This window comes from Monodelphis domestica, chromosome 4, assembly GCF_027887165.1.
Source record: "Monodelphis domestica isolate mMonDom1 chromosome 4, mMonDom1.pri, whole genome shotgun sequence".
NCBI classification, from domain to species: Eukaryota; Metazoa; Chordata; class Mammalia; order Didelphimorphia; family Didelphidae; genus Monodelphis; species Monodelphis domestica.
Window position 1 is genome coordinate 310368250 of NC_077230.1, and position 72089 is coordinate 310440338.

General features: G+C 37.1%; 1 protein-coding gene across 11 annotated transcripts; it reads left to right on the forward strand.

Moving 5' to 3' along the window:
• Nucleotides 1–5851: 5851 nt before the first annotated feature.
• Nucleotides 5852–53282, forward strand: CCNA1 (cyclin A1). Of its 11 annotated transcripts, none has more exons than XR_468195.3 (10): nt 5853–6127; nt 6980–7100; nt 7576–7761; nt 29809–30061; nt 30247–30371; nt 31130–31353; nt 32964–33168; nt 34837–34950; nt 35400–35517; nt 36269–36402. XR_468195.3 is itself a non-coding variant. In XM_007495340.3 (10 exons), exons 1-9 carry the CDS (start codon nt 6120–6122, stop codon nt 35454–35456), a joined length of 1293 nt encoding a protein of 430 aa, XP_007495402.1. In that variant the 5' UTR covers nt 5853–6119; the 3' UTR covers nt 35457–35481; nt 36269–36403. The 11 variants fall into 11 exon arrangements, 10 of the variants coding, with proteins under 10 accessions (XP_056650751.1, XP_007495402.1, XP_056650755.1 ...); XM_007495340.3 differs by having other exon boundaries at nt 35400–35481; nt 36269–36403; XM_007495339.3 differs by lacking the exon at nt 35400–35517 and adding an exon at nt 37579–37828 and having other exon boundaries at nt 5855–6127.
• Nucleotides 53283–72089: the final 18807 nt, after the last annotated feature.

Consider the following 72089-nt stretch of genomic DNA (forward strand, 5'->3'; position numbering starts at 1 on the left):
TTTTGAATAAGACATCATTAGTAATATGTTTCTGGCAGCTATGTGGCATAGTAGAGTCCAAGGAAGACTCATCTTCTCAAGTTTAAATCTGTCCTTAGACACTGACTAGCTGTATGACCCTGGGCAAGTCACTTAACCCTATTTGCCTCAGTTTTCTTATTTTTAAAATGAGTTGGAGAAGGAAATGACAAACTACTTCAGGATCCTTGCCAAGTAAACTGCACATGGGGTCACATGCAACTAAAAACTATTGAAAAAAAAACTTTGTCTTTCTGTCACTGTGTCTCTTTTTCTCTATCTCTCTTTTATCTTGAACTGATGCTGCAAGTGCATGAGTGGGGTCCAGAACTGAATGGGAGGAAGGGGGACTCAACTGCCTTTTAGAAACTGCAAATTTTTTAATGACTCCTAATTTTCTTCTGAAATATATATTTTTATTTCTCATCTTTTACATCTGAATATCTTCTGCTGGTATTATATGGCTGTAAGTCATGGAACAATAGAGACTTTGAAGAATTAAGAGCATGTCTCACCTAGAGAACAATGGAGAAGCACACTGGCCATGTGAGCAGGTTGCAACATATTATAAAAACAAATTAAGAATATGAGTAGTAATAAAAGGTCTCTTTTTTGACTTTGGACAATCCACTTATATTTCATGGGTTCAGTCTTCTCATTTGCAAATGAGAAGGTTGGATTAGTTTGCCTCTGAGATTTTTTTCAAATTCAAGATCTGGGAAACTATGTCCTCAAAGAAACATGTACAAAAACTATATGGGCTGATTAGAATGTGAGAGTGAAGGAAAACTGTTGGACTGCCTCTGTGCTCTAGTGGTATCTTACCAGTATTAAGAAGAAAGCAAGATAGAAACCCTGTTCAGGTAAACTTCCTGTAGGAAACTGATAGGAAATGAGCAAGAGTCTGGCCAGGGTATGGATAAGAAGATAGGAGTTTGTTTTCAGCCTGCATCACCAGAGAGAATAAATACCCACATCAATGACATCACAGATCCATCTGAATGATGGAAGATGCAATTGATTAAACTAATGAAGGCTATTCATATAAGCAAAGGCTTAAGTGAAATGAACGTTTTTCCATTATAGATTAGAAATGCATGCAATCCATTAGACTAGGCCATTTATTTTATACAATCAATCTGCTCATAAGACTGATAAGACGAGAACTATAATTTCCTATGTAATTCATTCATCCTTGTGCATAGAAATGAATTTAGGTAGTATTGTAAAATTTTAATATTTTAAAATAATTTTCAATTTTAACTGTATTATTCTCATATATGGGTTCCTTATAATAATTTTAATCTTAGTGATGTGAGATTTATTTTTACATAGCATATTAATTTCTGTTTAAGAGTTGTAAATTAGAATTTTTGTATATTCCTGTGTCTGGGTTCTGGGCCAAATACTCTGCTTTTTACATTTTCTTTGACCTAAGGAAACCCAGTGAATGTCTTTTTTTTTTTAACAAAAGTTGGTTAACAGAAAAGTGAGACAAAGATTCTCTTCCTCCCAATGTAACTCGCCTCACCTATGGATGAGGAGGGGTGAATAGCTTGGGATGTTCAAGGGAGGGGCTGAATAAATGAGCTTCTGAAACTCTATTTGTAGATCTGCCATATAGAGTTTTGAGGTTGGTGGTCAAGAGGGTCACTGAACTATAACCCAAAATTAGTCTTTTGGAATAATTTTAATTACTAATAGTAAAGTGAAAAAATTTTTTAATTTTCTTTTAATAAAAAATTGATTTTTGTGGTTGGACAACAAAAGTTTTTCAGATTATTTAAAAGAAAACAATTTCTAATATTCCATTCAAACCTTTCTTTTTCATTGGATCAATTACCTTTTGATTGCTTTCTGTTCCATTGATTATAAACTTTCAGTTAAAATTAGGTATTATTAAAAGTTTAAAGCAAGGAAATTAAATGGGAATAAGTGTACCATAAGAGTTATTTCCTAACTGTGAAATATGTGGGTCTTTTTAGTAGACAGAACATTTTGACCACTTTCTGTTAGGCAGTTAAGCTTGCCCTGGATAGGTTATCTTTTTTTTTTTTTGATAGGTTATCTTTATGGAGCTATCAAACCACATTTTCCACTCTTCATTAGCCAGTTACATAGCCATGTTCTTAAATGAAATGTACTCAACAGATAAATGATAATCACATATATTGGGAAATGTACACAGAAACTATATTGATATTTCTTTTCTTGAGTTACTTTTCTATCTCTTCATATTTATAGACATCATTTTATTATAATCTTTTATGTATGAACAGAAGGCTAATTATCAGCTAGACTGAACAAATATAATAGTATTAACTGCTTCTGATGTGTCAAGCAGTTGCTCACAAATGGAACAGACTGCATCTAAACTATAATCTGAGAAAGAAAACTCAAGAGTCAGTTTTAATAAGATTATTATGCTTTAAACATGAAGTCCCCTGAGGAAGAGTTCAGTTGTCATCCTTAGAGTGAAGCTTAATGCCAGCTGTCAAAAGTAGTTAAATAATAGATATTCTTAACAAAATACTGAGTGTGGAAAAAAAGGAAGTTGGTTATTATTGTAGATATTTCAGTTGTACACTTTTATTTGGATAAAAATGGGAATTGTAACTCAAAATTTGAGTTATTTCTTGGCAAGATTTCATATAAAAATCCAGATTAGTTTATTTAAAACATGTAAGCATTATGAATTTAATTTCTACTTTTTCATTATTTCACATTACTAATAAACATTGAATATTTATAAAGCACTTTTTATGTGGCATAGTGTGGTAGACATGGAAGAATATTATAATTGAAGTCAGACCTACATTCAAACCCCAGATCAGCTATTTATTGTCTATGTAATATTGAGCATATCACTTAATCTCTCTGGGCCCCAGTTACCTTATTTGTAACATGAGGGAGTTGGACTAGATGACTTCCGAGATCCTTTCCAGCCCTCATTGTGAAGTGCAATGCAATAGTAGGCACTGGGGAAATGAAACAGAAGGCAATAATTCTCATATTCTTATTTATTCTTATTCATAATCAAAATCAAAAGACATTGTTTTTAAAGAACAAACTGAAATGAAAGTGATCATAGGCTGTCTATAATGAACTTTTGTATTCATTATATGCATCAGAATTGTGCTGATGTATATCTAGTTCAGATATTCTTTCAATGTATAATCATTTTCTAATTTAAGATGTAAGTAACCACAAGATCTATAAACTTGTGGGAAACCACAATCAGGAGACACTTTAAATACCAAATGCCATTTCTATAGTCCTGTAATTAGATTATAAATAAGAATAAATAGCATTCCATATTGCTTAGTGGAACACAAAGTAATCTATAGCAATACTTTTCAATAATGAACTGATCTTTACATTTGGCTGAATTGTTGGTTTATTAAATTAGCTTTAATTATTAAAGAAAATCAAGGCTTTTAAAAATCTTTAAACATATGATATTCTCATTTGTTGGTTTTGGTTTAGATATGATCTGTTTTGAATGCAGGCAGCAGTTAGATTAACCAATGATTTCAACCACTGCTCTAGGATATTGACATAATTTAGATAATTTGTTATTTAGAATCTCTCTTTTCAAAGAATTTGTTCAAATGACACTTTCATGAAGCCTTCTTCCCCTCCCTATATGCCAGTACCCTCTTCCCAATAAATTTACATTGCATTTAATTTGTATCTGCTTATTTAGGTATGTGTGTCTCCTCTAATAAACAGAATGCAAACTTCTTGAGAGCCGGAATTCTTTCATATTTGTTTTACTAGTGCTTAGCCCCAAAGCCTGGCACATAGTAGGTGCTTAATAATACTTGTTAATTGATTGATTCTTGTCACTTGTTCCCTTTGCCAATTTTTAACCAGGATGGTGGAGATATTACAATCACAGAGAACAGAGTTGGGAAATTGTTATTGTGAGTGTATCATGAGCATACGTATGATAAAGTTGGGATTTTGGCCTAAGGGGGCTATGGATGGTCATGTAATGATAGATTAATCCTGGCTGAGGGTAAATGTAAGGAGGGTTGTGGTGATAATGGATGAATTTTCATTATAGGTATTATGTCAATTTTACAGATATTTTACAAGCTTAAAAAAAAGGAAACTTTGGACTATATTATTTCCCTTTACAGCACAGAATCTATCCTTAATAATTCTTGAATGAATAATGATTCTTGTTCTAAACACAGTGCAAACTGCTGTTTCTATGGAAAATTAGTGGTAGGTATGTCCTGTTCATACTTGGATTCTCTATAGAAGAGCTAAATCATAAGGTTTGTCAGAGCTGCAGAACTCTATATGAAAATTATTAATAGTTTTATTTTGATAGAAAAAGGTAATGTGGTCATACATTTGCCTAGGCAAATCTAAGGCTCTCAACCACATTTAAGAAAACAGACAGGTGTGTCTGAAATCTGTGGAAGCAGATTTCCTGTCCTGAAAAATCATTCTAGAACCATTATTGAAAAGCTGTCAGTCTCTGAGGGAGTTCACAAGGAAAGTTGGTTGCCCAGAAGTCCCTGCTGAGGGCACTCGGTGTCCTTAGAAATCACAATTTCACTAGGTGATTGATGCCCAGGAAGTTGTAGAACAGCTCCTCACAGAGTGGAGAAGGGAGCCACTTGGGCACAGAAACCTAGTAATAGCAAATCATCCATGACTCACTTAGAATTTGATTGATCTGTTGTTACAACTAAACATTAACAAGGGTTCTCTTCAATTGCCTCAGTTAATGATTCCCCTTTTCACTGAGACTTAGACAGATAGATGGTTTCAATCCAGGATTCAAAAAGGTGTTTTCTGTTGTCGTCCTTGTTTTAGATGTTAGAATAAATTTTAATTATCCAAAAATTAGTTTATCATTTAAAATTTGGGAGGGGACAAAGTATGCTCTCTGATTTCTGTTTCCCTTGAAAATGTGTTTATCACAATGATCAACATATACTCCAGGATAGATACCTTCTAGTCTTCTTTTTTCAAACAATAAGGATTCATGTAAAAACCATTAAGACAAGACTTTTTGGACAAAAACTTTTTGCATAAGATTTTAGTACTGAGTTGTTTCATATGAAAATATCAGAAGCTCATCAGAAAAGATTTCCCAAAGAAATATTTTTAAAGCATCTTAACTAAATTAAATAAATAAGGTGGATTGGGTAATCTTGCTAAAGTGAACCAGGACCACACGGCTAGGTTAGGATGAATAGATAAATCATTCAATAATTATCTAAGCTAAATAAGAATTTTTTAAAAAAAAGAAAACATGCCCCATAGAAAGACATGTACCTTGCCTATCAATCTGGACAAGTACTATTAGTATTATTTTTGGAGATACTAGTAAGAACTAAAAGTCTTCAAGATTTTTCAAGTTTATTTCTCAGAAATTAATGGTGAAATGCATAGCTAGGTAGCTTGGTGGATAGACACCAAACCCCGGGTGTCACGAATGTTGGTGTGACCTTGACCAAGCCTTAGTAACTTTCTCAGCATCAGTTTCATTGTCTCTAAATAGAACCAATAACTATAATAGTACCTCCCTCTCAAGGTTGTGAGGATTATATAAAGCAACACATGTAGAACAGTATAAATGCTATTGTTAGTCACTACTCTTATTATTATTAGTAGTAATATTGCTACTGTTGCTATTGCTTCTCACCTGAGAGGCTTGTCTGTCTGAGGACAGCACTTCATCTGAACCTGCGCAACCTCCGAGCTTTCCAGATGTGAACCACAATCTAGTCCTCTCTTCCCCCCAACCCCCCCGTGGCCACTATGAGTTCCTGGTCTCGTTACTGTCCCCCGCCCCCTGCGTTCCTTCCTGTTCCTGGGGTCACTGTCACCGAGTTCTAGGCGCCCCTTTTCGCTGTGAGGGCTAGGATGAGCCGGGAGGAAGGCCTCGGGCGCCACGTGCATCCCCCAAACTTTTGACCTCCGCAAGTCCCGCGGACCAGCACTGGCATGGAACTGGGGCGTTTAGGCACGGGACGCTGTGTCCAAGACCCGAAATCGCTCTGAATGCACGAGGCTGCCATGGACCAAGAGGCCCCTGGCTAAACTGCTGTCTGCCCGAACTGCTGCTCTCTGGGAAGATGAATAGGTGTGTAGGTAACCCGGAGGAAAGGTGGGGGGAGAAAACTGGGGAGGGCCTGGGGAGGTGCTTGGGTTTAACTGGCTAGACTGGGCAGCTCGGGTGCGCCTCGGGCCTTCCCCATCAGGGCGGGCCCCGGCCCTACGGCTTCGGGAGCCTCGCGTCGCTCTTCCAACCCAAAGTTCTCGTCTTCTCGGGCCTCGGGGGCAGGCTGCGGAAAATACGTTAGAGGAGGGAATTCGCAGCTGTTGCTGGGAACCGGCTCATGACAGAGGCTGCCCCTTCTAAAGCTCCGGAAAGCCTAGGGCAGGAGTGTGACGGGAGCGCTCTTTTTTCTCAGCGCGACCACCCCGGACAAGGAGGAGGCGGCGGCTGGGCGGCGGGCCAAGCTAGCGGCTTGGCTGTCCCGGGGGGGCGCCTGTCCCCAAGAAGGCACCGGGCTTGGACAGCGCGGGGGACGGGCCGCCGCCCGCCCCCTGCTGCCCGTTAGCGCCGCTTCCCGAGCCAGAACGCCCGAGGGTAGCCCTGGGTCGGCCGGGAGCGTGTCCGGTGGGGTCTCCATGGCGATGCTCCTCTGGCTCCCAGCACGCCCGCTTCGGTTGGCATGGAAGCCGCTACCTCGAGGGCCGGTCGCGCCCTCGATTGGCCCGATTCAACAGACGCGGGTGGATTGAAAGTAATTAGTGCTCAGCCCTCCCGACAGCTTTTGCGAGGAGCTGTAGCTGAGCGCCGCGGCTGGAATCTATTAACACTCCCCGCCCCTTCCCTCCCCTCCCCCACCCCACTCCCCCGGCCCCACCCGCAGCCCCTCCAGCCCCAATCCCAGAGCGCACTTGTTAATTGGAAGCTCTATATATACAGGCGGGACCAGCGAGCGCGGCGGGTTCCAAGCTGGTTTGGGCATCACCTGTCTGGTCGGTGGGAGGAGGGCCGCAGAGCAGTGCCAATCCGGTGTCCAAGGAAGGGACGTGACCTTCACGTTGTAATGTATTGTTTGCCTTGTGTTCGGGAGTGAGGAAGAGGGCTCCCGGGGCTGGGGAGGGAAAGACAAACAGAAAAGAGAGTACTTTGAAGTTTTAGGGTTGGACGTTCAAATAAAATTAATATTTAGTACTCCCGAGTTGTGAAACGATTTTTAGGCTAGAGGCTCTTTCTAGTAAGAAGGTGTGCTTTGTGCATATCTCTCTCGAAACCTCTCTCTTCCAGCCCTCACTGAAGACTGCAAGAGACATTCTGGTCCGCCTAATTAAAAAACAAAACAAAACAAAACAAACAAAAACAAAACATTTTGCTGATCCTTAACAGTTCCCTCTCCCTACTTCAGTATTTGCTTTACTGGAGGTAGGAAAGTCTCTTCGTTTTTCTCTGAGGTCACCTATGCCTTTGTATTTGGGAGGCAAGGGGGAAGGGAATAGAGAGTGTGGATATCTGGCTTAACTATCTTTCCCTGCTCACAGTGGCCTGGGGAGACTGAGGCAATGCGTCGCAGCATCTCCAAGGGAAGGATTCCCCTGGCCCCCGCAGCCCGAAGCCAGGAGATCTGTCAGGTGGTTGCCAGAGCCCAGCCCATCCCGGACCCCCCACAAAGAACTGTGCTAGGGCTGCTAACTGAAAATGGGCAATACAGGAGGACTTGTGGCCAGGTAAACTGTGAGAGTCCTGGGAGATGCATCCTTATGAACATCCTTGTGTGCCAAGCATTTTGGCTAAGACAGCTGAATCTCTCTTGCCTATTTTTTTTTTTAAAGTACTACTAGTAATGTTGCTAAGCTTTAGTCTTTCACTTGTTTTATAATATCCCTCTTGGGTGTACTGAGAGCTTCTTCGTTGTCATTACCTTTAATACCATTTGCTAGAGTTCTGGAAAATGTGGTCTTGGAATCCTGAAAGCCACAACACAAAGTCTGGACCATTTCAAGAAGGGGAGTTATCTGTATTGGCAAGAAATGGAGGTGGAAATAGAACCAGCATAGAGACAGGTCAACTGGTTCAATTCCAGACTGACACTTAAGGACTAAGTCACCTTGGTTTTGCAACTGCCTAATTGCAAATATGCATTTGGTGGAGGGAGTTTCTTTACCAGGGAGTTTCTTACTGTTAAAATCACAAATCTGGACCAAAAGAAAAGAAAAAGTCATAAGATCACAGTAACAGATTAAAATCTTAACATAACAGGCAGAAGTAACATCAAGAAAGGAATGAAAGGAAATAACTTTAATATAACAGATACTATATATGCTAGGCACTGTTTCTAAGCACTTTACATATATTATCTCATTTCATCCATGCAACAACCCAGAGGTAGGTGCTATTATTCCCATTTTTACAATTCAGGAAACTGAGGCAGAGGTTAAATGATTTGTCCAGAGTCACGTGGTTAGTGTCTAAAGCTGGATTTGAACAATCATCTTCCTGACTCCAGGTAGAGCAGTCTATCTACTGTGCCAACTAGCTGCCTCTTAGACTAGTTATTGTTTAAAATTGCTTTCAAAAGCTATTTCTAGATAGTATGTATATAACTAATTCAAACTTTAAGGTCCAAAGTTTACTTGCAAAATTTCAAAACAAAGAGTTGCTATTCTTCTGTTTTGTGATGTCCTTTGTGTTCATAGGGCTATTGTGAAAAAAGGTCTTCATAAACTTAATTGCTATAGACTAAGAATTATTATTATACAGGGACTGCTAGATAAGCCCTTAGATTTGTGTTCAATACTACCATATTTTATTCTATTTGGATACTACTGTGTGAATACCACTTATCTTGACCCCATCCCCTCCTTCAAGCTTTGCCTCCCTCTGAATGTCCTTAATTTTGCCTTTGATCTGTGGAAATTCTCCTTTAATACCTCATATGTGGAAGGGATGAATAGAATGGGACAGCAACTCTCTTGAGAGAAGGGAAAATAGATTTCTTGGAATCCAGTCAAATCTGGCCTGTGACAGCTTCTTGATCAAGGGAGGATTGTTTTGTTATTGGAAGAAAAATATATAAATTCAGATTGGGTAGAACTACAGGACTGATGTAGGCTGTACCACAAGTTGGAATGGAATTGGGGTGTCAGAAGGCCACCTTGATACCTGGAGGAGGAATAAGAACTTGAACTATCTGTTTGTATAGATCTTCAATATAATCCTGTTAGGTATTTTATTAATTTTTTGGTCAAAAACCTCTATTGACATATAAATTCCTCATCCTCCCACTTAAGGCTCTCCAACATTTCACTTTATTCTTCAGTGATTTTATCTCAGTCAAGCTTTAAGTTCCTAATATTTTCATAGTATTGGGCTAGACAATGACCATACAAAGAAAAAGGAGACATATATCTTCAAAGAGCTTGAGTTTTGGTGGTGGTAGTTAAGTATACACAATTAATTAGTAGTTTCAAGAATGAGTGTAGTGCTAACTTCTGAGTTGAGGGGAGGAAGGGTGCATCAGGAAATCCTTCATTAGGAAGTGGTTTCTGAGCTGAGCTGCATTTTGAAGGAAGCTAGAAGGTGAGGGATAGAATGCTTCACAAACTTGGGAGAAGAAAATATAGAAAGATATCGCTCTCTCTCTATCTATAGGTGGTGGGAAGTAGAATACTGTGAATAGGAGAAAAGGTAGCAGGCCTGTTTGACTAGTCTATTGTAAAAGGAGTATAATTATGAAGTAAGACTGGAATGGCAGTTGGGATCCAGATTAAGGATTTTGTATTGTGAGTAGGGTTGTGTGATGGGGTTAGGCATATAGTTTAGGAATTATTAATTTAGTGATCCATGGCAGAGGGGATGGAAAGGGGAAAGGCTGGAGCAAGATAAATTTTGGAAGTTACTATAGTAATAAAGGTGATAGGTAATAGAAGGCCTGACCTAGGATAGTTTGGAGTGAAGAGAGGAAATTGAAAAGAAATTGTGGAGGGGAGGATTTTGTTATTGGAAGAAAAAATATATAAATTCAGATTGGGTAGAACTACAGGACTGATGTAGGCTATACCACAAGTTGGATTTGGATAGGATTTGGCAATTGACTTCATATGGGGGTTGAGGAAATAGGAAGAGTCAAATGACTTCGATTGTAAAACTGGAATGAATGGAAAGGTAGAAATTGATTAGTTATAGGAGGGCAAATGGGTTTGAGGTGGTGTTAGTGGTGGTGGAATGTTTCTCTGTTTGGTATGTTGGGTTTTGAGATGCCCATGATATATCTATTTAGGTGGGCATATTTAACTGGTGATTGGTAGTAACATGTCACTGTAGTTCAGGACAGAGATTAGCTTTGACTATCCCTTAATCTCCTCAACTGCTAGTATCCTCCCCGAGCTCTCTTCTATTTAATTACTTTGTACTATATTTCTATATGTTTATGCTATATATGTATGTGTGTATATATATATATAAATAGATATATGTAGATATGTTTATGGGTACTACTATCATTATAATGTAAACTTATTGTGAGTAGGTATTGTTTTAATCTTTGTACTCATGTCAATACTGACTGGCACATAATAGGTCCTTAATAAATATTTGGTGATTGAATTTGGGAATCATTTGTATAGAGGTGATATTTTAAAAAAATAATCCCTACCTTCTAACTTAGAATTGATACCAAGTATTGGTTCCAAAGCAGAGGTGTAGAAAGGGATAGGCAGACAGGATAAAGTGACTTGCCCAAGGTCATGTACCATAGAGATGATGACTGAAGACCTTGGGAGCTGATGAGATCACCAATAAAGGGAATATATAGAGAGAAGAAAATGTATACAAGGACAGAACTTTAGGACTCACTCAAACTTAGTGGGCATTAATAAGCAAAAGAGAGAGTGAGAAGGAATAATTAGATAGAAGACAGAAATGGGGAAGTGCGAATGGGAACTGCCATTTTAAAAAACCTGTAGGGAGGTCAAGTAGAATTGGAATTTAGAAAAGGTAATTGGATTTAGCATTTGAAATCACTATATATTTTAGATATGAGACCTCTATCTAATGGGATGTCTATAAAATTTTATTCCCAATTCCCTTTTTTCCTTCTAATCTTGGCAACATTTATCTTATTTATACAAAAAATTTTCAATTTAATGTATTCAGAATTATCCATTTTACATTTCAAAATGCTCTCCATCTCTTGTTGACTCATAAATTCCTCTCCTCTCCATAAACCTGATTGGTAATATGTTCTCTATTCTTCTAATTTACTTATGATATATCCTTTTTATGTCTAGATCATGTATCCATTTTGATCTTAGTGAATGGTGTAAGATATGAGTTTATACCTAGTTTCTGCCAAACTAGTTTACAGTTATCTCAGTAATTTTTTCCAAACAGTGATTTGTTATCTCCAAGTTCTGGATTTATGGTTTTATCAAATACTAGGTTACTATAATCTTATATTGCTATTTGTTGTATACCTGCTCTGTTATACTTTTTATTTTTTAGCCAGTAGAAGATAGTTTTTAAAATTTTATTTTATTCCAATAACAAATTTACACATTAGTTTTTCAAAGTTAAATAATTCATGTTGTCTCCCTCCCCTCTTTCCTCCCCCATCTTGAAGCTGACAAGCAATTTCCCTGGGTTATGCATGTATTATTACTCAAAACATGTTATTCATTTTTGTAAGAATAATCTTATAAAACCCAACCCCAAAATCATATACCCAAACAAACAAGTGATAGATCATTTGCTTTCTTCTGCATTTCTACTCCCAACAGTTATTTCTCTGGAAGTGGATAGCATTCTTTTTCATAAGTCCCTCAGAATTGTCCTGGATCATTGTATTGCTGTTAGTAGCAAAGTCTATCACATTTGATAGTCCCACAATATTTTAATTACTGTGTATAATGTTCTCCTGATTTTGCTTATTTCACTCTGCATCAGTTCATGTAGGTCTTTTAAGTTCTTATAGAAATCCATCAATTCAGCATTCCTTATAGCACAATAGTATTATATTATTATATCACCATCATATACTGCAATTTGTTCAGCTATTTCCCAATTGAGGAACATCCCTTTAGTTTCTAATTCTTTGTCACCACAAAAAAATGCAGCTATAAATATTTTTGTACAAAATGTCTTTTCCCGTTAAAAAAAAAAATTCTCCCTGGGATACAGACCTACTAGTGGTCTTGCTGGATCAAAAGGTATGCATTCTTTTAAAGCCAGTTGGGCATAATTCCAAATTATCTTCTAGAATGGCTGGATCAAGTCACAACTCCACCAGTATCCCAATTTTGTCACATACCCTCCAATATTTATTATTTTTCTTTACTATCATATTGGCCAATCTGAGTAGCAGATAGTTTTGATAATTATTGCTTTGTAATATAATTTATATATGGTACTGCTAGATCTCCATCCTTTAGTTTTTTCATTAATTTCTTTGATATTCTTGATCTTTTATTCATCCAAATGAATTTTATTATTTTTTCTAACTTAATAAAATACATTTTTGGGGATGGCATTGAATAAGTTAGATGAATTTAGATACAGTTGTCTTTTTAATTATATTGGTTCTACCTATCCATAGAGACCACTAATAATGTTGAAGAAAGTAATTTTAGTGGCTGGTTGTGGTCCAATTGCTGAAGATTGGAGACTAAATTCAGGTATTGTGTCTTTGTCTCATTAGTGCCCAATATAGTGTTTGGGCTATAGAGTTTTAATAAACATTTGAGTCCAATTATTCAAACTGCTAAAGACCACAACAACATGTAAGTGGATTTATACTCTTCAACTTTGGAGATAGAAGCTAAGATGATGATAATAATAATAATAATGATGACTAGCTTTTATGTAGTGCCTACCATGTGCTATCTAAGAACTTTACAGATATCTCATTTAAATCTCACAATAATTCTGGGAGGTAGATGTTATAATCCCCACTTTATAGATGAGAAAACTGGGGCAAACAAGAGACTTGTCTTCCTCAGTGTAATACAACTAGTGGCTAAGACTGGATTTGAACTTGGGCACTCCTGTTTCCAAGCCTGTACTACCTAGTTTCCCTCTGTACTACCTAGTTGCCAAGTAGTCAGAGTTCAGAGAAGATTAAGGACTATAATTGTGTAGTTTTCTAATAAGTAATGTTGGGTTGCTTCTTTAGAATAAGAAAGGAGAAAACTCTCAAAGCATTCATAAATTTGGGGGCTATAAACCTATGTTATGGACAGGATAGATTATTGAAAAGGATATGCCAGTCTCCCATCTACTGCCTTCTTTTACCACTGGACTTCCTGTTTCCTATATCAAAATAGTCTTCCCTGGCCACTGTTTCCATATATGTGTCATTTCCTTCAATAGAACATAAAGTTCTTGAAGACAAGGAAATAATTATCTTTTGTTTTTGTTTGTCTAGTGATTGGTACATTGTCAGCACTTAACCATACATACTTATAAATATCCCCAGCAATTAGAGAGAATGTCCCCTGATTAAGAGTCTGGAGGGGCTTGGTAAGCATATTCTTTACAAAGATCATGAACTTTAGCTCCTTTTGCCAGTTTCTGACTAGGTCATCCTCACTATCTGCTTTCTCTGTGCCTTTTCACTTTTTCCCTCTAATCTTACTAGCATTTCCTAATCCTTTATTGTACGTGCCCCAAACCCTAAGGAAGAGAACCCTTTGGTAGCATCCTGTTTAGATTGACCTTGCCACCCAGTTATCAAGAACAATTATTCTTGATACTTAACATCCTAGGAGCCTAATTTGCTAAAGGTATCAGTGGGGGTGTGGGGTGAAAAAGAGCTTGAAGTCAATTCTACAAAACCTTCAAAGTATGTTAGAGATGGAAAGACAATAAAGATTGCCTAGTCCAGTGAAGTCCAGGTTTTATGTAAGGGGTAAGGGTAAGGAAAATGATTTGCCCTAAGGTCATAGAAGAGGGTTCTCTAAACTTTTTTGTAATTGACGTTGAGTTGAAATAGATCCCCAAATTATAGATTCAGACTATCACCTAAACAGCCAATAGATCATTACAGAGGTGGAAATAGACACAATTACTGTCAGAGCAGGGACCAGAATCTAATTTTGCTGACTCCCAGGACAGTCACTTAATAAACATTTAGTGCTTATGCTCTAGGCCTTGAGATACACACTGGGTCTACAAAAAGAGGCAAAAGATAGTCCTTGCCCTTAGGGAGCCCACAATCTTTTAGTCAAGGTTATTAAAATTTGGATTCTAAAAGACTTCTCATCTCTTGACTCAATATAAGAACATCTTCTCTTCCTCTTTTCTTCCCTTCCATTTTAAGTAGTGAGGGAAAAGGGCAAAGCTTCCAGAAAAGTAAATATCCTAAGGATGAAGGAGGCAGAGAGGCATTCACAAGAAAATATAGCCCGGACTCCTCTCCTGTTTTGCCTTCCTTAATGTAACCCTTGTAATCCTTCTCCCTGAATAGAACCTTCTGAGAAAATTTTTTCCCCAATGTGAGAGGGTCTGGCAACCCATAAGTATGCTCTCTCCTCCCCTCCCTCTCATATTGTGTGGTTCACTTTACTTATCTAGCAGTCTTATCCTACCATTTGTTCTCTGGAAACTTTGGGAAATTTTGAGAAGCTGAAGAAGTCAAAAGGTTGGAACTGGTAGGTAGAGGTAGCCTTAGGAAGGTTTGGGTCAGAAATGTAAATTCCCTATTTTGCCTCCACTGAATCATAACATTTTCTGCTGGTGAATAATGGGGATGAGATGGGGGGGAAGATACTTGTGTTCATCTTCAGTGGCAATTGAGACTGTTTGGCAAAGTAGTTCCTTGAAGAACCAACTTTTATATACTCTGAGGCACTAGCTTGTGGGGCCACCTTCTTCATGCTTGGTTTGGGTCAACCTCAGACTCCTTCATTTCACAATTGAAAAAAGATACCTACATCCTTCTTGTTGAAGAAAGTCAACTTTTATTATTGGATTACTGGATAGCTATTAACTCATTCTACCAGCAGTTATTTGATGTTTTACTTACTGGGCACAGAAAAAAAAAGACACTCTCATCAAGAAGCTTAGATGATGAGAGGAAGAGAGAAATGAACCTACAAATAATTTATTGCTACAGAATAGAAAGGACAAAAGAGAATGGTCCTCAGAAGTCAGAGGAGGAATAGAGAATTTACAATTCCAAGCAATCTGGGAAGGCTGAGAAGTCCTGAGTATTGAGGAAACTCCACATTCCCTCCTTTCCTATTTCACGAGTGCCCCCTTCTTACTAAGTACTAAGCCTAAGTGTTAATTGAGTGTTTGATTTATACCCTTTAATGTTGTATACTAATCCTTTACCTCACCAAACTCTTTATCTTCCATGAGTTAATAAGGTCACAGAACTGGAAAGAGACCTTAGGAGGCACCTAATCTAGCTCCTTTATTTTTACAGATGAGGAAACTGAGGCCAAGAGATTAAATGTCTTCCTCTTCTATCCTTCCCTCCATCCTACTCTAGCTTCAAATTTCCTTGTCTTTATTTGCTCCAACATTTCTAGAAATACGTATGACTAGTATTTCCACTTACCACATATTTACCCCTTAAATCAGCAATCTGAGTTCCCAGATATTGTTCTCACTGTTACAGCTTTCTTGGAGGGCCACAGCATTTAATATGAAAACATCTTTCTTCTGGAAACCCTTGTCATTTGTGTTTCTATGATGTGACACTCTCCTTTCTTCTATAATTGCCCTTTCCCATTTTTCCCAACTGTCTCTTGTTTCAGCTTCTTAGATGTAGCTTTACCCATTTTTAGTCCTGTGTAATTTAATCTACTCGATTCATAGTTTAAGCCCCTTTCCTGAACTCTAGTAAAAATTCAGTTCAGCATTTATTAAACATTTACTATGCAAAGAAAGCATTGAGCTCTTAACTCTTCAGTTGCCTACTTTGGTTTTCTATCTCTATCTGGATATCCTCAAAACACAAACTGAAACTGGCTAAAAAGAATACTTTTACCAACTCCCAAGTCAATCCTAAGCAAACCAACTATTTTCCTTTAATGGAATAAACAATCAACCATCTGTGCTTAAAATTTAGCATCTTGATTCTTTTAATCCCTGATCTCCTGAATCTAATTAGTTTTATTGATTTTTGTTTTTTGTTTCCTGTGCAGTATTTGTTACTTTCCATTTTTGCTGAATCGCCATCTTTCTAGCTTTTATTTCCTCTTGTCTAGAAAATAGCAACAGCCTGATCTCTAATCTTTCTCTTCTTTCTCCCTCTAATCTATCACAGACTCTGTCGTCAGTGTAATATCTTCTAGTTCTGACTTTATCATTGTTCTCTCACTAGGGAAAATTTCAGCAGTTCCTCACTTGTCTCCCAAATAATGTCTCCCTTACTTGTCTCCCTTACTTGGCAGCCTAGAATTTAAGACTCTCTACAGTCTGGCCCTTACCAACCTTCCCAGCCTTCTAACATTATAACCTTTCAAATACCCCAATTTATATGAAGTTAGACTGCCCTCTTCCCCAGATATATCATGAACTTCTTCTACTTCATTAACTTTGCTTACACTATTCCTTATGATAAGACTGCTATCGTCTGCTTCCTGGAGTCATACCCATCCTTTAAGGCCAAAGCTCTGAACTATTTTTATATAACAGGGACCCCTTTGTCAGTCTTATAAAGCCTATGAAATTCTTCTCAGGTGAACATTATTAAATAGTTGAAGGAAATTATAAATTTCAGTTAGAAATTAGTGAAAATAAAGATTTTCCCCCATTCTAAGTCACGGATTTCCTGAAATTTGTTCACAGACCCCAGGTTAAGAATCCTTGCTTTAGGGCTGAGGAAAATGTCATTTCTATAACTTTCCCCTTCTCCATCCAGAAGTAATCTTCCTCTGAGCTCTTCTTGAAGGATCAAGTACCTTTTTATGTACTTACAATCACCAATCTTAGTAGTATATAGATATTTGTTTATTATATCTTGTCATAAACTGCCTAAAGGTTTGATAACCAAATGATAGTATCATCCATGGTTCTTAATATGCTAAAATGTTATATTAAGAATTAGGGAAATAGTTGGGAAAAAGCTTTAAGCTTACCATTACTTGAAACTTAAGATTCATTCCCATGAGTATGAATCAAAGACTGTTTATTCAAAACCAAAAGACTGTTTCTTTGTGACTCTGAGCACTTAACCCTTGCCTGCCTTGGTTTCCTCACCTGTAAAATAGTACCTATTTTCCAGAGTTGTTGTATTAAATGACATAATATTTCATAGTAGCCTCCTAATAAACAATTGTCTCTTGTTCCTTTATTACCTTTTATTATAATATAAAACAGTCATGAAAGTTCCAACATATAAAATATGGATTATACAGAAATATGGTAAGCCTGTAGTTATCTTCAGTTAACAGATAAAGAAATTAAGTTGCAAGCTAAACATCTTGTCTAAGGTCAGGAGCTAGTTAGAAGCTAGAACTGAGGTCTTCAGGCATGCAATGCAGTGTTTGTACAAAACATCCTCTTTCTGGTAACTGGCTAGTGTTCTGCCTGCACAGTGTTTTGATTCTTTGTAGAAGAATAGTCTGAACACCCAACAGCCTACGCATATCGATTTGATTTTTATTTTTGCTCTTAAATATCCTAAGTTGTCTTGAGGTCAATTGAAGTGATCTTAAAAGACTTAAGGTTTATCTAGCTGTATGTTTCAGGTCCCAAATTAAAGTCAGTGCAAGTACTGAATATATAATCCCTATGAATTTACATTTATCCCTCTTCCCAAATGCACAATAATATGACAGAATTAGCCCTAGTAGAGTACTTGAATAATGGAGACATTAATCTTGCTTTATGAATGACCCAGCCACTGTCAGATTGTTATTTTGGTACCACATCTATTTACCACATGACTTATTTTCCCATATTACCTAAAGGAAATCTTTTAAACTAGATGCATAAATCACAGACTTTTGCCAACTGAAAAGGAAAAAGGTCAGCTCCAAATTCTAAAATTTGAAGTATCCTCGAACACTAAATACATCATGTAATCACAAGCCACCAAATGTTTAATGGAACATTAAATAGAATTTCCTTTGGAATAATTTGAGATCAAATTTGTAAAATTACCCATCTTTTGACCATCAGACCACAAAGCATTTTGTCCTCCTTAATGTGTCTCCTTAGAGTATCCTAATGGGGTAACTCCTATTGTGTTTACTAAGTATGTTTTATAATTCTTTCCTGAGGTAATTTAGACAATTCTACCTCTTCCCCCCCCCCCCCCAGTGAACAAAGGAGAAAAGATAGGTTTCACTATAGTAGTTTAAAGTTATGTTACAGCTGTAGGGCTGTAGTTAAGTACAAGATTCATCATTGGTTCCCTCCTCTTTATTCACACTATCACCATTCATATTCAGAGCCTCATTACCTTTCCCTTGAACAACTGTAATCACTTTCTAAATGACTATACCTGGGAATATTTCGACTTCTAGTCTTTTAACCTTTATACAGTCTCTCATTCCACTTACAAATTAATCCTCTGGTTTAAAAAAGGTAACTTTCCTCAAAAATCTTTAGTTCCTGCTGTCTGTGCAAACATTCTAACCTGTCTCTGATCTACCTACCTTCCAGAGTCCCTTTCTGCTTCATCACTCCCATTATTCACCTGCACATCTTTATGCCAGCCTCACTGAACAACTAGTTCACATCCATATGCTCATCCAGTCCATCTCTTAGGCCTAGATCAAAGTCTGCAGGTTCTCACTATATGATTGTTGGTTCTTTTTTTTTTTTTCTTTCTATAAGGTGCTGCTTCCTTTGAGAAGTCTTCCATGAAATTTCCCAGCCCACCTTTTGTACAGTTTTTTGGATCTTTATGCCCTCATCATATTCTGTTTTATAGTATGTATTTGTATATATGCACAAATATAAGTATGCATATACTGTGTCCCAAAAGTTTGCAATTTTAAGCTTTAATAACTTCAGCCTATCAACTTACAAATTACAAATCAACTTACAACTTACAAACTCATTACTTTGCTCCCTTTCTTTTGTTTCTGGATTTCCAATATTGTTTTAAATTTTAAACTCTTTTTGATTAATTATTACATTTGTTGAATTCTGAAATCAAAATTCTCTCAGTCAAAGCAATTAAATATTTTGGGCAAGGTTAAAACTAGCCATTACCCCTGGACTAGCAGCATTTCATTAATATCTCCTTTGAAATCCATTGATATGAAAACAATTCATTTTGTCCCTCTCAAGATGAAATGGAATAAAATTAGTAATAAATATTTAATTAATTAAATTTAACTTATGCTCATTTTGTTTTGTGAGTTTTGAAAAAATTAAAAATTTCAACTTTAAGTGACTCTGTGGATTGAGAGCTAGGCCTAGAGAAGGGAGATCCTGGGTTCAAATCTGTCCTCAGACACACTTCCTAGCTCTGTGACTCTGGACAAATCACTTAACCCCCATTGACTAGCCCTCAAAGCTCCTTTGCCTTGGAATCAATAGTTGATATTGGTTCTAGGAGGAAGAGTAAGGGTTTTTAAAAAATTTAATTTATAACAAGATGTGGCTCTGCATGTGAATGTATATGACACTTTCCAGATGATACCTTCTCAAAATAATGGATCAATAGAAAAGATCCTCTTGCTTTCCATCTTAGTTACATGATCTCCATTTATCTCCACTATATTCTCATGGGGTCAGGTCAGAATGGCCATATATACATCAGATTCTCAAGTGTTATCATTTCTCCTGTCTCATGTCATCTTCAAATTTGGTAAGCATACCATTTGTGCCTTCATCCGAATTACTGATTAGAATGTTGAATAAGGCCAAGGACAGAAACTGTTCTTTGGATTTATTCATCAGAACTGATGAAGATTTTTTTAAAGTTTGAAAATCATCTAGAGTACTTAATATAATACAAGATGGTGATGTTAAGTTTTAATAAGACTTATACAAATTTTTAAAATGTTAATTAACTTTTCAAATATTTTGGTAAAATTTTAGCAATTTACTGATAAAGTTATTAAAGCTAAAACTGCACTGTTTTGGGGGGACAATGTGTGTGATATATAAATACATATGATTCTAAACAGAATCTTACTTCACCTTCCTTTCCCCCAATTCCCATTAAATTGCAAATTTTTTGAGGGCAGGTATTCTTTTTCTTTGTGTCCCCAAATGCTACTGTGCACTTAAATGTTTGCTGTCTAAACTGAAGATAGAGCATCAGACTATTATTTGTCTTGATATGAGAGTTGGACAGTATTTTTGCTGTCATCCCCTACCTATTATGTGTAAGTAGCAACTTCCTTTTTGGATCTAAATGAGTAAAACATTTAATTTTTCTTTCAAAGGTTGCTAAGATGTATAAGTATTTGCTTGACATTAAATCTGCAACACTTAAACCCTTATGTTGTTGCTATAGATGCTTAAGAGGTGGAAAAGCTATTAGGAACTATTTATTCCTCATTTAAACAAATGCTTAGGATGCTACAGTTTCACAAGTCAGCCTGTTCCAATTTTAAATTACTTTAATTACCAAGAAGCTTTTGGTTACATCAAATGCTCTTCTCTGCAGCTTTTAACTAATCTCTCTTCTTGAGGTAAAGCACCTCCACCTAGTTTCTTTGGACTGATCCACATGGCATGATCTTGGGTCTTCTCAGCATCCTGTTGCCCTCTATCTTGGATGTCCTCCATCTTGTCTGTGTCCTTAGAATGTGATGAATATAACTGGAAAAATTCTAAATGTGGTCTGACCCTTACAGATTACAATGGAGCTATCACTTTCCTTCATCTGGATACACTTTCCCTTAACACATCTTAAGATTACGTTAGCTTTTGTGACTGTCATGTCATCTGTGTTACAATTGAGCACCCAAAGACCATGTTCATGTAAGCTTTAATTTAGCCACACCTCTCCCCATCTTATACTTGTGAAGTTTGTATTTTGCACCTAAGTGTAGGACTTGATTTTATCCCTGTTAAATCTCCTCCTAATAGATTTGGCTGTAGAGATCCTTTTGGTTTCTGACCATCTGTTATCCAAAGTGTTAGCGGTTCTCCCGTCTCATGTCATCTTCAAATTTGGTAAGCATATCATTTGTGCCTTTGTCCAAATGACTGATTAGAATATTGAATAGGACCAAGGGCAGAAATTGTTCTTTGTATTTGTGTAGTCAACCATTTTCAAGTTATTTAGGCCACATTTTTCCTTCTTTTCTGAAAAGATAGCACAAAAGACTGTTTTAGGCATTTTGCTGAAATATATATTGCATCATTCTCCTTATCTATACATTTAGTACTAACGTGGTCAAAAAGGGAAATGTGGTTAATCTGGCATGACCTGTTTGAAGCACTCCTTGATCCCCACTTCCTTTATAAATTCTCACAAACCATTCTTTACCCAAATATACTAAACTTGTGTAATTTTTTCAGCGTGGGAAACTTTGTCTATGCCTTAGATAAGTTCTAGGGAATTTTCTGATGCACATGGAGGTTGAATGACTTGTTCATAGTCATAGTTAACAGGCAGTATCAGAAGGGATAATTGAACCCAGAACCTCTACTTCCTGCAATGCTTCTCTAATCACATGTCCTAGAATTTTGTTAGAAATCAAATTGTTTTCCTTAATAGGATTTTAGGATACATGTTTTCTACTTCTGGGGCACCTCCTCTATTAAGTTTTATGGATGCCTTTATCCATTTCACTTTCACTTTCAAATATATTCCCTCTCAGTGAGTTTTCTGGGAGTTGAATTGTGTTAGGACCTCTTGACCTGAGATCACATCACATCCTTGAGATGTAATGTGAACTACAACATACCTGAAGTGTTCATCTAGCTAGGGAAGGACAATACACAAGTTCCTGAGTTGCAGTGCATTCTACTTCTTATGCAGCTTTAAATTGTTTAGGTTTTTTTCCTCTTTTGCTCTCTGCTGGTCATTAATATCATTGTGGGTTAATTAATATCATCATTGCAGATGGCCACCCAAATGTGCCTGTCCCAAACATAACCATGACACCACTGAGGGTCATACTCATATTTATGCCCTTTTATAAATGTGTCATAAGGGGTAACCCAAAGTACTGAGAGCCTAGGAGGGATTTCATTCAATATCATGGAATACTAGTGGAGCAGATGAGCCATCTATTTTCTCATTCACTATTACCATGTTACGATCCTATCTTAATTTTTTGTTTATTAATTTCTTTAATGGTATTCTTAGTATTTATTCTCTTGCACACCAAGATTCCCTTATGTAGCATCCTATTCTCACTTATTGTGTGTTTTCTTATAGCCTTTTGAATAATCTTTAGTCTTTCCATTCATTAGAGACCTTGGTAGTGACCAATGATACACAAGAATATACATTAACAACAGAATATTGTTTTTTTAGTTTTCTTTTTAACTTTTATAATTTATTTTATTTTATTTCAGCTCTACTCTAAATTAAACTTTTTTAATTAATTTAGAATATTTTTCCATGGTTACATGATTCACATTCTTTCCTTCCTCTCCTCCCACCCACTTCCCATAGCCAATGAGCAATTCCTCTGGGTTTTACATGTGTCATTGATCTAGATCTATTTACATATTATTAATATTTGCACTAGGGTGATTGTTTAGCATCTACAACCCCAATCATATTCCCATCAAACCATGTGATCAAGCAGTTGTTTTTCTTCCATGTTTCTACTTCCACAGTTCTTTCTCTGGATGTGGATAGTATTCTTTCTCATAAGTCCCTCCTAATTGTTCTGGATCATTGCATTGCTGCTAGTAGAGAAATCCCTTAATTCGATTGTGCCATCCATGTGTATCCATCCATGTATAATGTTCTCCTGATTTTGCTCCTTTCACTCTGCATAAGTTCCTGGAGGTCTTTCCAGTTCACATGGAATTCTTCTAGTTCATTATTCCTTTTAACACAGTAGTATTCCATTACCAACAGATACCACAATTTGTTGAGCCATTCCCCAATCAAAGGGCATCCCTTCATTTTCCAATTTTTTCCCCAGCAGAGGTATGTCTGAATTAAAGGGCAGGCAGTCTTTTAAAGTCCTTTGGGCATAGTTCCCAATTGCCTTCCAGAATGGTTGGATCAATTCACAACTCTTCCAGCAATGCATCAATGTCCCAATTTTGCCACATGCCCTCCAATTTTCATTACTTTCCTTTGCTGTCATATTAGCCAATATGCTAGGTGTGAGGTGGTACCTCAGAGTTGTTTTGATTTGCATTTCTCTAATTATGAGAGATTTAGAACATTTTTTCATGTGCTTATTGATAGTTTTGATTTCTTTATCTGAAAATTGCCTATTCATGTCCCTTGCCTATTTATCAGTTGGGGAATGGCTTGATTTTTTGTACAATTGATTTAGCTCCTTATGAATTTTGAGAAATTAGACCTTTGTCAGAGGTTTTTTATTATAAAGATTTTTTCCCAGTTTGTTGCTTCCCTTCTAATTTTGGTTGCATTGGCTTTGTACAAAAACTGTTTAATTTAATGTAATAAAAATTAGTCATTTTATATTTTGTAATATTCTGTATCTCTTGCTTGGTCTTAAATTCTTTCCTTTCCCATAGATCTGACAGGTAAACTATTCTATGTTCATCTAATTTACTTATAGTTTCCTTCTTTATATTCAAGTCATTCACCCATTCTGAATTTATCTTGGTGTAGGAAGTGAGATGTTGATCTAAACCGAATCTCTCACATATTGTTTTCCAATTTTCCCCAGTTTTTTTTCAAATAGTGGATAAACCCAAATCTTTGGGTTTATCATAGACTGTCTTGCTGAGGTCACTTACCCCAAGCTTATTCCGCTGATCCTCCCTTCTGTCTCTTAGCCAGTACCATATTGTTTTGATGACTGCTGTTTATAGTTTAGTATAGTTTGAGATATCTGGTACTAAGCCACTTTCCTTTACATTTTATTTTATTATTTCCCTTGATATTATTGATCTTTTGTTCTTCCAAATGAACTTTGTTATGGTTTTTTTCTAATTCAGTAAAAAAGTTTCTTGGTAGTGTGATGAGTATGGCACTGAATATAAGTATATTAATTTGGGAGGATTGTCATTTTTATTATGTTATTTCATCCTACCCATTAATGTTTTTCCAATTGTTTAGATCTAGTTTTAATTGTGTGGAAAGTGTTTTGTAGTTGTGTTTATAGGAGAATATTGTTATTAAAAAAGATGGGTCCTTTTTCAGGAAGAAGTATGGGAATGATTTTTAAAAGTTTGTTAGTTCCCAAAATTAATCCATTGTCCCTTATCCTTTCTGTTTATTCTGGGCCAAACTCATTTTGCATTTAACTATCAAACCAAGATATAATTAATTTTGGATGAGTGTTAGAGATGATGGGCATCTATCCAAATGGAAGATGAAACATTCTTCATCCATTTCATTTTTCTTATATGGATAGATCAAACACCCAAGTGGTTGCAAATCTCATCCACCAGATTCTGTAGTGTTGTAGGTTTTTACACAAACAATAAAATGTCATCTGTAGAGGAACATTTGGAGAATTTCAACAACTCTAAGGAATTCCTCAAACTCTCTTGCATTGATGGCTTCTATGTTTTATGCCTCATTTTAAACAAAATTACTATTATACCTTTCAAGGAATATTGCATGGTTTTTGTTTTTTGTTTTTGTTTTTGTTTTTGCTTGCATGCAGAAACCTTGTTGGAAGAAAGTCTTTTTGATAGTTAAGACATTTATGGGGCTTCATGGTATGTCTTCCAATCAGTTATGTGATAGTGAAAATGTGGATTAATGTTGAATAACTCTTGTGAAATCTAGCCTGTTCCTAATGCCTTTCAAGGATGGCTTTCATGCATATGTAGATGATTCTTGGTAAAAATAGGTACTTTTTTCCCTCACATTTCTAGAATCTTTTCCTTGAGATATCTTGAATTGATTTCTTAACAATCTTAAAACATTATCATCTCCAAAATAGATCTCTACTCTCTAATCTACTTAGTCTAATCCATCTGTTTTTCTGATCTTTATTGTTTTCAGTGCTCTTTGCTGTTCTTCTAAGGTACCTCGAGGATTATGTTGTTAGTATCCAAATGTACAGGCTTCACTGTCATTGGTTGTGGAAAGAATTTTTAAAAAATAAATTCATAGAATTTTTTACTAATTTTTATTTCTTTCCTTTATGGTTTCATTTTTAGCATCTCTTGGGGTAGCATGATTTTGTTTTTGGTTGAATTTCTCATTAAACTGTACTTAAACTTCCCCCGCCCTGGCTGCTTTTTCTTATGAGACAATACTGCTTGTAGAATTACACTAATCTTGTCAGTAAGATTTTATAAACAAGCTTTTTATTCTAAACTAGTTTTGTCATTGGATATGATGTCTTCTTGGAAATAGATTGTGTTTGCTGGACAGGATGGATTTTTGACTATTATTGTAGTCATTTGCAGAAGTTAAACTTATATGTGAAGTGGAAATATAGACATCAGCATCTTTTTCTCTATTTGTTTTAATTTTTTCTTCAGTAATTCATTTAAATAGGTCAAGTTTGGGTGGTTTTTATTTTCTACTATATTTTCCCTCATTTTTATTCCTTTAACTACTAATCATGTAAGTAATGAATTGCTTCCTATTTAAAATTCAGTAGGTTTCATTTTTATGTAATGATTCCCTTGTCTAGCATCTTCCAATTCTTTCTCTGAAAATGTTTGTGATGTGGAGATGAGGATTCATGTAGTTTTTAATTCTTGGCCTCTTTCATTCCACACTCTGAAATATCTTTTCCAACAGGTTTTTTTGTTCTTACCTCTGCCTCCTTTTTGCATTGAAGTCACTGAGTATCAAAGTATATCTTAATTTGGAGAGTTTAAATGAGTTCTTGGTATAGATTTTTTCTACTGCTCTGTTTTATTAAATACTATAGATATTGCAATTTTTATGGTTTTCTTTTCGCAAATAGTTATTACAAGTACAACAATAAGAGAAGGCCAAATATCACATGAAGCTATGTTTCAAGTCTTTAGATAACCATAAACCCAACTCTACCAATACTTCATTTCTTTTTAAGGGGAACCTTTGAGCTGTCTTTCCATTTAGCTGCTACATCCCTATTGTGTCTTCAGGGATTTTTATATAGACATCAAGATTAATATAGCTCAGCTCTTAGAAGATCTCACGTTGAATGTTTTAACAGCCAAATTAATATTGATGGCCAGTCTAAAAGCTTATACTTAGTCATATGTTGCCATATCCTGTCTGCTAGTTAGGTGTCTATTTGCCTTTTGCCAAGCTTGTCTTTGGAAAGTAGGTAGTCTTGTTGAGCTTATAGTTTTCTTACATCAAGCCTAATGCTGCTATATGATAGATGGAGAGCTGGACCTGGAGTAAGGAAGACAAGTTAAAATGTAGCCTGAGATGCTTAATTCTTAGGGTTGTTGTGAGGCCCAAATGAGATTTTGTAAAATAAAATTAAAAAAAAATATTTGTAAAATACTTTTCAAACCCTAAGCACTATATAAATGCTAGTTTTGACTGCTTCCCTTTTTTACATCACCACTAAAGTTTCTATCTAGTTGGTCTTTTCAAAGTTTAAACAAATTAGAATGCCAAGATATTTATATTCTGCCTCTCCTCTATAAACATGGAGGCAGGTTATCATGTCCCCCTGAATCCTTTGCCTAGTGACTTTCCTAAAGGAGTGACCATGTAAAACCCCTGTATTTAGTAAACTCCAAAGGTTCCTAGTTACTTCTAGGATCAAATACAAACTTCTCTGTGACATTTGAAGCTCTGCACAAACTAGCTTTATCCTACCTTTCCACTTGTCATTACATAATACTCTCTTCTACTCCAGCTAAACTGGCCTTTTTGCTGTTCCTCACTGAATGTCACATAAGACATTGAGTAGCTAAGTTTTGTATTTGCCTTGTCTCCATGCCTAGAATAGTTTCCCTCCTCCCTTTTACCTTTTGGGATTCCTCTTGGTTTTCTCCCCAAGACTCAGCTCAAGTGCTATCTTCTACAGTACGACTTCTACCTTCTAAGCTCTACCTTTCCTATCTCTTCACCCAACTCATTACTTTGTATTTGTAGATTTCTATAAATGTGCGTGTTGTTTCCCATTAGAAGGCAAGCTCCTTTAGATGAGAAGTTGGTCTACTTCTGTTTACTCAGTGCCCTGCAGAGTGCCTGATATATAATAGGCACTTAATAAAGGACTGTTGATTGAACAACATGTTCCTATGACTAAACCTTATATAACACAAATGCTAAGCTTTTTAGTTCACATCATCATCTTGGTTTGCGCTCTAGCTTATCAGTGACCTAAAATATGATGCTAATAACTGAACCCAGTAGTGCAGATGTGGTCTGAGGGCAGAATATAAAAGGAATAGTTCCTTCTTCATCCTGGACATTATCCTTCTCACTGTACCCTAAGGTTGCTTTATTTTCTCAGCTATCATATTATCATCTCAGCTGTCACTATTGACTCATTGATATTACAATGCACCAAGCCCCCAGATCATTTTCATAGGAACCATTGTGTATCCATTTGTGTACTCTCATCTTAGAATTCTGTTCCTGCCCCATTCATCCTCACTTAAAAATTCTTCCCAGTGCCTTTCTTTCCTTAGTTCTTATAATCTATGAAATGATTCATTGTCTTAATATAGTACACCTTTTACCTTTCATTCTCTTTCCATGCATGAGTCGAATTCTACCAGGTCTTGGTGAAACCTGTGAACTAGAATTTGTCTTCTCTTTGTTAGAATTTTTGGTTTTCCTTGCTTATCATTCATATTTCAAGCATTTGTATGAAACTTTTAGTTCTCTTCTTAGATGATATCAACTATGAATGATTTAAATTTCCTCTCTTTTGCTATTCTTCCCATGTGGTAAGCTGCTACTCTTTATTGTATCTGGTTTTTAGAGATAAAAGTAGGTAGTTTTTCCCCTTTTCTTACCTTTTTCCAATTTAAACCCTTGCCTGTTTGGTAAACATTATTAAGCAATGAAACTGGTTGTAGATTAAGATGTATAGCTTCATCACCCCTTGGAATCAATGTAAAGTAACTGTCCTGTGTGTGTGGGCAAATATTCTTTATACTCTATAGCAGTGATGGCAAACCTTTTAGAGATGGAGTGCTGGACCCCCCAGGCCCTCTCTACCCCCCCCCCCCCCGAAGAGACCAAGTGCCATGCCCTCCCCTAATCTCATACAGGGGAGAAAGAAAGCTTTCACATTGGACTGCTGGACAAAGGGGTGAGACATATGGGAGATGTACTCAGTGCAGGCAAACCGGAGGAGGGGAGTCGTCCAAGCACTCTATTCCCCTCCATCTCTACTGCCTGTGAGCCACTCATTTTACCCCCTGTGAGCTCCCATTGCACTGCTGGGCAGAGGGGTGCCATAGGTTTGGCATCACTGCTCTCTGGTCAGAATTTATTTTGTGTTCTTTGTTAGTGTCCTGTTCGGACTACAATGGAAGTGTTCAGTGATTTTTCCTTAAAGTCTTTTACAATCCTTTGAATAAAGGAAGGCTAAAGAGTAGCTGCTTAAATTTTTAAGTGCTAAAATTTTCAACATTTTAAGAGCATTTATTACTATGTTCAAGGTCCTTTGGTTGGAGTACAAAGCCAAAATGAAACAGATCTTGCTCTCAAGAAGCTTATATTCTATTGGGACTGACATGCCCCTTCCTATAGAGCTGGTGTTAGAGGCCACATACAAACTGGGACATTTTGAATTCAAGATCTCTGTTCTCTTCACTATAGTGTATTATCGATATAATTTTATTTCTCCTTGACATTCTTCCACCAATGATGCTTAGATGGATTAAAAAAATGGGCCAAAGCTCATGTTTACTGAGGCTTGAATATTCAATAATTCCACTTATATCAGAGATTGCTATGTAGCAAAATGACAATTCAAAAACTCTTCTGACAACTGATTTCTTGCAATGCAGTGAAACAGAATATTGATAATACTGATTGGTAAGCTGTGGTAATGATGGAATTGGCCAGAATGTACCTATACCCAGTGGTGACTGTTTAGTATCCACTTCTGTATTTTCCCATTTGAAAAATGGAAAGCTTAGGGACAGGTAAAAGATAATATTTTGCTTTCTTCATTGGATTCTGTTTAGTTTATTTTAATGATCACCCACTTAAGGTTAAAAAACAACAAACACATTGAGGATGGTGTCCGTGAGGAAAATGATGCATGGAATTGTTTCAATCATCCTTGAGGAAAGCTGTTTGTTATCTATTAATTTGCAGAGTCTCCTGGAAATCTGTCCTGTGTTGTCTTCCCCCCCTCCAATGAAAGGGGTTTGTTTGACCCTATGAAGTACTTTACTGCTGAGTCACTTAGAGAAGGGTGTAGAACAAGGTAGGGAAGAGACCTAGTGATTTTTTTCTCCTTTTCTTTTATTATCTCTTTCTAAGCCTCAATTTTCCTGACTTTAGGAGCAGGGAACATAGTGTGAACTTCTGTACACCCAGATCCCTAGGTATCACTTAGCTTTTGTAATATTTAAGAAGCAAAGAAGGCTTCATTCTCTGAATGAAACTTTCCAGAAATAGTTATCTCACTGACTCTGGCCTTCTTTATTCATTTTATTTTAGTTTTTGAGGCAGTCTTACCTGAACAACAATCCCCTCATTTAATTTAAAGGCAAAACACAGAAGTACCATCTTTATGATATCCCCTACCAAGGTAGCTTTCACTGGTTTATTTCTTACCTTAAAAGAAGGTAACTCTTTTGTTTTGTCTTAGGGAATCACAACCATCAGGTGCTTCTCTGGATCAGAAAATGTCTTCCCTCCTGCTGGAAAGAAACTAATTTCTAACTGTATGGTCCATGTGCCAGCCAAACAAGGCTTTGATATTTATGTAGATGAACCAGAGCATGGGGAGAGATGTAGTTGTAGCTGCACTGTTAGAGAAGAGATTGCATATGAAGATGTATATGAAGTGGACACCAGCACCCTGAAATCGGACCTTCACTTCCTGTTGGATTTTAGCACAGGTAACTTGCCTTATCTCTAGTTCGTGGTGCCCTGTTTTAATGATGTTTTTGACATTTTAAGTTCTCAATCTAGTTATGTCAAGTATGAAGAAGAAATGGCTCTCTTATGACATCTAACTGGGGAGGATTGGTAGAGACTACCATTTTCTTAATGACTTATCTGACTGAATTTTGAACCCGTGCAGTTTCTCCTATGTTGGTGGATACATCTCTGCAATCACAGTTTGAGGATCATTTAGATATTGGTACAGATGTAATAAATGTGACTGAATATGCTGAAGAAATTCATCAATACCTTAGAGAAGCTGAAGTGAGTTGCACTTCTTTTCTTTTTCTCAGCAACCCCAGATCCTTGATGTTGAAATAATTGTTAGTAGTTGGTTATGGCTACCAATAGTTTGCTAGCAATTAGTCTTTGGTTGCATTAGTAAGTTACAGAATGATGGTATCCATGAAAACGGTGGATGGGATGAGGAGGGGTTCTTGACTTGGACCTGGAGCTATTTAATTTGAAGTATGAAACTTCAGTAAAGCATTTCACATACAGTGTAACACCTAGCCATGGAGATATCAAGACCTGAGTTTGAATCTCATGGCTAATAGTTACTAGCTGTGTGACCATTGACAAGTACTTAATTGTACTGAACCTTAGTCAGCTCTTGAGATTTAACTCCAAAATTATAGAAAGATTAAGTTTTTTGCTGGTAGAGGGAGTTTCCACACCAGTAAAACCAAAAGCCATGACATGCTGTAGGAAACAGCCTGGTGATCAGTTTCTTTCCTACTTCCTTTTAAATTCTGTTATATCATGGAGTAGGAATGATCTAGATAACTCCATTCCATGTGCCCCTCCTCTCTCATACTCCAACTTAACACAGTAAGGATTTTTTTTAGTTGTGTGATTAGTGACAGAGCAAGCCTAATTCTTAATCTTTTTGCCTTCTTAACCCATTTCAGGTTCTTTGTTTTTGTTCTAAACTAAACAACCCACAGCTCCTTCGTTGTGGTCTTATGCCTTCTTTCATCTAGCACATGCTGAATTAATATCAAAACTCTATCAAAAAACAGATGAAATACAGACCAAAGGCCCACTACATGCGGAAGCAGCCCGATATCACAGAAGGAATGCGTACCATTTTAGTGGATTGGCTGGTAGAGGTTGGGGAAGAATACAAACTTCGAGCTGAAACTCTGTACCTGGCTGTCAATTTCTTGGACAGGTTTCTTTCGTGCATGTCTGTTCTCAGAGGGAAATTGCAGCTTGTAGGAACAGCAGCCATTCTGTTGGCTTCGTAAGTATTCTCTCTGACTTGGGTGACAGTGACACTCTTAGAGTGTTAACATCATTATGTCATTATTGGTGATTAAAGCATGTTCCTGCCTTCTGCAGGAAAAGGTCCTCTTCTGTAGGATTAGGTTGGTTGGTTGGTTGGTTTTTAAAATAGCACACTGACTTAATACACTTTATACCTAAACAAAGCAGTCATTGGTCTACAATGAAAATGCACACATAATTTTATTCATGCTAATTCTAGTTTTATGAGGTCCCGGTGAATGGGTCATAGTAACAGCAGCTTAATTATTTGAAGGGTTCAGAGGTTAAGCACCAAACTGAAATTCCCCTTTAGGACACTTTATTATAATTACTGTGCTCTCCTTCAAAAACCTAACAATGGGGGAGGGGGGCAACTGAGTTTAGTGGCTCAATGGATTGAGAGCCAGGCCTAGAGAGGAGAAGTCCTAGGTTTAAATCTGGCCTCAGACACTTCCCAGCTGCGTGACCCTGGGCAAGTCACTTAACCCCCCTTGCCTAGTCTTTATGACTCTTCTGTCTTGGAACCAATACACAGTATTGATGCTAAGACAGAAGGTAAGGGTTAAAACAAAACCAAACAGCAGTATCTTGCCACACTATTATAGTGTTTGTTAGAAATAAGTGATTTTGTATTGACTTGGAGGGCATAGAGAAAGCCCTTAACTTGACCTATACATAGCTATGAAGTGCTTAACCTCTGAACTCTTCATTATTCATCTCTTAAATAGGAATACATTTCTCCTGTCTATCTTATAGGACTTATGTGAAGGAAATGCTTTGTGAACTATAACATACTAAATAATGTTCTACATTTTTATTATAAGCCTGGAAAACAATTATATTCCTCCAAACAGCATCACAAAGACCTGTCAGATAGAATAAAAGATTTAGGCATATTAGTACATATATAATCTTTCTCTTGCTATGTCCAAATGACTTTTGCTGATTATTACAAAAAACTTGACTATCAACTCTCCTAGCCCTCTAGTCCTTGAGAATGTAAGCTCCTTTGAAAACATTTTTGTTTTTGTAGTCCTCGCACATAGGATAGCACCTTTACATATTAGACACTTGTTAAAGGGTTGATTGAATTTAATTTAATCATATTTTTCCTACAACAACAACAAATTTTTTTTTAGTTTTTCAGGGAATTAATCATAATGAGGTTGTATTTGTGTGAGCCAGAAACTGTCCAGGGGTTGTTGAGAGAACTAAAACCCAAAAGTTGGAAAAGGGACTGCTTAGCTTACCTAAGCATGACTTTACAGTGTCAAACTTTTTAGCATGAAAATATCTCTATCTATATTCTATGCCATTCAAATGGGCATGTAGGTAAAATATAAAGAAAAGAGAATACTGAAATGCCTGCTGTGAATAAGGATGTTGGACTAGACACTGAAGGTGAAATAAAAAAGATAACTATAGCTCTCACCTAAAGGAGCTCACAGACTCTTAGAGATCTATTGTTAATGCTTGTTGCTAAATTGTGAAAATTTGGATATACTGGAAAGGGTATAGCAAGGGAATAAAAACAGATTTTATTTCTAAAATATTTTTCATCTTTGTGAAACTCTTTGTTCTTTTCAGGAAATATGAGGAGATTTATCCACCAGAGGTTGATGAATTTGTCTACATAACTGATGACACTTACACAAAACGACAGCTATTAAGAATGGAACACCTGCTCCTGAAAGTACTAGCTTTTGACCTGACAGTGCCAACTACCAACCAGTTTCTTCTTCAGTACTTACAGAAACAAGGAGTCTGCCTTAGAACTGAGAACCTGGCCAAGGTAAGCTCAGCAATTTCTGAAAGACCAAGGAAATGACAAGCAGATTTTTAAGACATCTCTTTTTTTCCCTCAGAGCTTCTCATTTCTTTTTCATTGCCTTTACTAAAGGTTTAGATTTGCTCTCTAAATGTTTTTTTCTATCATGGTTAAATGGGCAGCTAGGTGGTACAGTGGATAGAGCATTGGGCTTGGAATCAGGAAGACTCCTCTTCTGAAGTCAAATCTAGCCTTAGAATAATTGTGTGAAATTGGGCAAGTTACTTAATCCTGTCTGCCATAGTTCCTCTTCTGTCAAATGAGCTGGAGAAGGAAATTGCAAACCAATCCAGTATCTTTGCCAAGAAAACTCCAAATGGGGTCAAGAAGAATTGTATATGACTGGAATGACTGAACAACAACAACGATATCATGGTTAATTTTTTAAAGAACAGATTTTTTTTCCAGAGTGTTGTTATAAATTATAGTATAACTTGAAACAAGTAATATATAGAATGTTAACTTAAAACTACTTAAAGACTTGTGACACATTGTGCTTGGAGGAACTAAGTTACTGGACACAAATTATCTCCAATGAAATATCAAGCAGGCTTGTATTAGACATGAGGAAGTAGCTGTGTGGTTCATTTGATTTGATTAATCTCATCCTGTTATAGTCTATTTTCAATAATGAATCAGTGCCAAATGGCACAGTAAACAGACCATTACCAATGGCCTAGAATTGAAAAGACCTGAGTTCAGATTTGGCCTCAGATACTCACTAGCCTGAGCAAGTCACTTATCCTCTGTCTGCCTCAATTTCTTCATCTGTAAAATGAAGCTAATAATAGCGCCTACCTTGCAGGGCTGTTGTGAGGATCAAATCAGCTAATACTTGCAAAGCACTTAGCACAGTTCCTGGAACATAGTAGGTACTATATAAATGCTTATTTCCTTCTAATTCCTTTTCCCCCTGCTTTGCAATTCAGAACCAGCCAACTGAATCAGAGTAACTAGGTCTTTGATTCTAATATTGGAATCACAATGATGACCATTTATCAAGCATTTCCCCATGTACAAATTTTTGATGATATGGTGGGAAAATAGTCCGAAGCCTCAAAAAGTTTACTTTCTCTTAAAGGAGCTAAAGAAAGTGTATCCAATCTTAGGATTTAGATGGCAAAAACTTAAAGCTTTCAAGTTACTTGTTGTTTACAATGTTGTCCCAAATATCTCAAATGAGGTTATGTTTTATGTAGGTGAACAATTGTTATATTCAAGCTTGTTTGCTGTCTGTGGTTTAGGAAGTTTTATTACAATTTATATAGTTTTAGCTGGATTGGTATCTCCCCCTCCAAAAAAAAAAATAACTGCAGCTTGTCTTTATCAATGTTGTTTCCATGTCAGTATGGTAAGCTATTTTGACCCCTACTGACCTCTCTATCTCTCTATCCATTAATTTAACCATTGTTGGGTTGGTAGGGGCCATAGGTGATTCTCAGGTGAACCTATAGCTGAGTGTCCCCACAATAAGGTTAATGCATCTTAGGATGACCTTTCTTGAGGTCATGGGCCACTGGTAGATGATGCCCCAAAACTTAGTACCAACAGCGTAAATGTCACAATGAGAAACCAATGTCATATTTGTTCATTTAAGTAACATTTAACAATTCGATGGGAATCTGTGTTTAGTATGTTGCAGAACTGAGCCTTCTTGAAGCTGACCCATTTTTGAAATATGTTCCTTCACTGATTGCAGCAGCTGCTTATTGTCTGGCAAACTACACTGTGAACCGACACTTCTGGGTGAGAAATAATGTTTGTAGATCAGAGCCCCTTTGGCATTCTGAGAAAATCTATGGACCCCTTTCAGAATATTGTTTTTAAATGTCTAAAACAAAATATATAGGATTGCAAAGGAAACCAATTTTACTGAAAGAAAAATGTAGTCTTTTTTTTTTCTCTCTATTCCAGGTTACAGACCCCTAACCGCCTCTGAAATATTTCCATGGAGCCTGAGGCAGAGGTGGTCTGAGGGTCCCAAATTAATAACCCCTGCCTTAATGCAGTCTAAAGCCCAATTAGATACTTTAACACGCTTGGCCTTTTTGTATGTATACATGTATGTATATGTGTGTATGTGTGCACATAGATTATACACATATGTATTTCTACATATATGTGTTAGTGTGTATACACATTTATGTATATTGTGTGTGTATATATACAAACATCTTTCTTTCTTTCTCTGTTAGGGACCTCTGACTTCCTTCCATGATCTAGAGAGTCTTCATCTGAGTGCTGTGGCATAGAAACCACAGCCAAAATAAAGATGAGGTGGGGAAAGGACTGGAAGGGAAAAGAAGAAATAAAGTTAGTTTGGCATGCTTTTGCTTTCAGTATCTATGCTGGCTCATAGCTATCACTGCTCCCCTTTCTTAAGTGCCTCGCACATAGACAGATAAAGTATTTATTAGGAGTTTACTATCTTGCATGTTCATATATGACTTATAGTAGTAATCTGTTCTAAAACAGTGATCAATGCCAAGCTGGTCTATTGCTTGCAAAAGCTACTTTCTTGCTCCTGGTTCAATAATAATTTCTGTGAGTTTTCCATGCCCTGGGTAGTTACTTGATTGTACCACATCATGTGAACTCAGTAAAAGTGCTTAGCTATCATAAACCTTTTCCCACTTATTTTTTGTTTCAATTCCTGGCCAGAATCATGCAGACCATAATAACTCCTCTCATCCCTTTCACTCTTTTGTGAAAAAATATTATTGCAAGTCAAGTACTTTTTAAAGTGCTTTGCTTTTAACAAAGAACCCTCTAACTGATATATATATATATATAGGTGAAGTATCCCATCTGGGAAACTTGCCTCCTCCATCAAGCCAGTCATTTAGTAGTAGAAGCTAGTAGAGAGGATTTGCCTTCCCTTTTCAAGTATGAAAATATAAGAAACTTTAGTCCTAAGAAATTTTCCTCATTCCAGCATTATAAAATTGTATTTTAAAGATAATAGCCATAACCTTTCATAGCCATCAGAGTTATCTGTAGATTTCTCATATTATTTTTAAAATTATGAAGCAAGTTTGTTTCTTTTTTCTTCCTCCTTCATTAGCCAGAAACCCTGGCTGCCTTCACTGGCTATTCATTAAGTGAAATTGTGCCTTGCCTGAGTGAGCTGCACAGAGCATGCCTTGATATCCCCCATCGACCTCAACAAGCAATTAGGGAAAAATATAAGGCATCAAAGTAAGTTTCTAAAACTTCCTTGTGTCTAGGATCACTTTCACTAAAAACTGGATTTGTGTCATACTAGGGTCAGAGTTAGAAGCAATATAGTCTCCCTGGAGCCAGTATCATATACATTAAACTTTTTAAACCAAGGAAATGTGACAAGAGGGGCTAAATAGCTAGATAGAAAATGGGGTTGTCTTTCTGTATGTACATGTTTGGGGATGTCCTATATCAGATTAAATTGTGATTATTATTTTGAGGTGAATGGATTCTGTCCCATTTACCTCTTTTTATATTTCTTGCTTGTCTCCTGGTGGGGAGAAATGTGATTAGCTGCCTAGTAAAGTGATGGCACCAGGCTGGGTGGAGTACCATGAGGTTCCCTTATTTGTTGAGAGTGAACTTGGGGTTAGAACCAGTGATCTTGATTTAGATAGCCCAAGTAGGCAATCCCCAATTAGGCAAAGGTGTGTTCAGAAGGGAAAGTCTGAGTTCACCAGGGCCAGGGAGAATTCAGATGGACAGGACAGGCCTGAGGGAATGTTTTACTATAATGTTTTACCTGAAAGTTTAGAGTAACCTAATTAAGAAAAAGTATAAATTATATACTTCTTTCCTTATGCTATTGCATTTCTGAATTTGTATGTATTCCTTTCTTTTGTTAATAAGCCTTAGAAAAAGCCTCTTGTGTTCCAGAATGGAGAGAGAAAAAATAGGGAAGAGGGTGAGACCTAGTGACAGAAGTCACTAGCCACAAAAGGGAGCTGGATATATAGAGTTAACTAGAACCCAAGGGTGACTGATCTCTGAGCTCAGACTGAAGCCAGCATCTGCAGTAGTACTTGAGAATTTGGGGAAGTTTGGCAAAGGGTGTAGATGACAACATCTCTTGAGCTGAAGATAAGGTGTACAGGGCAAATCTAGAGGGAGGAATCCTATTTTAGGTCACTAAAACATAGAACCTGGGCTGGATTTTCCTTTCTCTTTGGTGAGAGAGGAGGGGAGAGGAAGAGTAGCAGGGAGGGGCAGGGAGAGGACCATTTATAACATATTGTAAGCTGACAAGATATAGCTTCAACATGTCAGTAGTTGCTACAGATAGTTCTTCTCTGGCTTCTGCTGTCCAAATGAGTTTTGTGAACTGTAATCTTTAGCCCATGATTACAAATTGGCTTTGTGGTCTCATTGCAGGTACCTGCATGTCTCCCTTATGGAACCACCTGCAGTTCTTCCTCTGAAATAAAATTCCAGAACCAAAGCACTTAATCTCCAGATCAACAGCGTTGATCTTTGTATTTTTATAGGGCACTGCAGGTCAGGTCAGCAAGTGTTGCTAAACATAGCTGACACTTTTTAAAGGTGTAAATGTATTTAAGGTCGTCAAGACTTTTAAGTAGCTTGTAATATAGACCAATTTTTTTTAAATAAAAAATATGCCTTATGTTATTGTGTCAAGCTTCACTTATTTACTATTATTATTTATTTATTTGTTAGAATTTTGGTCATAAGCTATAACTGAAATAAGCTTTTTTTTTTAATTAAGTCAGCTAATGGTCTTTGAAGCAAATGATTTGATGAAGGTCTGTCCTGGTAACATTTTTCCTTCCCTGAGAACTGAGTAGAGAAGGAAGGAAGGTGACAAGTAACCCAAGTAGATAAGTGAAGGGGATACTGTAAACCAGCTCTTCTGATGAGATGAAGCAGGAGGTAAGGGGAGAAATGTAGTATTAGGTAAGCCTAAAAGACTTAAGGTTTCATGTAATCAAATATTAAGCATGAGCCCAAAACCAAAAAAAGAAATGAGCATTTCCTGCTTTACAACTGTAGTACTCATAGAACAGGTCAGTTTTACCTATGATATAAGATTTTGGAAGGATCTAAACTTATATAGATGAGTAGTTTAGTGGTACAGTAGCTGGGTGTGCTGGACTTGGAGTCAAGAAGTCCTACCTCAGACACTAGTTGTGTGACCTTGGGCAATTCACTCAGCCTCATTTTCTTTATCTGTAAAATGAGTATAATGGCATCAGTGTTGAGGATAAAAAAAGAATAGGTGTAAAAGCACTATATTAAATGCACATATTTGAATAAAATATGGTATCTGTGGGGAAAAGCTGCTCACTTATAAAGGAAGCTACAAGGGTTAGTTTTGGCAGCTGCTATTTTTCCCTCTTCCTTCTGCTTTTAAGCCTGTTCTGAAGGCCCTTTTGGTGGGGGTGGAGAAGGGCAATCCATATCAGACATTTTCTCAGGTTGTTAGTTTTTCTTGCTATGGAAACTCCCTGCTAATGTAAATCCTCCCATTTTTTTAAAATAAAGGATAGAACATGATAAAGAATAAGACTGATGTGAATTTTTGAACCTATGAATACTTAATGTTGACATTGCCATACCTTGGTTCTTTTAATGAATCAGTCTTGGCCAATTCACTGGTAATTTAGAGATTAGGTTTAAGGCAATAAGATGGATCACTTGACAATGCTCACACAGCCTAGATATATGGCAGGAACCCAAGTCATTAACAGATTAGAGATTTAGAGCTGGGGTCTTGACTTTGTGGAGAAGGATCACTGAGGTTAATTGATTTCTTCAAGGTCACATAGCAAGTTAGTTGTTTGGGGCAAGTTTGAACCTGTCTTCCTAATGCCAAGCCTAGATTTCTTTGCACTATATAATGGTCCCTTCTCAAGGTCTAACCTGTGTTTGCTAAACCATGTTTCTTCTCATAATGCCCTTTAAGTCCAAATGATGGGAAGTGCAGTCAAGATGCAGAGAGGTGACCTTTTTTCCCAGCTCATGCAATGGACCTCCTCTACATCAATCTAGGAAATGTACTAGCCTGAATCCTTATTGAGAAAGCCAAGAAGAAACAGTCACAGGTAGTCATCTTTCTAGACCAAAGCAGTTTAAGAAGATATGTGGACACTGGAGTAAGGACTGGCCAGAAGTGTAGTGGCCATACCTATGGGGAGCACTTTAAAGCCCAGAAACTGAGACTAAACACCAGCATTAGAAACACTAGGGTCAAAAAATTTCCTAGGGCCGTGTTGGCAAAGATGTTGTACCCATGTTTTGGCATGCCAAAGAGGGCTGCTCTATTCCCCCTCTCTACCCCACCTTAAGACATTTTTTGTATGCTCTATCCTGTATCCTGCAGATAAATGCAAGCACTTATTCCCTCTGCTCTCTGAGGTAATATGGTGGGACTTGTGAGCGACTTGGTATAGTTTGGGCACGTGACTGCTAAAAGGTTCACCAAAACTGTCCTAGGTAGGGACTCCTGAAAAAGCACTGAGAACAGGAATAAATGTGGGTTGGAAGTTCTGTTCACTCATTACCTAGTTCTGAGTCTTGGTTGCAGGAGAGAGAGGAGTAGTTATGGTAAGAAGCAAGAGAAGCCTGTAAGGGGGTAGAAATATGAGGGGTTTTTATAAAAGATTTGCCTAGATCATTTAAGAATAGGGTCACCAGGAATTTAATTCCAAAGAGATTTATTTTAACAATTTATTTATAAAATATATAAATAGTGAAAGTAAGAAAAATCAGAGAGAAGATAGGGTAAGATATCTAGTCTACACACAAAGTATTTTTCTCTGGCCCTGGCTTAACCCAGGCAGTACTAGTTAGTGCTTAGCTAGAGGGTCCTTGGCCTTGAACTGAGGATCTGGGGATGCAGGGAGCCTCTCTCAAGAGAGTAGGTCTCTCCTGAGGCTAGTCCCTTCAGAAAATCCAAGGGAAGGGGGTCAGCCTTTTTTCACTCACCCCATGTGGTAGTTCTAAGTTCAAGAGCAGTCCAAGATCCTCAGAGCTCCTCCAAAGTAGAGCCCAAGACGAAAGACCTAAGAATCTCACAGGATGTTCTTGGCATTTTTAAAGATCATTCCTTTTTGTCACTTCCTGTGACTTTCCTCCACTTTATGTGTACCAATTACAGCTAAAGCTTTGCTTAGAACTGCCTAGGGGGCAGTCAGGCAATTCTGATTCATTACCCACTATTGCACACTTGGGTCACAGACCTCACTCACTCATTTATAAGTGGGGGGTGTATACACTTTTGGTGATTAAATCTAAAAATAGGCAGGGGAGAATTAATTTAATCTTCACAGGCCCTAGCTATGGAGGGAACAAGTTGCAAGTTCTAGATATTTAGCTATATGACTGGAGTCCAAGAGCAGAAAGAGGACTCATAAGCATGCACTGTAATAATCAGGGCAACAAAAGATCAGAGGGGAGTGAAACAATTCAGTTATTCTGAATCCACAGAACTTTCTAGTCAACTAATAGTAATTGAGTCCAGCAGTAATCTATCGACCCAGGTCAGGAACTTGTAGAGCTTATGCCAGGAAGGAAGTGAACAGACTACTCTTCAAATCATACTACCTTAGAAGCCCCCCTAAACTTGTACAACATCAGAACATGATGTGAAAACAGGAGAACATAAAAAGAAATATGTATTAGACATGTACTCACCCTCTCCAGAAGTGAGCAAAGTCCAATACTAACTACTAAGTCCAAAGTCAAGAAGTAGATTGGAAGAATGAGCAAATAAAATAGAAACCTGATCATAAAGAGCTACTTTGTGGCAGAGAAACTCAAGACATACATAAAAGAGAATGATGACAATATCTATAAGCAAAGTTCTAAAGGCATTCACATTGGATAAAAATCCAACAAGAATTCTTAGAAGAATTAAAACACATTTTAAAAAAGAGCAGAAAAACCCTTTAAATAAAAGAGGAAGAAAATGAGAAAAAGAACTATGCAAGAAAGCTGTGAAAAGAGAATTCACAGCTTTGTAAAAAGTGGTACAAGAGGCCTTGGGCAGCTGGGTGATTCAGTGGATTGTGAGCCAGACCTAGAGATGGGAGGTCCTAGGTTCAAATCTGGCCTCAGCTGTGTGATCCTGGGCAAGTCACTTAACTCCCATTGTGTGGCCCATACCACTCTTCTGCCTTGGAACCAATACATGGTATTGATTCCAAGATAGAAGTTCAGGGGTTTTAAAAAAAAGGGTACAAAATCTTTCTGAAGAATATAACACCTTAAAAATTAGAATTGATCAAAGGAAAGCTAATAACTCCACAAGACATTGACAAATAGAAAAATGCCAACGGATTGAAAAAATAGGAAAAAAATGAAAGGAAAAACAACTAACTGAAAAATAGATCAAGAAAAGATAGTTTAAAAATTAAATGGAATTCCTGAAAACCTTGAACAAAAGTCCTAGAAATCATATGTCAAGAAATTATGAAGTAAAACTGCCCAAACCTTAGGACCAGATGGAAAAGGAGAAATTGAACAAATTCCCCTGTTCCTGAATGAAATTCTAAAATGGAAAATTTCAGGAAGACTATAGCCAAATTTCAGAATCGAGAAAATACTGCAAGTAGCAAAAAAAGAATTCAAGGACCACGGAATCACAGGATCACACCAATTTTAGTAGCAAAGATTATGCTATCCAAAAAGCATAGGATCTAAGAATTACAGCCAATAACCTACTGAGCCAAACTGAATATAATCCTACAGGGGGAAAATGGATATTTAATTAAATAGAATACTTTTTAAGCATTACTGATGAAAAGATCACCATTAGAAAGAAAATTTGACATTCAAACCGAGGACTCAAGAATAGCATAAAAAGGTAAACAGGAGGGAGAAATCATAAGGGACTTAAAAGTTAAACTGTTTATATATAGGGGAAATGATATATTCAATCTTTCAGAGCTTACCATCACTAAGGTGCTTTGAGGGAATCTAATTAGAGGGCTTGGATATGGTTCTTTCATATTAGGATTATCTCAAAAGACAGATGAAAGAATGGGGACCAGGACTGCACTGAGAGAACTGGAGAGCAAAAACAGGGAAAATTACCTTGCATAAATGGGGCCCACTGAGAATATATAATGAATGGAAACTCTGGGACTATCAAGCAACCCCCAATACTCACTCTCATCTCAACTATTTCAAGGAGGGGAGAAGAAACAGTTAAGGAGAGAAATTCCCCTTAACCAGGAAGTAGGGAGAAAGATATTAAGACAAAGCAAGGGGGAAAACAGGGAAGGTAAATTAAGGGAGGCAATGGTCAGAAGCAAAACAGACTTGAGGGGGAGACAGCTACAAAAAAGAAGGTAAATATATGAAAACAAAATGGAGAAAAATAAACAGAAAGCATAATTATAAATGCAAATAGATGAACTTGCTCATAAAACAGAAGAGGTTAGGAGAATGGATTAGAAAGCAAAATCCAACAATATATTGTTTGCAAGAGACACACTTGAAGCAGACATTTAAAAGAAGAGTTGGGGCAAAAATCTATTATGTTTTAAAAGGCTAGGTAAAAAAGGCAGGAGTGACAATCATGATCTCGGAGAAGCTACATTTTTTTGCTAAAAGGTAGCATAAACAATGAAGTCATACTAATAGTAACACTAAATGTCATACTCCCCAAATTCCTAAAGGAAAAATTTAATTATAGGAGGAAATAGTAAAACTATTGTTGTGGAGGACTTCAGTTTGCCCCTCTCACACATAGATTAACCTTTAAAAATAAAGCAGATAATTCAAATTTTAGAAAACATAATATACCTCTGGAAAATATTAAATGGGAACAGAAATACATATTTTCCAACTCTGCATAGCACCTTCACAAAGATGGACTTTCTTCACAAATACAGGAAAATAAATAGTAAATTCATTTTTTCTAACCAAAGTGTAATAAAAATTTACATTCAATAAAAAGCTTTTGAAGCATAGGTTAAAAATGAATTGGAAACTAACTGAATCATGAATCATTGTTTCAAAGATCAAATCCTAGAAATAATCATTAAAGAGGACAAAAAAAACAACATACCAAATTTTGTGAGATACAGACAAAGCAGTTCAAAGTATAGAAAGTTTATATCTTCAAATGTGTTAACAAAAAGAATAGATCCATGAATTTGGCATAACACCACAACAAAACTCTAGAAAAATTAAAATCTATCAGTTAAATTGAAATCATTTCCAGCAATGCTCCCTAACTCCCAGGAAATGAGTTTTCTTGCTGAGCCACCCTTGACATTGTAATTTGGAGAGTTTGTGTGTGAATGTGTGTATGTGTGTGTGTGTGTGTGTGTATGCATGCTGCAGAAAGCTGAAAGTGCAAATGTTGCTGGTGACTAGTAAAGGAGTCTGCCCCCCCCCACCCCTGGGGCTCCTTCTAAGGTTCTCATCACATTATTCTATAAGTGGTAAAAGGCAGAGGAATATGTCACCATTTCAGATAGCCTGGATAGCTAGGGTTACACCATAGAAAGAGGCATAAAGAGTTTGACTTCCTTTATGGGGCAGCTACCACCCCCTCCCTCAATGTCCAATGGATCTACCAGGAAAGGTGCTGGAAGAGTATTAAGATCTGGTCAGCTATGTGGAAAGGAACATCTGTCACTTAGAGTTGGAAGCAAGCTTGAAGAATAAATCAATATTCACCATTTAGAGATTCATTAATTGACCCCCCTATGGAGGCTTACTTGCCCAAGGTGCCACAGAGTGGAAGCATTGGAGAAGGGATTGTAACCCAAGCCCTCTTCATTGCTAATGCTCTTCCTGATAACAGAACCGACTTGCTCAGTGACCTCAGTCAACTGCTGAACCCTTGGGATTTGAGGCTCTGTGTCTAATGAGGAAATGGAACTTAAACCTCATCAGGTAATAGGACAAAGCACCGTTGGTATAAAACAGAGAGAGAATGGGCAAGTTGCATGGGCTTGGGGCTGGGGGTGGGAGGGTGGTGGGGTGGCCGGAGCTCTCTTCCTCACTGCTGGAAAGCTTGGGATTTTACCTGTCTGAAGTCAAGAGAGGGAACCAAGAGGTTTTCAAGGTTCCTTTGTCTGCAAATCATAAACACTAAGAATAAAGGAGATTAAGTGGTTGTTAGGGAACCTCACTTAGGTATGAGACTAGCAACCCTAGGAACAAACCCAGGATCCTACATGCTGTCAGTAGGTGGAGATAAGAGAGCCCTCCAGCCTTGTGAACCAGAAAAAAGGCCAGAACTGAGATTGAATCCCTTGCTTATGTAACAGTCAGGAGGCCAGTGTCACTGGATGGAAATGGATATGGTAAGGAGACAAGTATAATAAACTTAGGTAGGAGGGGGATAGGTTATGAAGGGCTCTGAATGTCAAATAGAATATTTTTATTTGTTCCTGGCAACAATATGAAGTCACTGGAGTTTACTGAGTCAGACGTTGTTGCACCTGGGTTTTATGAAAAATCACTTAAAAAAAAGCATGACTCCCAAATCTTTCAGGCAAGCTAGGAAACACCAATTGGGGTATAATCTTATTCATCCTCTGGGAGGATAGGCACTGGATATTAGTCCAATACATGTTTATTTATAATAGGGTTAGGATTTCAGGTTTCATATTTTGGAAGATCCCTTATTTATTGACTGATTAACAAGTTGTTAACCCATCCCAGCCAGAATATATATATTACTCTCTATCAAGACCAATCCTGTGCAGAAGGTTCATATTCCATTTCCTTGGTAGCAGCAATTGAGAAAAATTCCTCTATCAAAGTAAGAGGGTGACTTATGGTTTTAGAGTTGCTCAGAGTACTCTCTCAGATATTTTTAATTGCCCAAAGTCACCAGACCAATGTGGATCAGAAGTAGGATTTGAACCCATCTTCTTGGTATTGGGCTATAACCACTACATTATGTTGACTCTCAACAAGAAAGTGACTAGAGGAAATCCTAATGATACACACACCTAAATTCCTCACCCCCATCCCATAATCCTATGTTCTGGATATCATCAGGCAATCCCAGGTTAACTCCAAAGAAAGCTAGGATAACAAGCATTTAAGAACCATCCACTAAATGCCAGGCACTGGGCTAAGGGATTTACCAAAATGATTTCATTTCCTTGTCACAATGCCCTGGGGAGGGAGGTGCTATTTTGTCTGTTTTATAGTTGAGGAAACTGAGGCAGATAGAGAGGAAGTGACCTGACCAAGATCACACAGTGAGGAAGTGATGGGAGTTTGATTTGAATTCAGAGCTTCTTGCATCCAGGTCCAAGCAAGCTCCATCTACTGCACTGTCTAACTTCCCTGAGAAGAAATGAAAGATTTTTACACAGCAGGCCTATTTCATTCTGTTCCCCCAGAAGGCTACCATGATTGCAAAAGCAAACCAAACAAACAAAAAATCTCAACACCCTTTTCTACAATCCCACATATTCTTTCCCTACAGGCCTCTTGCCTGGATAAAGGCTAGTTGCCATTGCCCAGCTAGGTCCAAATAGAAAGCCACACAATTTGGAATTATGCCCAAAGGGCTATAAAAGAATGCATAACTTTTGATCTAGTAATACCACTACTAAACTACATCTGTAGCCTAAAGAGATTTTTTAAAATGTGAAAGGACATGTTTGTACAAAGATATTTACAGCTGCCCTTTTGTGGTGACAAAGAATTGAAAATTAAAAGGATGTCCCTCAATTGGGGAAATGACTGAACAAATTGTGGTATATGATGGTGATAAAATGCTATTATTCTATAAGGAATGATGAACAAGATGATTTCAGAAAGAGCTGGAAAGAGCTGTCAAGGAAACATGCACAGTAACTGAAATACTGTGGAATGGTTAAATGTGATAGACTTTGAAGAACTTATGAAAACGAATGCTGTCCACCTCCGGAGAAAGAACTGTTGGGAGTAGAAATGCAGATGAAAACATGATTTCTCACTTGTTTATTTGGGTATAGGATTTGGGGTTTCGATTTTATAAGGTTATTCTTACAAAAATGAATAATATGGAAATGTTTTATGTGATAATATATGTATAACCCAGAAAAATGGGGTATATGGGGTGCTCAGGGAGGGATAGTATCTCTGGTATGGAGGGCTTGTCGTGCCATCTTAGGGCAGCTCTCCAACCTCTGACCCCCACCTAACACCCAGCTCTCACTTGTGGCTCCCAGTAGCTGCTAGCATGTGGCAGCGGCCACACCCCGGGCAACGGCTTCGAAAGGCCAACCAAACCTTGTGAGGGTAGCCATCGGGTCGTTGACCCCTGGTGAACCAGGGCTTTGCTCACCCAGCATGTGAAGACTGCTTTGGCTGAACAGATGGAAGAAACCAATAAGAAGGTTCAACAGCTGAGATGGCGACGCAGCAAAGCACTGTGGAGTGCTCAGGGCGTGTTGGAGCACAAAGGACAACACGGCCATCCAATGCCGATGAGGAAGTCTCCAGGTGTATCGACTTTTCTAGCCACTGGACCAGGCTTCCAATGCCGAGAGAGTGGGACTGTCTCTGTGCACCAACTTTTCCACTTAAATCTCTTTCACACATAAGTATCTTTGCGCATATGCACAAAGACAATCATCATTCTCAGCTTCCCAGAGACTACTACCACCAACCCAGAAAAATAAACAACAAAACTTAAAAAATAAAACAAATAGAAAGCCAGGAGACCTGTTGTTCATCTGCTAAAGCAAATCCATGGCATTGTCTAGATACCAGAGGGAAGAGGTGAGAGGAAGTGTCTATTCTTTTCCTCCTTTTTTTTTAAAAAGCAGGAATGATTTCCTTATTTTACTGACATTCAAAATTTATAAGAAACTTCTCAAAACCCATAAGAATGACCAATATCCAGAATAAGGCACATTTTACCAAAAAAGGAAGAACAAATCTTGAATGTGAAACATTCCACATCCTTATTTGATCAGAATATTACTGAATCCCCATTTGGGGCCTTTTCCCAAAGTCTGTCCTGGTTACTGATTTTTCCCCCTATCTTTGCCAAATCCTTAAGATTTTTCTTAATTGGGAAAATATGTGTTTCACAAAGTAAAAATGGCATTTAAGGGAAGAGTTATGGTAGCTATAAATCAGACATTAGGAATAAGGGAAAAAACAAACATTTATTGAACTCCTATCCTTACTGTCAATGGCCAGGCTTGGAGCTGAGAAAAACAAATAAAGACAGTCAAACCAGGATCAATTTCACATGGGGGGAACACCGCATATTAGAGAGTTCAGCTGCTGGACTGACTTAAAAGTAGCAAGTCCTCAAAGTCAGAGGAATTCACCAGGAGGGGCAGATTACATGACTCAGATAAGCATCCTTGGTTTGCCAGTAGGGCCGATAACAGTGTTGGGAATTGGAGGACTTCCAAGCAGGGCAGGTGATAAAGCCAGGAAGTCCTTAGTAAGGAGCATTAGGGCAAACGACAGGGTTTATTCAGCAGTACATCTTAACTGAAAGGGAAAGTTGGTGCTTCACATTTTTGCAAGTCTTGGGAGCAGTCAAGCAGCCTGGATTGGTTCCAGGTGGACTGGGCCAAGAATTAAGCATTCCAGAGATCAGTTGACCCTGAGAAAAATGAGGATAACTGCCTTTCTCTTATTAGTACATAGGAATTATTTCTAGAGTTGTTGATAGTGTGTAATTCTGTTTTACTCATATTTTTTTCAATGAAATTTAAAATTGTACTGAAAAACTGAGAAAGCATTTACAGGAAATGGCCAAAGATAGTCATGGAAGTACAGCTCCAAGAAAAGGGGAGGAGGGGAAAGGTAAAGAGAATTTGATTTGGAGATTTTAATGCAAGGTTAAACAGAATGACACTTTAAACTAAATTCAACATCTGCATGTATTGATTGAGTCTTCTTGGTTCTTTTAAGCTGCTTCCCTGGACAATCTTTGAGCTTCAGCTTTACCTTCAACTTTTGAATGAGCAAGAACATATTTTCACTCAACATCCAAGTTCTGTGTCATAACATCCATGATCTTTGTGGGCAACAGCTTTATTTTGACTAGTTTGCCAGCTTTTATCTTTCTAGTTATTAATCCATTCATTCATAATTTTGGTGACAATTTGGTTATTAGTATACGCAATGAATTTCTCAATGTTTTGGGCCTTTGCTTGCTCAATCCCTCTGAGAGCAGCACCTATTTTAGTTAAACCCTTTAGATAGAATGGTTTTCATTTCTGGATGCCACATTTTAAAAATAGCTAAAAGCTAGTCCTTCCAGAGTAGGGTGGCCAAGATAATGAAAAGACTTAACATCATACCTTATGATGACTGCTTAAAGGAAGTGGAGATATTTGTTTATCCTGAAGAAGAGAATCAATGAGGATGACAGTGGGTTGAATAGGTGGTAGGTGAAGATAATAATTGTTTTCAATTATTTTGAGGGCTTTCAGATAAGAGGTAGGATAGACATTTTGTTTGCTTGGTTCAAGAAGGAAGAACTAAAACCAATGAGTAGAAGTTGTAGCAAGCCTAGATTTAGGTTTGACATAAGGAAAAATTTCTAAACCAATGTAGCATTTCAAAAATGGAATGGAATATGGTGGAACCAGTGGTTTCCCCATGATTGGGAGTGCAAGCAAAGGCTAAATGCACTTATGAAACAGGATCATAGATTTAAAAATGGAAAGGAACTCAGTGATTATTTGGTTAAATCATTTTTAACAGATGAGGAAACTGAGGCCCAAGGAGGCATAATGACTTTCTAGAATCACACGAATGTTTAAAGTGAGATTAAAACCTAGGTTCTCTGACTCTGGGACCCAGTATTCTTTACATTGAACCAGAATGTAGTAAAGAGAATAATTCTATGATGTAAGGCTTAGACTAGATGATCACAGAAGTTCCTTCCAACTATGAGATTGTAAATTCAATGGTATTTCTCTTCTTTCTTGATCTCTGTAGCATTTGACACCATTTACTATATCCTCTCTCTGAATACTCTCTCTTCCCTGTGTTTTTTGTGAGATCATTTTATCATTTGTCTTTTCTGTCTGACTTCTTTAATGTCTTTTGAGAGTGAATGTCTCTTCTCTTTACTGAATTTGTCCCCTAAGGTTCTATCTCAGACTCTTTTCTCTCTCCATACTTTTTCTTTTTGCTATATCAATACATGTCATGGGTTCAATTATTTCTATTCATATGAATTCCATGTATCAAGTACTAATCTCTTTTCTCAGCTTCAGCCAAGCAACACCAATTGTCTTTGGATCATTTCTTCCTGGGAGTCCCACAGACAATTCAAATGAAATAAATCCAAAACAGAATTTATTTTCTTTCCTATAAATCCACTTCTCCAAAATTTTCTATTTTTGTTGACATCACTTCTGTACTGACACTTAGATATTGTGACAAGGAAATCACTTTAAAAGACTGATATATATTAATTTAAGGTCGCCAAGGAATTCAGCTATGTAATTCCTAAATGAAAACTCAAGTCAGCAGTCAACCTTTTATGGAGTTTAATTACAAACAGGATGAAGAAAGGTATTAGAGATAGAGAGAGAGAGGGAGAAAGAAAGGGGAGAGAAGGGAATAGGGCTTAAATACCCCTTCTGTTAGGCTGGGCCAAAAGGCCCAAGCCCTTAGATAGCTGAGGCAAAGAAAGGAGATCAGTCCCTATTACTCACGTGACCAAAATGGAGAAACAGTCTCAGGGGCCTCCACCTCCAGCTTCCTTCAGAGCAGCTTCCTTCAGAGCCAGCACAACCTCTCATAGCCAAAACCTCTCCAACCAACCACCCTGGTCCTCAGACCCCTCTATCTTTAAGGAAACCATCCAAGTTCCCTCCCCTCAGTTCTCCCATCTACCAATCACTGTCCATGTCTTCCCTGTGCCAATGGTGGCTCTACCTTAACCCAGGACCGCCCAGAGGTCTGTGGCTTTGCACATGTCTGTTGAAGGTCATATTCTCAAATAATTAAATTTTGATCTATGCTGCAGCCCTTCCTAAATCCTGTTAGGACTGAGTGGGGTGGAGATTGTAATTTCCAAGACCTGGTTCTGTCATTCCAAGTATCTCTATTGTATCAATTCTAAAATCAATCATGACTCAAAGAAATTCTTGTTCTATGCTTAAGCATAGGTCAAAGCCCTTTCCATTGTTCAGCAAAAGGTTTCTGTCCTAAAGTAATCTTAAGAAGGGAGGAGGAGGAACCTCCCATGCCAATGGGGTTCACATTCCAATAGACTCAGTAAGAAATTTTTCAAGTATGAAATTTCCCAATGGTGAAATTTCCAACATTTATAAGTCTAAGAAATTTTAAGGTTTACAATATGTAATCTTGGTGTCATCTTCAATGCTTTCCTCTCCCTTATTTATTTTAAAATAAGTTTTTGATGTGTTTTTTATCACCATCATTTTCTCTAGTATCCCTTCCTCTTCTCTGAGATGACTCTCAGAGAATCAGACAAAAATATAACAAATAATATTTTTCTAATATAAGAAAAAGAGAAAAAAATAGCACAACTGATCAATGGATGAAAGAACTAGAAGGAGAATAAGAAATATGGTGGTGGGAAGAGGAGCAATATAAGTGAAGAGGAAGAGGGAGAGTGAGTAAAAGCAAAACCCTGGTGTGGAGGGAAAGAATGAAAGGAGTGTATGATTTAGAATTGGTTTGAATAAATAAAAGAATTAAAATAATTGAATTGTGGTCACCATTTATAAAATAATTAACTCTTAAGTCAACATAGCTGTTAGTAGCTTTTAACAATTTAATATAATGTAAATATTATAAAAGAGAGAAATGTAGGAATGAAGTAGAAAGTATTTCCTAGCTAGATACTCTGTCTGAAGAAGTCTATGTCACCCCTGGGCAAGGGCTCCCTCAAATCCTGATCTCCACATGGAGTTGTGGTAGTCTCTTAAGCCAGGAGTCTTGGTAGTGTCATCAGTGAGGATTCCACCAATGCAAGCTTCTTACTTTGGCTCCTGTCACTTACCCAGCAAGCCTCTCTAGTGCAGAAAGCTCCAGCCCAGAAGAATCCTTCTTTAGGAGAGTCTACTCACCAAAGAGCCAAGGAATGAAAGAATGAATCTTCTTGGTCTCATATTTTATAGTCCTTTTCCCACATTACTTTCTGCCTCTCTCCCACTTCATGGGAACCAATCACAGCCTCTCAATTTGCCTAGCACTACCCAAGGGGTGGCAGGGTTTGTGGCCTTTTTAGTAAGTGACTTGTGAACTCTCTTACCTAGTGACCCGCTAAGTAGGGGCACTTCAAATTCTTGATTGATTAAATTAAAGGTTGCTGATTGAGTACATTAAAAATAAACAGAGTCTAATTCTCTCTTCATAATCCCCATATGATTCTATTGGGAGAAAGCATGTTGAAATCTTCCAGATTTACATACCTAGTCTCCCCAATAAATCATTTCACATAACTAACTCTTATCTCTAAAGGTCTTTTGGCTAGAGGTACATACAACATTGCACTATTTAACAAGAAATTACAAAAGTTGGAGATAAGAGGGAAATAAAAGAGGGAGAGAGTAAAGCCAATGACCGATAGGCACATTGACAAAGAGCCAATTAGGGGGCAATCCCCTTTGGTATAAGAGATTTACATTCAAAGCAAATGTGTTCAACCCCCTTCAGTTCAATTCACTACATTCCAAAGTTAATTCTGGATCTTCTGATGCGGTGTGGGGTTTTCACTGGTTTCTTTATAGTGCCTTCTTTAAAAAGTTTAGTTTCGTGATTTAAGGAGTTGCTGAGGTCCTTTTCCTTCATTTCTATCAAAAAATTTTAAGTCTTAGATTTTACGACAATTATGCAATGCCAAATTTGGGAGGGAAAACAAAAGCTTTCTATTTTGAGCAAAATAAAACACACTTTCTTGTGGGTAAATCCCTCAAGGTATGGCTTGATTTTAGCTTAAAAGGGTGTTAAGAGTTTTCTCTCTTCCTCTCTCTCTTAGGGGTTAAACGCCAGCCACCACATGCTTCCACAACCATGTGCTTCCAGGGCCATGTGGGCAGGGATCCACTTTGCTGAACTGGCCTGGGAGGGCAAAAGGGTTTGGGTGTAGAGCGCAGGCTGTGGGCTATTGGGATTTTTCCCTTAGTAGGCTTTGAAAGCAATTTAATTATTTTTATTGCTGCTTTCTCTGACTGCTCTCCCTAGTGTTCCACTTAAGCTAATGCTAGAGATACCTGGGGGTTCAGGGAAGGCCTTAAAGAAAGAACAGACTTCTAGGAGTAAGATGAAGCTAAATTTTGTTAATTTAATCCAAAAATTAATATCTTCTAATAACAAAAGGGCTGAGCTGAACTTATTAGCTTCCTCCAATACTCTGGAATTCTTGAGCTGTGAAATAGTAGCTTGTGGGGGTAGGGTAAAGTAGTCCGAAGAGAGTGAGATAGAAAAATTGAAATAGAGAAAACAAATTAAAAAAAAAACCCTGACAGTATTTTTTAAGGAATATACCTGGCTTCCCTCCCCCTGGAGGTCAAGTTGTTCATGTAGACAGCAGACCAGTCTCTACTTAGCTTGGGGGTGAGAATTAGAAAGGGCAGGAGGACAAAGGAATTTCAGGAATATCAAAAAGATCAGCAAGATAACATGGCCAGCTAAGTGACTTAATGGATATGAAAGTTAATAGCCCTAAATAACAGCCCCCACATACATCTGAGGATTGTCTCCTCATCTATGACCCTGACCCCACATTCCTGTGTCCGTGATAAGGTTCATTTGATTAAGAACCTATGTGTAAAAAGAGATAACTTTGTATCTTGTAACCCTATATAAACTGTCTCTTAATGTCAAAGCAATGCAGTCTTCCACTAGGGAGGACTGTCCCAGCTGATAAATTCTTTATTTGTTCTTTTATTAATAAATTGTGGTTCCAATAATTGAAATTCTAGGTGTGTGAACACATCTGTGAAGTGTGCCACTTCAGTTGGAGGCCCCAGCGAGATCTAGAGCCCCAGGACCAGGAGGTAAGGACTTTGGAGAGTGCTGCTGTAAGAGTGTGTGTGTGTGTGTGTGTGTGTGTGTGTGTGTGTGTGTGCTTGCATGGGGGAGAGTTCTCTAGTGTGAATCTTAAAATTGCTCAGACTATACCTTAGAAGATTTGGTTAAGCTATTCTATTGTAACAATGGAGGTACTTGGTCAGGAATGTATTGAGAACTGTTAAAATTACTCCACCCTACTCAGACAGTGCCTTAGGGGAAGATAAAGTTGTAAACTCCTGATGGAACAATGAAAGTCCCCAACTTATAGTAAAGCAAAAACCTTAAGGTAGTTGGTCTATTTTTAGATCTAATACAAAAGGGTGCTAAGTACCTATAAAGGTTAAATGAATAACTAAGAGGTCAATCAACTTACGAAAGGCAAGCTTAGCAAAAGAGATGTGAAATACTCAGAAGATATAATATACCCAGAGAAGGTGAGAACTAAAGAGTGATGAGAACTAAGAATGGGCAGTCCTGGGGAAAAGCGTCTACTATGATTGGTAGATTTGAAAATTTAGGGGAGGTGGCATAAGAGAAAAATCTCTTTAAAAGGAGCTCTCTGAACTCAGTTAGGGGGTCAGGAGTTCAGAGGAGGGTCTCTGAACTCAGTTCAGGAGTTGAGGATTTCAGTAAAGGACTGGAGTTTGCTTGGGACAATCTTGTGGTGAGTGATAAAGACTGACTCTCTTCCTTAAGGCTCAGGCCTAGGCCTAGGCCCTTTCTACTATTTTCTTTTCTCTCTCTCTCTCTCTTCCCTTAATTCCTTAATTTGTATTAATTAAAATCTCCATAAAACCCAACTGACTTGGGTATTTTCATATTTGGGAAATTTCCCATGGCGACCACTTATTTTATATTTTAAATCAAGACACTAAAAATTATCTTTACGGTTTGGCCGAAACCCTTACAGTTTTGGCAATTCATACTCTTGGCAAACCATATTTTCACGGTTACACTAGGCCTGTGGCATATGGCTAAATGGCTGGGGTTATAACCCTAATTATACTTGGGCAGCTTTTGCTAAGCTGAGGCCTGTGAAGGAGACTGGAACCTTATCCCCGTCGGGGGTATTTCTGAGTGCTTCTGAGGACTTGGAGAGTATGCAGTTCCCAACTCCCACAAGGGATTGGGTCAGAAACCCGAGGAAGTGAATGGTGTCCTCTACAGAGCCCGCCCCTGGTTCTGGGATTTGAGATTTTAAACACAATTTATACTGATCTTGGAACCATCTGTTCTGTTCTGTTCTGGTAAGTTAGCTTTGTTTCTCTAGAATTCTGTTTTGTTTTTCCCCAGGGCCTGTTTTACTATAGGAGTCTGTTTGCTTGAAGGTTCGGTCTTGAAGTTCTGTTTGGGCCCAGAGTCCTGTTTGCTCTGGTGTACTGTTTGGCCATGGAGTTCTGTTCTGTTCTGTAAATCCGGATTCAGTAGAGGCTGTTGGGTTGCTGGACGCAGCTTTAGTCCCACACTCAGGTCACTAAAGAGACATCTTTTATTGACTTCTGGGGAACCTTTGGGTTCAAAGGTGTATGAATGTGTGAGAGAGTGTGTCCTATAGGTTTCTGTTGAGTCTTTGTTGTTTTTGTGTGGCTAAATTAAACAAAGAAAGAGGCAAAAAGAGTTTAAGATGCAGAGGGGAATTTCTTTTATAGTGGCTGTTCCCCACTCCCTCCAACTGCATCCCAATGGGGTAGGCTATGGGGGAGGGGCTGTGCCTACTCCTGCAGCAAGCTTCCAAGCAGGAGAGAGAATCTGAATAGGAGGGGATTTAAAAGTTCCTTCCTTGAGAAACCCAGTCAGCCTCAGGAACAGCTCACCTCCAACCCCAATTGGGAGCAGATAGTTTTGTCCAGATACTACAAGATCATTTTGTTAGAAATCACCATCAAGAAGAGAGATAGATCAGCACATCGAGTTCAGAGAGAGCTAGGGAACAAGAAAGTCAGCTCAGTCAATCAGAGGGCTAATTGAAGCAGCTTAGCTCAGCACAGCTTCCCCAGTTAAAGGGGAAGTACACTGAAACTGTTTTAATGAAATTTCTCCCTGCAAATATTTCTTTTTAAGAATGGATCTTAAAACACTGATTTTTTACTTTCAAAGCATGCTTGCCACAAAGTTGTATGTTTATGTCACAGTCTCATCTCTATGTAAAAATGGGGGAGATGCAAGATTAAACTTCCCACAGTGAAAAAAAAGAAAGAAAAAAGAAAAAAAAATCCTCAACAGAGGACAAAAACCTGTTCCATGATTTTTTCCTCTTTCGCTCCTTTGGATGGGTCCCCAAAGGATCAAAAGAGAGAAATTCAGAGCAGAAAAGGGAGATTTTTACTCCACAGTTAGCAATTTTCACTTAAAATTAATTCTAAGCGTTGATGTATGCAACGGGAGGATTGCTAATGATTTTGATATGGTACAAATGTAATTTCATGTATTACTGTTTGTCAGTTAAATGTGAAATGTTAGCCAGATTTTATTGAGCACAAAAAAACTCATGGTTAGAGGTTTGTTTTGTTAAACCTTACAATGCACAGTGGTTTCAGTGAATTTGAGAATTGTCTAAATGTGATTGATAGCCAGCCTGACACAGAGAGGGATGTTTATTCTATAAGGACAGAAATTGTACTGGATACTTTATAGATGTAAAAGTCATTCAGAAAAAGTTGTTATGCTGTGGAGAAGAACTTGTTCTAGAATTTAAACTTGGGATTTTTTTTCAAATCTGATTTATTTTAATGTATGTCCTGTCATAACTAGCAGCAAGAAATCATATGACACACACGAAGTTTTTAAAATGGTTAATCTGTGTATGGAATTTAATAATATAAGTGCTTTTAAGAATTTTGGTATTTTGCAAAAGAGAGAATTTCTAAACGATGTCTTTGACTAAGGTTATATGAATTGTTTTTTAAAAAATGTGCACAATGCATAGGAAGGAATTTGTGATCTAGAGATGAACATGTATTCAGATACAAATTCCTGGAAAGTAATGGAGTGAATACAAATTATGTGGCCATTTGTACTAAGAGAGAATTAAGTTTTCCACCTAAATAGGTTAAGGGTATATGATATACAAACTGTATGTCCTTAACAAGACAAATCTGACCAGCCCTAAAATCAAGAAGGGCTTGTCATGAGGATTAAATAACAAATTATAAATTGAAATAATGCTGATATAATTTAATCAGGTATGTGGCAATATTTTGAGCTAAAAAGAAACTAAATTGGAGGTTCTATTATACTTTAGACAGGTTTGGAAGGAGTACAGGTAAATGCTTTGCACTTCAGTTTGGTTACACTGAAACATTGCTAAAGGACTTAAATCAAAGTTATTTGGAAGTGTAAGGGGTTTGATACATTGAAACTTTTAAATTGTACTAAACAGACTGGTTAAAGAAGGATGGGACAAAGTTTTTAAGTAATAAAACCTTAGGATAAATTACTCAGAAGCTATTAACCCCTTCCTTGAACAAAGGAAGGAGAAAGAAGTGTTGACCTCACAGAGTTGACAACCACTGAGTGATAGAACTTAAAGATGTATATTTTTTAATTATATATTTTAATTGTATATTTTAAGATGCTCAAGCAAGTAAACATTGCCAGCCCTTCTGACCAAGTAGCTTGTTTGGAGCTGTGGAATCTTAATGCAAACATTCCATGTCCAGAATGATAGAATGAGTTGAGTGATATGTAATTGATAAGTTATCTTACACGAATTTTGGGGATATGTTGGTAGATATTTTGATTACATTTTGATCTGTATAAGGTATATGTGGCAAACAGTATCCAAGGAATGGGTAGGATGTTAAAAATGGCATATATGTGAAAAATGCTTACTCAGAATTTTACAATTGTTATATGAGTTGCTGCTAAAATATGTTTAAGTATTGTTTGAATGTAAAAAAAAGCTCATTGTAAACCTGTACCATAGATTTTGTTCAATATTCAGTGGTTACCTCAGTTTACCAATTTGTACTATGAACTGAAATTTATAACTGCTGCAATCCTTTAAATCAGAATTTGTTTGGGTTACCGATTAGCAATTGAAGTGATAGCAACAGTATGTTTCTTTGACTTAAGCAAGTCAGAGAAGGGGGGAAGGTATGAAGAAAGGGACTTCAATTTAAATTCACATCCATAAAGCTTTAGTATGTGAATTTGTAAGGGAAGAATGGAAGTCTTGTTCTGTTTTTTAAGCAGAGGGTTTGGAAGAGAGAGAAAGACACAGAGAGAGAGATAGACAGAGACAGAGAGGCAGAGAAACAGAGAGACAGAGACAGAGAGGGAGGTAAAAGAGAGCAGATAGATGTTTTGCTCTCATAATTGGATCTTTAACTTAGGGATAATATATAGAATTGATGTATGTGTTGTGGGAAAATCACATATGATTTTGTAATTTCTCTGGACAGTTACCCTGAAGTGATTCCTGTATGGCCTTGTCTTAGTTTTTCAGATGGCCTAGGTCCAGGAGATGATACAGCCCTGATTTATATTACTATTGTGACAAGGAAAGCACTTTTAAAAGACTGATATATATATATATATATATATATATATATATATATATATATATATATATATATATATATATATATATTAATTTAAGGTCGCCAAGGAATTCAGCTATGTAATTCCTAAATGAAAACTCAAGTCAGCAGTCAACCTTTTATGGAGTTTTTAATTACAAACAGGAGGAAGAAAGGTATTAGAGAGAGAGAGAGAGAGAGAGAGAGAGAGAGAGAGAGAGAGAGAGAGAGAGAGAGAAGAGAAAGGGGAGAGAAGGGAATAGGACTTAAATACCCCTTCAGTTTAGGCTGGGCCAAAAGGCCCAAGCCCTTAGATAGCTGAGGCAAAGAAAAGAGATCAGTCCCTATCACTCCCGTGACCAAAATGGAGAAACAGTCTCAGGGGCCTCCACCTCCAGCCTCCTTCAGAGCAAGCCCTCCTCTTAGACCTCTCCAGGAGCTCTCCCTCCAGGACCTCTCTCCTCTCAGACTCCTTCAGAGCAAAACTTCTCAGAGCACAACCTCTCAGAGCAAAACCTCTCGAACTCCTCCAGTCCTCAGACCCCTCTATCTTTAAGGAAACCATCTAAGTTCCTTCCCCTCAGTTCTCACATCTACCAATCACTGTCCATGTCTTCCCTGTGCCAGTGGTGGCTCTAGCTTAACCCAGGACCGCCCAGAGGTCTGCCCCTTTGCACATGTCTGTTGAAGTTCATATTCTCAAATAATTAAATCTTGATCCTTGCTGCAGCCCTTCATAAATCCTTTTACTTTGAGTATGGTGGAGATTGTAGTTTCAAGACCTGGTTCTGTCATTCCAAGTATCTCTATTGTATCAATTCTAAAATCAATCATGACTCAAAGAACTTCCTGTTCTATGCTTAAGCATAGGTCAAAGCCCTTTCCATTGTTTAGCAAAAGGTTTCTGTCCTAAAGTAGTCTTAAGTAGGGAGGAGGAGGATCCTCCCATGCCAAGGGGTTTCACATTCCAATAGAGTTCTTACTATCAGTAGGAAATTTTTTCCAGTATGAGATTTCCCAATGGGGAAATTTCCAACATTCATAAGTCTAAGAAATTTTAAGGTTTACACTATGGAGCTACTCAATTCAGCACTCATGTTTTTTTTATTTCAGGTTTTGAGACTAAAGTGGGATATATAAATTATTGCCAAAATACATAAGAATAATTGAGTGATCAGCCTTGTAGGGATATAAAAGGCTTGTTTGGGGGTATGGAGATTTGTTTCTGGACTGCTGATAAGCAGAAGTTCTCTCAGCTGAAATGGGTGAGACATGTCTTTTAAAGCAAAAGAAGGCTTCTGGGATTTAATGGTGACAAAGTACACCAAGGACAGAGAACATCCTGAGATGATTACAGAGACATATTCTGGGCTCACTTGGGAATGGACCTTTTCTGACCAAACCATTGAGGTTCCAATAATTGAAATTCTAGGTGTTTGAACTCATTTGTGAAGTGTACCACTTAAAGGGTAGCTTCTCCCACCCCCACCCCAGGCAAGGAGTCAGGAGGTTGAAAGTATCCACCCAGGTGAAATCCTGAGAAGCTGATTGTTGCTAAAAACACATCTATTCCATTGTTTTAACTTGAAAGAAAAGGGAAGAAGAAAGAAAAAAATATATATTTAGAACTTACCCTTCCATATGGGATCCAGGAAAATAGTCTCCTCTAAAGTCAAGGCAGGAATCTCCAGAACCAATCTCTCCAAATTCCAGGAAAGGAATGGTAGGAGGCCATGCTCTTCAGCCTATATTAGTCTCTTTTTTACTCCATTTTCACGTCATTTCCTGTATCTCTCCTTTTTTCATGGAAACCAATTGCAGTTTTCCAATTTGCCTAACACTGGCAAAAGGGTGGGGGTGGGATGGGGTTTGTGGCCTTTCTAGTAAATGACTTGTTGACTCTCTTAATTAGTGGCCTACCAACTTTAGGTAGGGGGACTTCAAATTCTTGATTGATTAAGCTAAAGGTTGCTGATTGATTACATTAAAAATAAACTAAGAGATTCTAAATTCTCTCTTCATAGGATAAAGGGCAGGATCAAAAGAGAAAATCAAGATGGAGGGGAATACACAGATGATAATCATAACTGTGAATGTAAATGGGAAGAACTCACCCATAAAATGAAAGCAGATAGCTGAGTGGATTAAAAAAAACATAATCCTACCATATATTGTTTACAAAAAACACATCTGAGGCACTTAGACATACACAGAGTAAAGGTAAGATGCTAGAGCTGAATCTATTGGGCTTCAACTGAGACAAAAAAAGCAGGAGTAGCAATCATGATCTCAGACAAAGTTAAAGTAAAAATAGATATGATTAAAAGAGATAAGGAAGGTAATTACATCTTGATAAAAGGTAATATAGACAATGAAGAAATATCAGTACTTAATATATATGCACCAAGTGGTATAACATCCAGATTTTTAAAGAAAAATTAAAAGTGCTTAAAGAAAAAATAGATAATAACACTATACTAGTGGGGGACCTCAACCTAAACTAATCAGAACTAGATAAATCTAACCAAAAATAAGGAAGAAATAAAGTGAATGAAATATTAGAAAAGTTAGATTTAATAGTTATCTGAAAAATATTGAATAGGGATAAAAAAGGAACACATCTTCTTTTCAGTAGCACATGGTACATATACAAAAATTGACCATGGATTGGGGCATAAAAACTTCACAACAAAATTCAGAAAAACAGATAATAAATGCAACATTTTCAGACCATGATGAGATAAAATTATAATCACTAAGGATTCATGGAGAGGCAAATTAAAAATTAATTGGAAACTAAATAATGTAATTCTTCAAAATGGGTGGGTCAAACAAGAAATCATAGAAAGAATCACTGATTTCATTGAGAAGAATAACAATAAGAAGACAACATCATGAAAATTGATGGGATATAGCCAAAGTAGTACTCAGGAGAAAATTCATATCCCTGAATGCTTATATCAATAAAGTAGAGAAAAAGCAGATCAATTAATTAGGCATGCAACTAGAAAAACTATAAAAATTAAAAATGACCAGTTAAAGACTAAATTGGAAATCCTAAAAATCAATGGAGAAATTAATAGAAGTGAAAGTAAAAGAACTATTGAACTAATAAATAAGACTAGAAGCTGATTCTATGAAAAAAAAAACAAATAAAATAGAGCATTGGTTAATTTATTTTAAAAAAAAGAAGAGGATCAAATTACTAGTATCAAAAATGAAAAGGTGATTTCACCTCTAATGAAGAGGAAATTAAAGCAATCATTAGGACCTGTTTTGCTAAATTATGACAATACATCTGATGATCTAGGTGAAATAGATGAATATTTAGAAAAGCATATATTGCCTAGATTAACAAAAGAGGAAATAAAAACTTCAATAATACCATCTCAGAAAAAGAAATTGAACAAGTCATCAATGAATTTCCCAAGAAAAATCCCCAGGGAGAGAAGGATTCACAAATGAATTCTATTAAACATTTAAAGAAAAACTAATCCAAATATTATACAAACTATTTGGTAAAATAAGCAAAAAAGGAGCCCTACCAAATTCTTTTTATGACACAAATATGGTACTTTAAATATTAAAATTGAGTGGCCAAAAATAATACAGAATTGTTGTAGTGACCATTTATAAAAGTTAAACTGAGTCAGTAGACTGTTAGTAGCTCTTAATAATTGAATTGAATTGAATTGAATTGAATAGAAATATAGTAAAAGGAGGAAAATGTATGAAGGAAGTAGAAAATATTTCCTAGCCTACCACCCTAGAGCTCCTATCTGAAGAAATTCAGTTTGCTTCCCAACCAGGCTCTGATCTTCACGTGAAATTATGGTAGCCTCTTCAACAAGGGTCTTAGGCTCACCAGCCTAATAAGCCTCTTTCTTCAGCTCAAGTCACAAGCCAAATCTATGCAGTGCAGAATGCTTCTTTAGCCAGACTCACCAATACCAAATGTATCTTTGTAAAGTGCCTCGCAGAATGAAACGTAGAAAAAGAGACAACATATGTTATCACAAGGATTATTCATTATGACCAGGTGGAATTTATACCAGGCATGCAAAGCTGGTTTAATATTAGGAAAACTTTCAGCATAATTGATAATATCAATAATTAAACTAACAGAAATCACATGATCATCTCAATAAATGCAGAAAAAACCTTTGACAAAATATATCAATTCCTATTGAAAACACTAGAAAACATAGGAATAAAAGAGCCTTGCCTTGAAATAATAAGTATTTACTTAAAACCATCAGCAAGTATCATCTGTAATAGGGATAAGTTGGGAACATTCCCAATGTGATCAGGAGTGGAGAAAGAATGCCCATTACCACCACTATTATTTAAAATTGTACTAAAAATTCTAGCTTTAGCAATTAGAGAAGAAAAAGAAATTGAAGGAATTAAAGTAGGCAATAAGGAAACTAAACTATCACTCTTTGCAGATGTTATGATGGTATACTTAGAGAATTCAAGAAAATCAACTAAAACATTAGTTGAAATAATTGATTACTTTGGCAAAGTGGCAGGATACAAAATAAACCCATATAAATCATCAGCATCTCTATAGATTTTCAACAAAACTCAGCAGCAAGAGGTGGAAAAAGGAAGTCCATTTAAATCACTCTATACAATAAAAAATACTTGCAAATCTGTTTGCCAAGACAAACCCAGGAATTAAATGAATACATTTACTAAACATTTTTCACACAAGTAAAGTTAGATCTAAATAATTAGAAAAAAACATTAATTTTTCATTTGTAAACTTAGCTCATATAATAAAAATGGAAATGCTACCTAAATTAAAATATACTATTGCAGTGTCATGCCAATAAAATGACCAAATAGTTGTTTTATAGAACTAGAAAAATAATAAAATTCATCTGGAAGAACAAGATATCAAGAACATCAAGGGAACTAATGAAAAGAAATGCGAAGGATGGTGATGGTGATCTATGTGAATTTTAGTTTTACTCCACCCTGCTTAGTCTTTAGAATCCTAGCAACCAGGAATGAATACACCCCCACTTAAGGATTAACTGTGAGGAGGATGGCCTATGACCAACATGTGCTAGCAAATGACAAGTCAGAAACAACTGACAGACCCCCTAGGTTGCCCTAAGTCAAGCTTAAGTTACCATTGGTACATGTGAGACTTAGGAAGTGATGTAAAGAACTGCCTATATATTTTGCGTCAATTCCTCTCTCCTTCTCTCTCTCAGAGACATTGGGATCTCTTGGCGATGTTGGGAGCTTTGGGCAGGGTCTTGGGTGCTTGAGGATTTTGGTACCTCCTGAAAGGAGACCCTTCATCTTGGAGAAGGACTCGTGGCTGGAAGCCAAGCTAGAATTAATCTTCTGAGAAGGCCCCTTGGCAGAGGCCTCTGAACTCCTGCCCGGCTCAGATTGGGTCAGAGCAGTTCAATTCTCTTTCCTCTCTCTCTCTTCTTAATTTCTTCCTTCTATTGTAATTGGACCATCATAAAAATCCCAAACTGATTTGAGTACTTTATTGGGATTGAATTTAAATCCCTGGTGACCACTAATATAATATATTCAGTCAACAACCCCTAATTTTACCCCTAGCATCTAGCAGTACCAAATCTTAAACTGTACTATAAAGCAGTGATCATCAAAACTATCTGATGCTGGTTAAGAGATAGAAAGGTGGGTCAGTGAAATAGATTAGGGGCAAATGACCTTTATTAACTATCTAGTTTTTGATAAACCAAATGATCCCAGATTTTAGGATAAAATCTGTCACTATTTGACAAAAACTGCTGGGAAAATTGGAAAACAGTATGACAAAAATTAGGTTTAGATCAATATCTCACAACAAATACCAAGATAGGTCAAGATAAGGGTAATATTTAAACATAAAAAGTAATGTAAGCAAACTAGGGGAACATTAGAATAGTATACTTGTCAGATCTATGGAGAAGGGAAGAATTTATGACCAAACAAGAGATAGAGAACAATACAAAATTTAAAATGAATAATATTGATTATATTAAAATTAAAAGATTTTGTACAAACAAACCCAGTACAACCTAACGGAGACAACAAACTGGGAATTTTTTTATAACAAATTTCTCTGACAAAGGTCTTATTTCTCAACTATATAAAGAACAAAGTCAAATTTATAAGAATTCAAGTCCTTCCCTAATTGATAAATGGTCAAGAGATATGAATAGATAGTTTTCAGATAAAGAAATCAAAGCTATCAATAATCATATAAAATGTTCTAAATCCCTTTTGACTAGAGAAATGCAAATTAAAACCGCTCTGAGGTACTTTTTCTTTTTTTTTGGTTGGTGACTGTTTTTTTTTAAACATTATTTTATTTGGTCATTTCCAAACATTATTCACTGGAAACAAAGATAATTTTCTCCCCCCCGCCCTTCCCTCTCCCATAGCCGACACTGGTTATCACATGTGTTCCTGTTTCTAAACCATTTCCATGTTGTTGGTATTTGCATTAGAGTGTTCATTTAGAGTCTCTCCTCAGTCCTATCATGTCCACCCCCGTAGTCAGGCAGTTGTTTTTCCTCATTGTTTTTATTCCCACAGTTAATCCTCTGCTTGTGGATAGTATTTTTTAGATCCCTGCAGATTGTTCAGGGACATTGCATTGACACTAATGGAGAAGTCCACTACCTTCGATTGTACCACAGTGTATGAGTCTCTGTGTATAATGATTTCCTGGTTCTGCTCCTTTCACTCTGCATCACTTCTTGGAGGTTGTTCCAGTCTCCATTGAATTCCTCTACTTTATTATTCCTTTTAGCACAATAGTATTCCATCACCAACATGTACCACAATTTGTTCAGCCATTCCCCAATTGAAGGGCATGCCCTCGTTTTCCAATTTTTGGCCACCACAAAGAGTGCAACTATGAATGTTCTTGTACAAGTCTTTTTCCTTATTATCTCTTTGGGGTACAAACCCAGCAGTGCTATCACTGGATCAAAGGGCAGACATTCTTTTATCGCCCTTTGGGCATAGTTCCAAATTGCCCTCCAGAATGGTTGGATCAATTCACAACTCCACCAGCAATGAATTGGTGTCCCCACTTTGCCACATCCCCTCCAGCATTCATTACTTTCCATAGCTGTCATGTTAGCCAATCTGCTAGGTGTGAGGTGATACCTCAGAGTTGTTTTGATTTGCATCTCTCTGATTATAAGAGATGTAGAGCACTTTTTCATGTGCTTATTAATAGTTTTGATTTCTTTGGCTGAGAACTGCCTGTTCATGTCCCTTGCCCATTTGTCAATTGGAGAATGGCTTGATTTTTTGTACAATTGATTTAGTTCTTTATAAATTTGAGTAATTAAACCTTTGTCAGAGGTTTTTATGAAGATTGTTTCCCAATTTGTTGCTTCCCTTCTGATTTTAGTTACATTGGTTTTGTTTGTACAAAAACATTTTAATTTGATGTATTCCAGATTATTTATTTTGCATTTTGTAACTCTTTCTAATTCTTGCTTGGTTTTGAAGTCTTTCCCTTCCCAAAGGTCTGACATGTGTAGTATTCTGTGTTTGCCTAATTTTCTAATAGTTTCCTTCTTTATGTTCAAGTCATTCACCCATTTTGAATTTATCTTGGTGTAGGGTGTGAGGTGTTGATCTAAACCTAATCTTTCCCATACTGTCTTCCAATTTTCCCAGCAGTTTTTATGAAATAGTGGATTTTTGTCCCAAAAGCTGGGATCTTTGGGTTTGTCATATACTGTCTTGCTGAGGTTGCTTGCCCCCAGTCTATTCCACTGATCTTCCTTTCTGTCTCTTAGCCAGTACCAAATTGTTTTGATGACCGCTGCTTTATAATATAATCTGAGATCTGGGACTGCAAGATGCCCTTCCTTTGTATTTTTTTTCATTATTTCCCTGGATATCCTTGATCTTTTGTTCTTCCAAATGAACTTTGTTATGGTTTTTTCTAAATCAGTAAAAAAATTTTTTGGAAGTTCCATGGGTATGGCACTAAATGATAGATGAGTTTGGGTAGGATGGTCATTTTTATTATATTGGCTCGTCCTACCCATGAGCAGTTAATGTTTTTCCAATTGTTCAAGTCTAGTTTTACTTGTGTGGAGAGTGTTTTGTAGTTGTGTTCATATAGCTCCTGTGTTTATCTTGGGAGATAGATTCCTAAATATTTTATTTTGTCTAAGGTAATTTTGAATGGGATTTCTCTTTCTAGTTCTTGCTGCTGAGTTGTGTTGGAATTACATAGAAATGCTGATGACTTATGTGGGTTTATTTTGTATCCTTCAACTTTGCTAAAATTGTTGATTATTTCAATTAGCTTTTTGGTTGAATCTCTAGGATTCTTTAAGTAGACCATCATGTCATCTGCAAAGAGCGATAATTTGGTCTCCTCTTTGCCTATTTTAATGCCTTCAATTTCTTTTTCTTCTCTAATTGCTACTGCTAGTGTTTCTAATACAATGTCAAATAATAAAGGTGATAATGTGCATCCTTGTTTCACTTCTGATCTTAATGGGAATGGATTTAGTTTATCCCCATTGCAGATGATATTAGCTGATGGTTTTAGATATATACTGTTTATTATTCTTAGGAAAGACCCTTCTATTCCTATACTTTCCAGTGTTTTTAATAGGAATGGGTGTTGTATTTTATCAAAGGCTTTTTCTGCATCTTTTGAAATAATCATGTGATTTTTGTTGGTTTGCTTGTTGATGTGGTCAATTATGCGGATGGTTTTCCTAATATTGAACCAGCCCTGCATCCCTGGTATAAATCCTACTTGATCCTGGTGAATGACACTCCTGTCACTTGCTGGAGTCTTTTTGCTAATATCCTATTTAAGATTTTTGCATCTATATTCATCAGGGTGATTGGTCTATAGTTTTCTTTCTCTGTTTTTGGCCTGCCTGGCTTTGGAATTAGTACCATGTTTGTGTCATAAAAGGAATTTGGTAGAACTCCCTCTTTGGTTATTATGTCAAATAGTTTGTATAATATTGGAGTTAGCTGTTCTTTGAATGTTTGATAGAATTTACTGGTGAATCCATCAGGCCCTGAGGATTTTTTCTTTGGAAGTTTTTTGATGGCCTGTTGGATTTCTTTTTCTGATATGGGATTATTTAAGAAATCTATTTCTTCTTCTGTTAGTCTAGGCAATTTATATTTTTGTAAATATTCATCCATATCACCTAGGTTGGTGTATTTATTGCCATATAGTTGGGCAAAGTAGTTTTTAATGATTGCCTTAATTTCCTCTTCGTTGGAGGTGAGATCCCCTTTTCATCCTTGATGCTGTTAATTTGCCTTTCTTCTTTCCTTTTTTTTATTAGATTGACCAGTACTTTGTCTATTTTGTCTTTTTTCAAAGTACCAGCTTCTAGTCTTGTTTATTAGCTCAATAGTTCTCACTTTTGATTTTATTAATTTCTCCCTTAATTTTTAGGATCTCTAGTTTGGTTTACTTCTGGGGGTTTTTAATTTGTTCATTCTCAAGTTTTTTGATTTGCATTTCCAATTCCTTGATCTCTGTCCTCCCTAATTTGTTAATATATGCACTCAGGGATATGAATTTTCCTCTAAGTACTGCCTTGGTTGCATCCTATAAGGTTTGAAAGGATGTCTTGCCGTTGTCATTTTCCTCAATGAAATTATTAATTGTTTCTATGATTTCTTCTCTAACTAACCGATTTTGGAGTTTCATATTATTTAATTTCCAATTAATTTTTGATTTGGCTCTCCATGTACCCTTACCCATCAATATTTTTATTGCCTTGGATCTGAAAAGGCTGCATTTATTATTTCTGCTTTTCTGCATTTGAGTGCCATGTTTCTGTGACCTAGTATATGATCTATTTTTGTGAATGTGCCATGTGGTGCTGAAAAGAAGTTGTATTCCTTTTTGTCCCTATTTATTTTTCTCCATATGTCTATTAACTCTAATTTTTCTAAGATTTCATTCACCTCTTTTACCTCTTTCTTGTTTATTTTTTGGTTTGATTTATCTAAATTTGATAGTGGTTGGTTCAAGTCTCCCACTAATATGGTTTTACTGTCTATTTCCTCCTTCAATTCTCCTAGTTTCTCCTTTAAAAATTTGGATGCTATACCATTTGGTGCATACATGTTGATTAGTGATACTTCCTCATTGTCTATACTCCCTTTTAATGGAATATATTTACCTTCCCTATTCCTTTTGATCAGGTCTATTTTTGTTTTGGCTTTGTCAGATATCATGATTGCAACTCCTGCCTTCTTTCTATCAGTTGAGGCCCAAAAGGTCTTACTCCAACCTTTAATTCTAACCTTGTGTGTATTGACCCGCCTCATGTGCATTTCTTGAAGACAACAAATGGTAGGGTTTTGGGTTCTAATCCAATCTGCTATTTGTCTACGTTTTATGGGTGAGTTCATCCCATTCACGTTCAAAGTTATGATTGTCACTTGTGGATTTGCTGGCATTTTGATATCTTCCCCTAGTTCTGACCTTTCTTCTTTAGCTTTCTCCTTTTGAACCAGTGATTTACTTTGGGTCAGTCCCCCTAGTCCCCTCCCTTGAGATGCTTCCCTTTCTAGCCCCTCCCTTTTTATGCTCCCTTCCCCTCCCCCCTCTCCTTCCCTCCCTTTTTATACTTCCTCTCCCCTCCCCCTCCTTAATTTTCCTTTCTTTCTTGCCCTGTTGGATAAGATAGAATTCAGGATCCCACTGGATCTAGATGTTCTTCCCTCTCAGATTTTATTTCACTGAGAGTAAGGTTTAAGCAATTCCACTTCACGCTCTCTTCCTCTCCTTCTCATGAGAGTTCTTCCCCTCCCCTTCCCATGTGTATCTTTATATGGGAAATATCATTCTATTAAGTCTCCCCCATTTCTTGAAGTAAATCTTAGTATTATCGTGGTTCCCCCCTCCCTTTTCCTTTCTTTGCCCCCCTTTCACCAAATCTTCTTAATGCCCCAATCTTTCCCTATGTGTGTTTCTTCTAACTACTCTTATGATGCATACAATTTTTGAGAGTTACACAAAACATTTTCCCCACATATTAATATATATAATTTGATGTAAATGTCGTCCTTATAGAAGGGAGTTTGACTTAAAGAAAAAGATAAGATTTATCTCCTTTTCCCTTTCTTTCATATTTACCTTTTCATGTTTCTCTTGCTTTCTGTGCTTGGATATCGAACTTTCCACAGAGCTCTGGTCTTCTGGGCCCCTGATCACAGCCCAGGTGTTCAGCTCCGCCCAGATAATCAGCGCATGGTCTGCCCCTGGTGTTTAGCTCTGCCCAGAGTACAGCTCCGTGGGCCCCCTGTGCTCAGCGCAGGATTCTCCAGTGAAACCGTCCTGAGATGTTGTTTCCTGGCAGTCCCCAGATCCCAAGGACCCTGGAGTGCCCCCCAGATAGAGAAGTTCCCCACTCACTCGCTGTCCCAGTGAGCGCTCCGGTAGCTCACTCTGGTTTGGTGGGGGAGGTGTGTGGGGGAAGCGCGGCTCAGTTCGCGTTTCTGTGCAAGCTTTCCCTCCTTCTTATTATAGTGTGGAAATGTTCAAACCCCACGTACCTTTGCCTCTGTGGAGTACTGGGGATTCCTTCTGTTCCTCCAAAGGTGATTTTTATGCTCCTTTGATGTAGTGTATTTTTTTCGGTGCCGGGGAGAGGAAGCCTGTGGCATCTAGATTGCAGCCATGTTTACCAGGAAGTCCCCGGTACCTTTTCATCTCTATCTGATTGGCCAATATGACATTAAAGGAAAATGATAAATGTTGGTAAAATTGGGACACTAATGCATTGCTGGTGGAGTTGTAAATTGATCCAACCATTCTGGATAGCAAGAGGTTTTTTCTTTGGTAGTTCCTTAGTAACTAGTTCTATTTTCTTTTCTGAGAGTGGGTTATTAGGATCTCTATTCAGTCTTCTTTCAGTTTAGTTATTTTATGTTTTGAAAGGCCTTCTCTTTCTTTGGTGTTTTCAGTTTTATTAACCTGTAACTATATATAAGAGGTTTGGGTTATCTTTTTTTAAAATTTTCCCTTGCTTATTTCATGTTTTATTTTTTTTTATTTAGTACTTTCTTCTTTCTAATCAATTCAGCTAAAGGCTTCTCCATTATATTAGTCTTTTAAAAGAACCACCATTTAGTTTAATTACCATTTCTATGCTTTTTGGTTTCTAGTTTTGTCTATTTCTCCTCTAGTTCTTATTATCCATTTCATGCTTACTTAAGCTCTATTTATTTGTTTTTCTCTAATTTTTAGATGTGTATTTCATTCATTAATCCTTTTTTTCTATTTTGTCAGTGTATGTTTGTAGGGATATGATCTCAATGAGATATGCTTGGAGGAAGGAGTAGAGTGGGTCATAGGGTTGGTATCTTATACAAGTGGAGACATGTTGGTTTGGTAACAATTAGTAGTACATATTCTGCCCTGTTTGCTCTGTTCTTTCACTCTTTTATGGAGGTCTATTGTGGCATCTGGTCATTAAAGCCTGAGCACATTCCTGACTTTTAGAGTTTGGAGCCCAGAGGTATTGGGAAGGGAAATGGAAAAGTGTTCAACATGTGGAGTTGAGTTCTTTTCTAAGCCTGTGAATGAGTTGGGTTTGCCCTGTTGAGTAATGGGGGAAGAGGTTCTCAATGAGTGCTCATTAGGAACTAGGGAATTTTTGCCTTATCTGCTGTTAGTTGCATTTTTACATTTTTTGGATTCTTAGTGTCTTACACTATGGAGGCAGCTAAAATTGCTTTAACTCTGGTAAATCGTTTCTCTTTTGGAGAGGTTTCAGACAAACTGGTCTATTTGCTTTTGCTTAAATTTGGCACTACATTTCTGGTGTCTGTACCTTTCTGTAGACTGTCCCCCATGCTTGAAATGCACTCCCTTCTTTCAGCCTTAGAATGCCTGACTTCCTTCCATGTTCACCTTTAATAGGTAAACTTTCCTGATACCCTTAATTGTTAGTACTATTTGCCTATTCAAATAATTACTTATGCATTTACTTATCTGTTTACACATTTTATACCCTCCTTGAGAACAGGGGCTATTTTTCATTTTATCTTTGTATCCCTAGTCCTTAGCATAGTGACTTACAGATTTTTGTTGTTCAGTTGTTTGCAGTTTTGTCCAACTCTTCGTGACCCCATTTGGGATTTTCTTGGCAAAGATACTGGAGTGATTCACCATTTTATTCTCCAAATCATTTTACAGATAGGAAACCAAAGCAAACAGGGTTTAGTGACTTATCCAAGTTCATACAGCTAGTAGGCATCTGAGATTATCTATCTATCTATGTATGTATCTATGTGTCTATGTATGTATGTATCTATCTATCTGTTTATCTATCTATCTATCTTTCAAGCTAGGTGGTGCAGTAGATGGAGCCTGGACCTGAAGTCAAAGTTCAAATTTGACCTCAAACACTGACTAGCTGTATAATCTTGGGCAAGTCACTTAACCTTGTTTGCCTCAATTTTCTTACCTATAAAATGAGTTGGAGATGAAAATGGCAAAACACTCCAGTATCTTTGCCAAGAAAACCCCAAATAGGGTCATGAAGAGTTGGACAAAATTAAACAACAACCTTACACATATTAGGGTCTTAATAAATACTTGTTTAACTGTATTGGATTGGACTGCTGGATTCTGCTGAAACTTCCCAAACTCTACCAAGTAACAGACAACTTTCCAGATTTGAGGACACAGATACTAATGCAAGAAGGTCACTCTTAGAAGTGGTACTTGGGTCCATGAAACCACAAGGATGGTGAACAAGAAAAATGTGTAATGATTGATATAGCTCACTCAGTCCAGCTAGATTAGATCATGAGGGATTCATTTCCTGAAGCTTGGCTACCAGGCAATGGTTGTTTTTGGCTGTAGCAGCATTTGAAGCCCTTCCAACAAGGCATGGAGGAAGTTATAATTAATAGTGGGTAAGAGCACTAATACTGATGGAAATCCAATGTCTTTGAAATATTATAATCTTGCCACAATCATAATTATAATCATTTATCAAGCTGTAATTTTTGTCACTAATTACACACATGCAAAGAAACCATTGATGTCCACATTGGAGAATGAAGTTTCATTAAGATAGATTTATCTTGATAAATAATTACAACTTGAAATAGTTTCCAAAAAAAGAAAGGACATTGAAATTGAAAGAGCTGGTTTCAAATCCCAGTTCTGTGTGACCTTGGACAAATGACTTAACTGTTTTGGATCCCAGTTTCCTCATCTGTAAAGTGATGGGATTAGAATAGGCTTCTAAATTTCCTTCTAGTTCAAAATCTATGATCCTCTGATTCTCAAAAGAGACTGGACTAGGTTACCTCTGAAGGCCTTGATTTCCTTGGAATTAAAATATTGCCAAGTGTAAGGATTATATTGCAACTGTATCCTTATATATAATTTATTTTTGTGTG

Bases quoted from the DNA above. Each gene is read 5' to 3' on its own strand.
- CCNA1 (XM_056794773.1), top strand. The intron at 30,062-30,246 runs GTAACTTGCCTT...GAACCCGTGCAG, and splicing joins CCTGTTGGATTTTAGCACAG to TTTCTCCTATGTTGGTGGAT. The intron at 31,354-32,963 runs GTAAGTATTCTC...TGTTCTTTTCAG, and splicing joins GCAGCCATTCTGTTGGCTTC to GAAATATGAGGAGATTTATC.